Consider the following 72,089-nt stretch of genomic DNA (forward strand, 5'->3'; position numbering starts at 1 on the left):
TCACTGAAATATTTTGCTGAACTCGTGGGTTAAAACTAAATGCAGAATTCTTTTGCATTTTAATGAATAGAACTGGGTTTTTGTAGAACTGTAAACTACATCAACTGAAGATGACGACAATTAATGGTAGAAAAGCAGACAGGAATAGAGAATTTTATCTTTAGTCTCACAAAGAAAAAAAATTGACTTCAAAATATGAATGTAAAGCAATCCAAGTTTCATTTTCACAAGAAGTATTGCAATAATACAACGAAACATGATTATAGATCAGCTGAATTTTTAAAAAGCATTAAACTTTTATAAAGAACTGCATAATTAACCACCAGTTCCAGCTCAGTGAAGCTGAGCATGAAGCTGAGGAAGGGGGTGATTGCAATGCAGCACGAACTGTTTCAAAGACAAGCCAGGAGTGCTGACTGGCTCTATCTCAAGAGACTGTGGCCCTCCAATGGAAGAGCAGCAGAGCTCCAAATGAGGTCAGGAAAAAGGATTTTTAAATGCAATTCAATAAAATTGAAGGATGCAAGTGCAGCAATGACTGGAAAAATATTTTCCTGGGACTGGAAATGTGCTTCTTTATAGGCTTGTAAATAAAGCAATTGTGATGGCTCTAGAAGTCTCAAGTGCTTTTTATTCCCATTTTTGTGTGTGGATAGTTATTTTGAATTCTTTAACTATTGGAACTCATCCATAATGTTGGGAAACAACATAGATGGCACAACCCATGTATCGTTAAAATTATGCCCCTCCCCCACCCTGAAAAAGTGCCTTAAACAATTTCTAGATGTTGTAAAACCATGGCTGTTTGCCTGTATTGAAAATGAAGCAGATGAGAATAGCCTTGCTTGCAACTGAGCTGCCACTGCAGATGACATTTTGAAGCAGGGACAGCTAGAATGGAGTTTCTTGGGATGAGGTTCAAATGCAGACAGCAAATATCGAGGGCACTTGATTCTTCATACTTAAGGTACTGAGTGAGATAAGATTTGGACAGATCTATGCAGGAGCAATGAAGAATTCTGTGGCACCTTAATACCAATACAAATATTTTTATGGATCAGAGTCCTCTTCATCTAATGCAGAATAGCCATGAAAAAAGGAATATTCCATACATACACTGGAATATGAAACATTATATTCTATTTTGTTTATGAAATTGCCACAATGACTGGAATGTTTAGGTAAAATCATGGACAGGTCTCAATGAGAAATTATATGCATAAATTATTTCCTCACTAGAGGCAATATAAAAATATTTTTATGTACATTTATGAACCAAGACAGATAGCCTTTTCAATTCCAGCTGATCATGAATTCCTCCAGGATCATTTGAAAACTATTCCCAATTAGTGAAATGGCCACATTTCTGATAAACCTAGCATTATTCAACTAAGCCAAAATCAATCTGGGTTGGGTTTTTTTTCAGTCTTGTAAATAACTTGGCTCCTTCAGGCTCTGTTCTTAAGGATAAGTTCTAGATAGAGAAAATGCAAAGCCAAGGAAATCTTTCTGGAAACATTACAGCTGTAAGGCTTCTGAGATAAATGAAGTTTGGTAGAACTGGGGGCAGGACACAGCCTGGAAGAGAGAGAGAAAGACACCATCTGTGGCCAGGGTGGGCGGCCACAGATGGTGGCCACCCACCTTCCCAGACTGGGAAGAATGGCACAATCTTTGGATGGGACTAGATGTTTCTGAACTTATATATACAAGTATCAAACTTAGGAATGAGTTCATTCACAGATAAACGGGGAAAAAAACCTGCATTTTTTCTTATCTTTGACAAGCAAGACTGCTGGGCTAGGCTGATCCTGCCAAGTAATTCATATTTGGCCTACATGCAGCCAGTTAGAAGCAAGTAGCTGTTTAGGCAGATTCCCCTGGAGAAGGAAGTGGATCAACTATGACAGATCAAAGTTATCTTATCTGGAGACGACAGAAAGAGTATCAATGGAGCTTGAAATATTAAACCTGCAACAGCCAAAACAGATGACATGGAAGGAAAATGGTCAGAACCCCACTGGGGTGGGTATGGGGGATGCAGGAGAAACACTGTAAATAAAAATGAAATGATTTAGACAAAAAGTATTTAATTCACTTCCATTTATTGCAGTGATCTTTCTTCAGTATAGTAGAGTAGCTGCAATACTCCATGTTGTTAAAACATTAGAAAAGTCATAACTGTAGATAACAGTTACAATACATTATCAAAATATGACATAACATTTTTGGACTGTGGATAGTACCAACCAAAGCTCAAGCTTTAAATTAAGACCGTAGTTCATTTTTAAATAAACAAAATAGCATATAAAATAATTGTGTAAAAAGGAAAGACAAACATAATCAAAATAATAAATAATCAATTTCTTCAACTGTTTTCTAAACACTTCCAAATTTCACAAAATAAACTTATAAAAATGATATTGCTGAGTGTCAATGGAAAATTATTTCAAGTTATTGATTGAAACTTTAAAAGTGTTCAAAAGAAATTTAAAGTTATAGTAAATAGAAACTGGAATGACTAAATTTGCTAACAAGTTAATAGTATATATTACCTGGAGAGCTTTAATAATGTTATAATCAGGATTTGGCATTTTGCATTTCTAATATTGGAAATTCTCATTGGATGAAGAACTTTTAAGTCACAGACTACATTTGGTACCCATCAATAGATTCAAATGTTAAAATAATTATTTCAGCCACCACACACAGGCAGAAATGCAAGTCCTTTCTTTTGCACATCACGAATAATGGCTGCCCTGAATGGGCCAAACTGCTACGTGTCCAAGTGCATTTCTTCTGGATGGTGACACTGTTTTCTATCCTATTCTAAGTCTGCACTTAACAAAACAGGGGAAAGGAAAGGAAATTCAGCCTCACTGAGTAAGTTTACATCTTCTCTCATCACAGCAACAATCAACCAATCTGGTAGTAATCAACACTCTATTTGCAATGTGATTTTTTTTAAAAAAAGTAACAACAAACTATTATAAACTTCCAATTTCCTTTGAAAAATATATCCTAACAATGAATTACTCTATGTGGCAGCCAACTTGTATTGCACTTCTGGGAAAAAAAACAATCAACATTAGAGCAGTATGTTACTGAAGGTAATTACAATATGCAAGAATCCTGTTGTCCCATTAACCAGATCTTTCAAAACAATTATTTGTTCACAGATTTTGATTTCACTTAGCAAGAAAGCTGTGTTTTTATATGCTATGTGTTCACTTACAAACTCTGAAATTATAGATCTTTGATCTAATATGGCGCTCTGTATTAAAGCCAAAAGTTGAAACTTATTTTTAGGCAACTTACAGGTAACAGGTATAAGCGTTGTTACTAATTATTGGATAAAGTCTCAAGAGTTTCTTCAGGAAGCAGTTCATAGAATAAAAAAATATAAAGCAATTGAAATATATACCCATCCACAAACAGAGGGCACACAAATGGGCAGTTCTGGAATACACCATCTTCTTATCAAATTAAAAAGCTCAAGAGAACCAAACCTGAGTGTTTAGCAAGAGATTTAGCAGATTTTAAATAAACTGCCCTTGGATGCCCTGGACAAAACATGGTCCCACAGAACTATTCTTTATCCACATGGCCCCCCCAAAAGGGCACACACAGTATCAGTCCCAAAACCGATGGCATCCTGTGACAAAAGCATCCTTTGACAACGGAGTTGCACAATAAAATCTGGTCGGTTAATCTTCTGTCATAGGAGCCCAAGGAAAACAGGACGGGATGGAATTGGGAACATCAATAGTTCCCAATTAAGTACATCTTTCAGTAGTAAAAATTGACATTACAAAGTCCTCAATGCTAACTGACTTTATTATCATAGCCAAGTCATCCCACTTACCTCTTAGGTCTAACCAGTCTCTTAAACAGACACATACACAGACCACAAACACACAACCTCCCTGTTCCAAACAATAAGAAACATACAACAGTCCAAACTAATACCTTCATGGAAGACCAGAATGCAGCATCTTTATTATTGTAAGATGGAAGAGTCTAGAAACTAGAGGAAATCTGATCTAAAGTTTTAACCAATGGCAGACTGACTTTATAAATTTACAAAACGATATATGGATGAAATTTGGTTAATTTCAGAAGGCACCTCAAGGCTAAAAGGTTTTTATAAATCTATAACCCTTTCATTGATCAAAAATAAACACTTTATTGCTGCCTTTCAAGTAGCAAAGAAAAACTTGTTTATTTATTCTTACTAAGGAATCCTCCCCCATTTAGCAAGATTAAATTACAGAAGAATTAGAAAAAAATGGAACTTCCACAACTTTAGGAGTATAGTGACTTTCCTTATGTGCTTTTGAGTCAGGGGAATAGTGAGAAAGTTATCACTTTCTACCTCGGTGTGAGGTTAATATTTTAATAGAACGTTCCAGTCCCTTTCCTCTAGGCACTGAAGTACCATTTCTTTCTCGTTGCATCTTGCACAAGAAAGTTTATGAATAGAAGGTAAGAACACTTTGATGATTTCCACGGACAAGGAGAATGGGTGGCAGGTCTTTTGAAAGAGCTTCTATCCAGGCCATGTACAACGCACTCGATACTGCACTTTTTCGTGCTACTGGTAAACTCCTATTAAAAAACAGAGAAGGAAAAATTATTCACAGATGGATAGGATTAGAATTGTATTACGTAACTGAATTTAAACTGATCTGGCATCCAAAATATTTTTTGACATGAAATGGTTTTACTCAATGTTGTTCATTGAGTAGTATTAATAAACAATTCTGCTGAAAGCAGTTTTTAAATTTTTATTTGATTTACTATTCCTACTAATCACCCCCAAGTTCTTTAGTAGCAAAACTATGTTCAAGCAGGATTCACCCAATTAAATGATTAATTTACTGCAAACCACCATACTGTATTCTTTCCATTAGCGCTCAATTCTTATGCAAGAAGTATTACATTATTTGGCTTACATTGACCCAAGGTTATTTTAATTATTTAATGCTTATTAGCTATATTTATAGATCTCAAATCCCCAGAATTATGTTCTTTTTTCAAAAAAAAGAAAGCAAAAACAAAGACAACAGGGCTGGTATAAAAATGAAAGCTCCCACAGGAAATCTGTTCCATAGGAACTTCATGGGGGCGGGGAGGTGGACTTACAGCAGGCATCTCTAAGATAGGCAGATTCAAGCTAGGAAAATCTCTGATCATGTATCCTGTTGCAATATTGGCTTTAATGGAAATGAATTGGTCCCAGAAGCCTACTGGCAACCAGCGCAACAACCATATAATTGGCATTATTCTATAAGGATGAAGTTGTCTTACCAATGAGCTAGTTATCATGTTTGTCCTGGACGCAGCCTAAGTCATCTCAGAAAGCCTCTAAAGTATTCCACTTAAGGAGTGATGAAGGCTAGATTGGAACTGGTGCTGGTGGGATATGCAAGTAGCTGGTGAAGTGAGTGCAGAGGGACTGGGGGAGGGTAGGTGAATAGGCAACAAAGTGTAGCATGACCATGGACGAGGGAGCAGGTCGCCACTGAAGCCTGGCAAGGGTGAGAGATGGTGCACACAGCACAAGAAGCCCCGGAGTCATGGTGCCTCTCCGCATGGCCAGAATGGTAAACCCAGCGAGAGGGTGAGGCAGGCAAACACAACAAAGGTTCAGCTGGGGAAGTGGTTGTAAATGAGAACTGGCTCAAATTACCATGTGACCTTGAGGGTACTACGATGATTGTAAATTCAAGGACCAGTCACAAGTCCATTTTTTTTCACCACCGTTGCAAGTTTGAATACTCACTGAATGAATGGACATTACACAAAAATTATCTGTGTAACACTTTTGAGCAGTTTATTTCAAATATTTACCAGAAAGGATGCCAAGAATTATAGAAATGAGTACTTACATAACAATTAGATTAGCTGTACTTGAATGTTCTTTCAGTAATTCATTTAATCTAATCTGACGGTGACTCTGTAAGAAAAATGAAAACATTACTGATCTCTGAAAGGCAAATAACCATTTTAAAATTAATTTAGAATACTGATGCAAAGTTCAAAAATATGTACATGTGGGAAAGAATGCTAGATACCTTGGTTTTATATAGCTCAATTTCGTTATCTGTGATTCTCCAAGGTTCATCTTCTTTCATTTTGTCTGCAACATCTTGCTCTTTATCATCTTCATGAAGTCTGAATGGTTCAATCATTTCTTCAAAGGCTGCAATGCTAAAAGTTATTTGATCACAGAGTTAGAATGTATCAATTCTCCGTTTTAACCACTATAGCCACAAGAAGGCATGTGACTAGCATGTGTCACTTATCATATAATGCTATTAAAAACTGCAGGCCTAATAACTGGAATTGAACAGCTACTATATCTCTGCACAGAGGTGTCCTGGTTCCTAGCACATTTTTTCCCCAATAGAAGAGAATACATGTGGCTTGGGCTTAAACGATTGATTCCTTGATCCTCTCTGAGCTTGGATGTTTTGTTACCTCAACTAGATAATACCTTCAGTGCAGCCCTGAACAAACAATCAAGTTGAGAGAGCACTAAGGATGCCACAAATTTGTTTTACAATTTACCTCTATTTAATAACATTAAGTCTTCCCAGATAGTGTAGGGACTGTTCATTATACACTGTAAAGTTGGAATTTTCATTAACTGAAACTTTAATCCTGCCTTTTTATATCTAGACAAGATTCGGTTAAGACTTTAGAGGGCAGGGGTTTATTATTACAGATAGTCCTTGTTTACCAACTGCCCCTTCAGCATGTGCTTGGACTTATGAGCGTGCTGAAAAAATAAATTTACAATGGGTCCTTGAAATAATGGTGGTTGAAGCATCCACATGGTCACACGATCTCAATTCAGGCACTTTGCAACCTGAATTGCAATGGTTGCAGCATCCTACAGACATGTGGTTACCATTTGCAACCTTCAGAATCAGCTTCGCACATGAAAACTCAGTGGCGAGTTATAAACTGTGGTCATGTGACATTGCCTCAACAACCCCTTGTGATTTGCTTACTACTGCAATGCATCTGACATTGTAAATTTGGCATGGTCATGTTATATTTCAGTTAATGACTGTCACTTAGTGATGAAATTGCCGGTTCCAGTTACAGCTGTTAAGCAAGAACTATCTGTTTTCAGGGTTATTTGGTAATTAAGAAATCACACTAAGACATTATTTTCATTATTGAGATATTGAAGTTAAAACTATAATTAAAAATTAACACAAGGAAACTCTATTTAAATAGTACATGACATTCATATAGCACTTAATGATTCTGTTTTTAATAGCAAGTCAGTCCATGTTCTGTAAAAGCCATTTCTTACCCAGTATCTATGCTTTTCTTACTAATTATTTTAAACTATTTTTAAAAATGAAACCTCATTGTATAATCAATCATTTTACATTAGAGTCTAAATATTAATGTAATATCTCACTTAAATGACATAGAAATTGATATTGGAAATTAGTATGCAACTTACTTTTCTTTCTTTGGTTTTGTATTGATATCACCAAGGACCATAATATCTGAAAAGTCTATCCGAAATTTGCTAAGCAATGTTGCCATCCTGAAAGTTAAAGGAGGAGACCATAATTAACAGTGGAAATTTAGAATATTCCGTCCAATTCTGAGCTCCATAATTTAACGATATTAGTAAACTGGAATGGTTCCAGAGGACAGCAGCCACAAAAAAAAAAATATTAGAAAGGCTAAGAGGCACCGGGTACGGCTAGCCCGAAAAACAGATGATGGGGAAATCTAATGGTTGCTTAGAAGTCTCTGAAAGGCTATCATGTAAGAAACAGAGCTGAACAATGAGATTGTTTCAGAAGACAGAAGCAGCAGCAATGGCTTTAAATGACAAGGCATAGGTAGATATCAGGAAGAAAATCTTGATGGTTGAACATTCAACAATGAAATGTATAGTGCCTTGAAAGTTGAGGATCCTCTTTCAGAGAAGACATTTGAATAGAAACTGGATGGGCCTCTCTTAGGAACATTGTTAATATAGGCAGTCCTCAACTTGTGACTATAATTGAGCTCAGAATTATGGTTGTGCAGGTTGTTAAGTGAGTCATCATGTGATCCTTGTTCAATTGTACAACCTTTCTTGTGGTCATTAAATGCAGTTCGTAAAGCAAACATGGTCATTAAGCGAACATGATCATTCAGCAAATCCACTGTTCACAATGAGCATTTTTTTGCTGTAAACTGGAAGTAAATGCCACCCATCATTAATCAAGGTCACATAGGACAATGTAAACAGCCATAAATGCAACATGGTTACCAAGGGCCCAATATGTGATCATGTGACTGGGGTGAGCCATCAAAACTTTGAATCTGGGTTGTAAGTTGCTCTGGGGAGGTCACTGTAATTTCAGAGTTGGTAAGCAACCAATCAGGTGTCAAGGACTACCTGTAGAAGATTTCTGCACTGTGCAGACATTAGACAAAATTATTTCTTCCAACTTTTACATTCTATGAAATGTGTAGGGTAAAATATTTTGTATGAGATTTTTTTTAGTATATTCTAAATCTAATGATTAAGTAAAAATAGATACATTTAATTCTTCATCCCACTTTTAATTTCATAAGCAATTCCTTATAAATGCTGAAGTGCTTAGAAAAAGATCAACAAAACATGGGATAAACTTTTTATCCATTATGGCACTATCATTATACTAAAGCAATTTATGAATTTTGATATAAACAATAATATATATCAAGGCACTGATTGGGGTTGATTAATTGATTTGGTTAAAGTAGAAAAAATCTTAGCCAGAGGAACTTAGTTTAAATTCATTAAACTCACGCTCTTCTGTCATGGTCGATTCTATTTATTTTTCCACCAATGAACACCCTGATCTTGCAGTCTTTCCATTTTTTCTTGGTTGTCAGAAGATATGGAATCAAAAGTGTTAAGCCTAGAGGGAAGAAAAAACCCCAATATTAGTTTGGAGCCAGTGCTGGAAAAGAAATACCAGATAACATTTCTAATTTTCTTGTCACGTTTTTTAAAAAAATTCTTACCTCCGTCATCAAAGAGCCACCAAACGTCAATGTAATTTTTGCCTTGTTTTTTCTGAAATTGGGAACTTGCGTCAAGCAGCTTTTGATCGGCCAAGTTCAGAGGAACAGACGGGCCCTTAGGATCTGTAAAATTGAGAAGTGACATTTGGAAGAAAATGAAGTCCAAAATATCCGATCACCCATCTCCATTCAAATGCAGAAGCTGGTTTACAAGGAATAGAAAAAAATAAGAGATAAAGAAGATATGTTCTAAAATATATGGACCTAATATCACACTTGAATTGTTTTTTAGTATCATCACATTGCATGCCTTTGAAGCTCCTAATATGCAGTGCAGGTGACTGCTGAGAGGAGTGGAGGTGTAAATGAATGGTCAATCACTTTTTACTTCGCTATCTAGATCTGGCAGCTTTAAGCTGTGTGGACTTCACAGAATTCCTCAAGCAGCCAGTTGAAGTCCACACAGTTTAAAGCTACAAAATGTTGAGAAACACTGATCTAGATATTGGTCATGGCTTGAAATAATTAGCATCACTTTTATCAGCTATTTGGAACAATGAAACACATATATTGTAATATAATCCTTACATTTTTAGCAAAGCAATAAAAAGTGATTTTTATTTATTTTATTTATAGTTACTGAAATTCAAAAAAAATAATCCGAACACTGTCCTAGCCAAAACATTTGCCCAAGTTCCCAGGAAGCCTGAATTATTAACTTCTACTTGTGATAAACAATAGACAAAATAAGATATGAAAGAAATAATAAATGGACACTGACAGAAAGGGAAAATGGATTAAACAAAAAAAGATGGAAAATGGCCTGCCTTTTTTCAAAAGTGGCTGTGTTGGAGTCTTGACATCATCTTCTTCTTCTGGACAAGTTTTAAAAGTAAACAAAAAATGAAAAAAGGTTATTTGCAATATTAATGATAATGGATCACTGTTTACCATTCAATGGTAAAAATCGAATATGAATTAATACATGCCATCATGTTATTAATTAGCATATTCACAACTTTTCTTTGTACCACTACACTTTTTTAAAAAAGAAACACGTTAGTAGCTGAAATAAATGTCCACTACATCCCTCTCTTTGCACTAGACATATGAACACACATATGCATACAAACATACATACACACAAAAATATTTTTATTCAGGGAGAAAATATTGATAGAATTTAAAATTCTACATTAGCTTAAGATGTAAAGAGGATGAGTAAAATCAATGATCAGTTTCACATTTAACTCAAGACAAGCTGTACAACTGGGCAAATATGTAAAATAGACTAAGTCTACACAAGTGACTACAAGGACGTATTTTAGACTTGGCAGAGCCAATATGTTTATCAGTTTAATCCACATTATAGTCAACAAGCTTGCCATAATCATATCAGCAACCCCTTTGGTGCAGTATCTCAATGTACCAAAAGCTTTATTTATTCATTTAATTTGTACATACTGTACCAACTAAACAGAACACTGCTGGTTCTGAAACTCTCAAAAGCTTCAAACTTTGTAATATGAAACAAAATGTAATAAGAAGGAAAATACTTGAATTAACATATTCCCTTCCCCAGATATATGGCCAATAAAAGATCTGCACAATTATTCTGTTATATAACAAGGAGTCTTAGGAGTCTAAATACCTATAGCACTATGACATTGTGATCAGTTACTATTTGGAGTTAAATCTACACTGTAGGGTTGGTATAATAATAATCAATATGTGTATGTATGTGTGTGTGCAGACATACACCTATGTGAAAAGAACTATACACCCTACCTTGAGTTTCTAGAAAAAAAGAAGTATACATGTACTAAATACATAGTTACCTTTATGATTAGGTCCTTTTTCACTAACAGGCTTAGAAGTTACCGTATCAGTCTTCTTGCTGTAGTCCACATTTACTATAATGTCTTTGGTTACTGGTGATTTCTCTTGGGATGACAATAATTCTTCTGTGAACATTAAAATATATATGACTCAATATTTATGCAAGGATAGGTTGCTATTTGAAACCATGATTTTTCTGGGAGGAATCTCAGCCTTTTCACTTAGGGATTCTGCGTAGATGTTTCACTAGAATCTACATAACTAAAAAATTTCAATGTTCATATTCAGAATGCACAGTAATAATTGCCAAGGTTGCCAAAAGCCATGCTAGCACAACAGTTAGAATGCAGTATTCTAAGTGAAGATCGACTCAACCTTCCATTTTTCCCCGAGATCGGTAAAATGAGGACGCAGATTGTTGGGGGCAATATGCTGACTCTGCAAACTACTTAGAGACAGCGGTAAAGCACTGAAGTGGTATATAAGTCTAAGGGCTACTGCTATTTACATAAGAGAATGGAGATTAGTTGTGTCAATGTGTTGTAACTGAAGAGCTACAATCACAGGAAAATAATCTGTCATCATTCTTCATGTTTTTTATATATTAAATACATAATTATTTAGTAAGCTTATCTCTGGCAATGATCCCGGCTAGAAAAAGAAGTATACATGTACTAAATACATAGTTACCTTTATGATTAGGTCCTTTTTCACTAACAGGCTTAGAAGTTACCGTATCAGTCTTCTTGCTGTAGTCCACATTTACTATAATGTCTTTGGTTACTGGTGATTTCTCTTGGGATGACAATAATTCTTCTGTGAACATTAAAATATATATGACTCAATATTTATGCAAGGATAGGTTGCTATTTGAAACCATGATTTTTCTGGGAGGAATCTCAGCCTTTTCACTTAGGGATTCTGCGTAGATGTTTCACTAGAATCTACATAACTAAAAAATTTCAATGTTCATATTCAGAATGCACAGTAATAATTGCCAAGGTTGCCAAAAGCCATGCTAGCACAACAGTTAGAATGCAGTATTCTAAGTGAAGATCGACTCAACCTTCCATTTTTCCCCGAGATCGGTAAAATGAGGACGCAGATTGTTGGGGGCAATATGCTGACTCTGCAAACTACTTAGAGACAGCGGTAAAGCACTGAAGTGGTATATAAGTCTAAGGGCTACTGCTATTTACATAAGAGAATGGAGATTAGTTGTGTCAATGTGTTGTAACTGAAGAGCTACAATCACAGGAAAATAATCTGTCATCATTCTTCATGTTTTTTATATATTAAATACATAATTATTTAGTAAGCTTATCTCTGGCAATGATCCCGGCTAGAAAAGAATTGATGTAAAAAGTTTCAGAAACATAAATTTATGAGCCTATAAGCATATAAGGTATTAGATAAGGTGTCCCCAATTCTTCACCTCATCAATTTCTTCATCAAGGTTCAGGTTGTTCATTGATCCCAAAACATTTATTATATGAAAATAATATAATAAACACTACTTTGAATAATAGTACTTTAAATATTGGATAATCTCATTGACCCCTGGAGGTCAATATTGATCACTTTGTAGGTGATTAGGGTTCAGGTATTAGGGTTTCAGTAATGGTTTCCCATGACCAAAGACAATCTATATTGTATTAGCCATTATAGAGATATTATTTAGCGCATGTTGGAAGTGGTCTAGCTACCAGTTGGTAAAACAATTCTACTTAGCCTATGATTCCTCTGGGAAAGTGTTAGACTGGCCAATCTTTTGGCTAGAATCTGTGTAATAAAGAGGAGATTTGGGACCTACCAAAACATGGTGGCCTAACCTTTCTGCCACCAGGGACTGTGATTTGGGCATGATTTTGTACACTACCTAGATCCTGCACATGTACAGATGAAGCTTCGCTCACTTGCATGGCCCATTCCTAACAGGCTGTGTACTTGTCCCCAGACTGGGGATTGGGGACCTCTGGCCTACAGAAGTCCAAGGGTGAATAAGACATTTAACTAGTAACTAGTAACTAGAAGTTGTAAACTACCTTAGATAAAATGGAATGTGAGTCTTCTGAACAGATAAAGAAAGGATAATCAGCACTAAAACTCTGCTTATAACTCTGGGACAACTGTCCATGCTTCTGGTGTTTGCCACAAGTGTATCATAGTAATCGATCTGAAATATAAGGTAGTTCTCATTTAGCAACTGCCTCATTTAGCAACCAGAATTATGAGGGTGATGAAAATAAAATATGCGACCAATCTTTGTGCTTACAACCTTTATAGGTTTGTAAAGCAAAGAAAAGTGAAAATAAGATCTTAAGTGCAGTTGTGTTTCATTTAATGACCATTTCACATAACAACCAAGTTGCTGACCTCAACTGTAGTGGCTAAACAAGGACTGCCAGTAAGAAATGTAAAAATGAAGTACAATTTAAAAAATCCTTAAAGACTTCAGATCTGAGGAGAAAGAGACTGAATTGCAATCCGAGACTGGTACACTAGAAACAGCAGTAAATATACTTTAATGAAAGAAAGTACAGAACGTTAAATTAAAAACTGAAAAACTTCTCCGTAATAGTTATCAAGCATGTATATAATTCCACTTAAACAAGGAATTCAATTAACAACCATAGGTTTTTCAAGTGAAGGTTTATATACAGTTTCTAGGAAATTTCCTAAATCTACTGAAAACATCTGCTGGAAAAGAACCAGGTTATCAGACAAAGAAAATGCTGATCCAAATGATGCAATTAGCATTATTCTGTATCAGAAGGCTATATCTAGCTGGAAAGCACAATGAGTACTTTAGAAATAACAAAAGGATTGAGAATCACAGCTGCCTCATCTGTGACAGAGTGACCAGGATACAAAGGGCCAAGGGATCTAAGAACATATTGAAGATGTTTGTAACAACACAGGAAAAGCATATTCAAAGTATGGCCCATTGCAGTTGTGCAAATCCACGTCCCTGAATGATCTATTATGGCCTACTTAGCGGAAAAAGTTGGCCTTTAAGTTTTTACCGCTGAGACAACTGCCGTATTTTTCAGTGTATAAGACGCACTTTCCTCCCCCCAAAGTGAGTGGAAATGTCTGTGCGTCTTATAGAGTGAATGTTGAAGTCCTGCCCACCTATTAGCCCCCACCCTTTGGTCTCTGCCTACCAGCAGTTTGCCTCCTTGAAGCAAAAAGCAAACAGCCCAGTCAGCTTCAGCAGCCTGATATAGCACAAGCAGTTGAGTGGCAGTTGGATTTGTCTCCCGGAATATCACCTATCAGCTGTTCCGGGCTTCGGGGATTCCCACTGCCCATCGCCACCGCCACCTATCACTGCCTCCACACACCCCATTTTCGGCCTCCATGCGTCCCATTTTTGGCCTGTTTCAGGCAGCAGGGATAGGCAATCCCCGTCTCCTGGAACAGGCCGAAAATGGGACGTGCTGAGGCCAAAAATGGGGTGAGCGGAGGCGATCCCTACAGCCTGGAACAGCTGATAGAAGGTATTTGGGGAGGCATATCCAACAGCCAATCAGCTGCTCGTACTAAATCAGGCTGTGCTGAAGCTGACCAGCCTTTTTGCTGCAAGGAGGCAAATTGCTGGGAGGCAAAAAAATTTTGTTGTTGTTTTCCTCGCCAAAAGCTAGGTGCATCTTATAGTCTGGAGCATCTTATAGTCTGAAAAATACAGTAAGTTGATGGCTGGGATTCTCAAAAAACAGAAAATATCCGAAATATAGTTAGGTGAAACATCAATTCATATGAAAGAGCTTGGGTTCAGTTGATGGAATTTCTTATCAAAACTAGAGAGGCGCACTATTATTAGAAATGTATTCTGAAGTATTAAAATCAGGTCCACCTTACCACTTATTCAGATACCTATTATAATAGTGTACTGCTGTTACTGCAGAGTAAAATCTAAATTTTATGGATACCCATTCAGGAGATTTTACATGCAGTGGACAAAGTTTGGTACGATTTGCTAACTTTTTAACTTGTTTATGTCTTTTATTTTATTTATATAATTCAAAGGACTGGCATGGTTGCCCATCTGATGTGTCACAGCTCTGGGTGGCTCACAAAACAATAAAAACCAAAAGCAATAAAACTACTGTTCCAAAAAAATAAGTTTGAGCACTATAAACAATGCTCTTCAACCCATTAACATGTGTTCCAGGCTGACTTTATCCAACGCTTGAGGGAACAACCAATTTTTTAAGGGCTTCTGCTAAGAGAATTGGAGCATGCTGGATCATTGGGAGAAAGGTGGTGCCACAGTGGAAAAGGTACAGTTTCTAGGATTTACTGGGAGACCATGTTTAAGGGGAGGGATCTGCATCTAGTGGAACAGTCAGATACCACTGTGAAGATTCAGTTTTGGACATAATTTGGTCCTGTGCCATGTAGCGCTTTAAAGGTGAAAACCAGGACTTTGAGTTACACATGAAAAAGGACTGGGAGCTAGTGCAATGTAATATGGACAAACTAAGGGGGCACCCAAAACTGGGCAGTTCTTATGAACTGGCAGTCACATTTTCTTAAATACTATATTGGTTTATAGTAGTGAAATTGGTAAAGGCTTATGTCAAGCTTCTCTAACTTCTTTTAGAAACATTGCAAAGATCAAAATGGCCATAGGTGTCTATGCTTCTGAATACCCCAGAGGTGTGCTTATTACCAGAATCCAACTAGTATGATGGCAGGCATTACATGACATAGTCCACTGGCTCTGAACCAAAGATTGAAATAACTGCTACCAGTAATTCTGATTAGATTAAGCTGACTGATCATGTGAGCAATAATATTATATACAGTATATTATATCCACACTGGAGGTGGCTACTAGATCCCCCCCCCTCTCCCTGATTTTCTACCAACCCATCCTTTATTCTCATATTGCTATATTCTCATTGGTTTTTTTTCATTGTTCTATTATTTCATTATTTGGGTACTACTATGTTTACACTTTTTTCATTTCTGTTTTTATTGTTGTAAACTGCCTAGTAAGCCACACTGTGAAATAGGCAACAAATAAATTTAACAAACAAGCAAACAAACTTGTACTTTAGGAAGTCTAGTGAAGGAAAGATGAAAAACTGCATAGGGAAAACAACATATTCCTAGAAGCAGGAGTGGTGCATATTTTGAGGCCACAACACATATATTGTTATGTTCCAGCTGCTATTGCTCCCAATTCTAAAACGGGAAAAGGGAGGAGCACCACTGATGCATATCTTGATACAAATTATTTCTACAATATTGTGTAAACAAAGTCTGATGAAATATTTGATCACTGGAGATGTAATAATCTCCATGCTTGGACCTGAGGCTACTGTGACAGAGGCATTTTATTTTCAACCTGAGATATAATTGGGGGGGAAAGTGTTTAGCAGTAATATCATGATCTTAATTCTCGGAGCCAAGTTTGCACTTGGAGCCACCAGCAATGATGGATGGCAGAAATGAAATCAATAGAAATAAAAAGTTGAAGAAGATGGAGCGCAAGAAATAGTAGCTCCAGGATATTAAGTAATGAACTCACTAGTGCCAAAATTGTGTGATTATGGAAAGAAAGATCTTTTAAAAAGTGTTTCTTATCCTTATCATTTTTAGCTAAAAGGCAAAACTCCCAAGAAGCCACCATCAGAGATTGTGATACAACATTTAAGAATGAAATAGAACTGAAGTCAACTCAACTCCCCATAGGGGGCAGAGAACAAGATTAAGTAGAGTGCTACTAACAGAATGTTCTAAGGAGCTGGGTTTGTTTTTCCCCTCAGGTTTTCAAGAGTCTGATGCAGACATTACAATAATATCTAGGAATTACAGTACAGAGAACATCAGAAAAGTGGTTGCTGCTGTTGTAAAGGAAGGATATAATTCTAATACTATGAAAATCCCAAATCATATTAAGGATTACCTTGTCCCTGAAGATGAGATATGTCCAAACCTTCCCTCAGACGGATGACAACCACTCCATACTGATAGTCGAAAGCATCACTGAAATACAATGAAGTGGGAAAACCAGTGAGCAGTCAGAATTGGCTAATTAGTACAATTAATCTGAAAGGACAAACAACTTTGATCACTCAAACCATATAGGAAATGTCTCCACGGGTCATCCTATAAAACAAAATACTTACTTAAAATACTGATCTTTCTAGCTTCAGCTTTTTGTTCAAATACTATCCACTGGCAAAATCATTACAGGTAGTCTTTGACTTAGAACAATTGAGTAATGTCAATATCACACAAAAAAGCAAAAACTGCAGTAAATAATCAGAGTTTTATAATCACACATGCAGCACCATTTCTCCAGGAACAATTTATCCTTCTACACAATCCTCAAAGCCAATGTCTTTTTCACATCCCAAAACAATATCAGGGATATCACTACTCACATCTGCCCTGGGCACATTATTCCAAAGGGAGGGAACTGCAACAGAGAAGGCTTGCCTTCAGAAATCCTACTATGATACTGCCTAGGGATTGAGACCTGCAGCAAATGTCCTCTTTGGAATTCATTGCAACACAGGACCCTGTTTTATTGAAATCCCAGAACATCCATAACAGGAGTGGGAAAAAAGCTCCTACTCTCCCTGCATATGGCCAAAAGGACTCTGAATGAAATATGATATCCGCTTCAGAACCATCAACATGCCTAGAGCAGGGGTGTCGAACTCGACTTCATTGAGGGACGGATCGGGATTGTGTTTGACCTCAGGGGGCCAGGGAGGATGTGGTTGCGGTGGGCATGGCCAGCATGACATCACTCATGTTGGGAGTGCCTGTGGTGGCCCAAGCACTCTGTCAGTGAAAATGGGCTCCTGGGTCCCGTTTTAGGCTGTGATGGTATCTGGAATGGCTGTGCGTGACCCTCCCGAGCTCCGTTTTCACTGGCAGAGGCACCACGGGCTGATCCTTTGCTGTTTCTGGGGCAGCCCTGCGGGCTAGATCTAAGCACCCCGTGCGCCGGATTCGGCCTGTGGGCCTTGTGTTTGACACCCCTGGCCTAGAAGATCAGTTTATAAGGCAGTAGTGTACTGAATTACTGCCCACAATATCAAAATATACTAGCAGAAAAAGGCTGTTTATAATTATTCTGAAAACTTGGATAAATTGATAAGTATAGATATTCAGTTACAACAACAATATCATAATTGCTACTACTTACTGTAATAAGTTGATGTAGATGTCAACATCATTCATATCAGCTGACTGCCAATCCTTCTTAAATCCAAGAACAAGAATATTTGGCCTCATTCTTCCTAGACCTGCAGCCTAGAAAAAAGTATATACAACACTTTGGAACGATATGCTTATCTTTAAAACTTTGCTTTATTCAGATTAAATAAAAACACTGGAATTTTTCTACCGTATCTAGTCCTATGTTTTACTGGGAATCATTTGACAACACTGGCTGAAATTTCGAAGCCCTCTAAATGCCACAAGACGAGGAATGAAGTAAAAACTAATCTTGTAAGCAAATTTAAGCCCAAACATGTGACTTTCTATTTCATAGCACTGACTAAGTTAGCATCTGGGTCACCATATCCTTAGCTAGAACTGAAGGATCAATATTATTTTGGAGCAATTTCTTGCTAACTATTGATTTGAGCGCTTTTGTTGTTTTTCATGACAATCTACGCTACAGCAGGATATTAATGTTGTATGTACTATCTGTGGTCCTGGATAGCATGTATCTCCTCAAAGCCTAGGTTAATGTTTCAAAACTCTTCCTACATTTTTAATAGAACATTAGCATAAAATTATTAATATATAAGTAATCCTTCTATCTATATGTAATGAATAATATAATATAACAACAGAGTTGGAAGGGACCTTGGAGGCCTTCTAGTCCAACCCCCTGCCCAGGCAGGAAACCCTACACCATCTCAGTCAGATGGTTATCCAACATTTTCTTAAAAATTTCCAGTGTTGGAGCATTCACAACTTCTGCAGGCAAGTCGTTCCACTTATTAATTGTTCTAACTGTCAGGAAATTTCTCCTTAGTTCTAAGTTGCTTCTTTCCTTGATCAGTTTCCACCCATTGCTTCTTGTTCTACCCTCAGGTGCTTTGGAGAACAGCCCGACTCCCTCTTCTTTGTGTCAACCCCTGAGATTGATTAAATCATTACATTTAATCAATATTTTTATCCACATTCTCATATTTTTTGAAGTTACTATGTCACTCAAAGGTACTCCATGAGAGTGGCTGTGGGAAGGATCAGAACAGTAACATTTCTCCTATACCTACCTAATTACAGTAAACACAAACAGAATATGCTATAAAGAGATTCTGAGAACAGCACCTATTTTCTTACTGAAATAATGTACTTCTGGGGCAGGGTTTGCAGTTGTTTCCCTGATTTCTTTCAGCCACTTTTTAGATTCTTCTAATGAAACTCAGAAAGAAGGGCACAATTATAAAGGTAAAGGAGCCCAACAGAATTATCTCTGTACAGAGACCTAACATTTTTCATTCTATTCTGGATGAAATTCTTTCTGAAAAGGAGCAGGAGAGTGGTTTTGTCATAAAACCACACATAATTTTATAGCTTTAAGACTTACTTCAAATCTATTTTCATGTTGCCGTCTAATGAAAAAGAATATTCAAATACACATTTCTCGAATACCTATACCTTTCAATAATATGGCAGAGTAGAAGAAGTAGCTCTATATAAACTATAGCAATTTTTAGAATGGTCTGCAGCAAGTGAGAGAGAGTGAATTGCAATCCACCTTCACAATGCATGAAACCCAGCTGCAGAAAAAATAGTTTCCCTTCCTCTGCTTTTTGATACTGAAAACCAAAAGAATGTCAATTTCTAATACATGAAAAACAATCAAGCTTCCATTTCTGGTGTATTAGAAACAGTGTTCAGCTATTCCTGACCATTTTTATTTTCTGAATATTACTTTTCCTGTAATGTAATTCTAAAACATGTATAGATAACATCTATTTATAAACAGAAATTATTTATTAAACGATCTTGTAAAGCCTTCCCATCTATCGGGATGTATGTTATTATAACACAAATTATACAATTTGTATAATAATATAATAAAAAACACAAATAATTACAAAAGAGAAAATTCCCTTTTAGAAAGATCACCTACTTGCATTAAGTACTGTCCACCATCTCTCATGTCTTCTGCATGCACCGGAGCATAAAACGCTTTCATTTTGTTTTTAATAAGCCACCGTTGGTACCTGGCCAAGTCAGCTGACAATTCCTTTATGGCTTGCCTGCGAGGACCCTAAAAGAAACATAACCCCTCATCAATTTTTGGGAAGAAATTTAAATGTGCATTCCACATTGAAGACCATGTACTGCTCTATCAAAAGATATATCACTTAGATTAGATAAAAAATATCCTAAACAATTATTTAGAACAAATAAATTATTTAGAACATAAATCATAAACTATGAACCATAAATTAGTATTCTTTTTTAACACAAAAGCCAAACTAAAAAAAACCCTTTACTGATAACCACTCTCAAACAATTTAGAAATCTCACATACCCTATATGAAAGGGTAACATATACATAGTGATTTTTATATAGATATATATAAAGATCACCATATATATGTTACTCATTTTACAAGGTATGAGAAACTGCAGAAACTGTATACCTAAAACCTTCTGCATCTCAAGTATTTCTGTGTACTGTGATAGCTGAATATTAGACAGACTGTGCTTGTCAAAATGTTCCTCAGTAGCTAGCAAACAACTCATTCTCCATCACCTTATCTGCATGCTATTCAGTCAATTATAATATTATAAAATTTACATAAGACAAACATTACTCTCTATACAAGCAATAACTGGTTTTAAAAAAATAATATAATGCAAAACTTTAATAACATTTTAGTGTTCTATGATATTATTAAATTGTAACTTCCAGCAGCAAAGGAACTTAATAAAAATATTTTAAACTTGTATCATGCTACAGATGTTATTTGTAATACTGACTGACAAAATCTTTGTATCAATAGTAATTTTTGAATGGTCACTGTTAATTACGTTACATAAAAAAGCAATTATCTGAAAGGAAGACTTTTTCTTCATCTTTACCTTTACCTGCTTTATGATTATTAAGAATCAAGATGTGCTACTAGTTTTAAAGATAAAACTATTAAACAAAAAAAAAATTTGATATTGTAACTAGAGTATCACTATTTCCTGTTATTTCATTTCTTCTATTTCATGCAATTTGCATTATCTTAGATAAATGATATCTTAGATATATCTAGATAAATGAGGAGAAAGATAAAAATTACAACGGGACAGAAATAATTTTTTTTTAGCCAATTATTTAAAGACTTACCCTATGTACGTGACCACAGATCATCAATCCTACGTTTTTGGTGAAGGCATGGACCAGATGAAGCAAAGCTGGACGTGAGTTTGGAGCACCACTCATGACAAGGCATTGTGGCCTAATTTTAGATTCAAACAACAGTTAACATGTACATTTTTGCAATCCAATCTGAACTATTGTTAAAATGTTGCCATTAAGCAGTATCTACCCAGGAAAACAATTCAGAATTAGCACCATGTTTTTCATGTGACTGGAATCATCACTTGTTATTTGTTTGTAATATCAAGACTCCCTTATACTGGCCTTGAATAATGTTGTCCAAGTGAAAAGTATGGCCTACATATATATTTATTAAAATAGACATGGATTCTGACTTAATCTATTGGTCAGGAACTAGGCTAGGAGGTTAAATGCTACTGGTTTGCTCTGGTTCGGGCATGTGCAATACGCATCAAAAGGAGGCTTGGGAAGGTAAGTAGAACAGCAAAGGGGGGAATCAGCTGTGGCATGCAGTTTAGTTTCACTAGAAAGCAGGAAATTCTGCTTTCTAGCAAAGCTAAACTGTGCAGCACAAGTGATCATTGGACTGTAGCTTTTTTAAACTATCAGTTCGCCCTAAGTTTTTAAAATGCGCAGCGTACGTTTGGTGCGCACTATGCATGCGCACGCAGCACGTTTGGCACGCATGCACAGCCAGTGAACCAGCGGCAAACCGGTTCAGATTTCACCATTGAACTAGAATAGAATAGAATTTTTTATTGGCCAAGGGGCCGGATAGCTCAGGCTGGTAAGGCCTGTTATTAAGAACACAAAGCCTGCAATTACTGCAGGTTCAAGCCCGGCCCAAGGTTGACTCAGCCTTCCATCCTTTATAAGGTAGGTAAAATGAGGACCCAGATTGTTGGGGGGGGCAATAAGTTGACTTGGTAAAAAAAAATATACAAATAGAATGAGATTATTGCCTTATACACTGTAAGCCGCCCTGAGTCTTCGGAGAAGGGTGGGGTATAAATGTAAACAAAAACAAAAAAAGTGTGATTGGACACACAAGGAATTTGTCTTGGTGCATATTCCTTGTGTACATCAAAAAAAAAAGTACATCAAAACAAAGGAGACAAATACAGCACAAGGATGTATTGTGATAGGTTAGCTAAATAATATTTTGATGTTATCATTAAGCTATCAATTACTATTTAAGCAAATTCCCCACAGGAAAAAAAAACCTAACTCCCAGCTGCATATAAAAACTGACTTATGAACCTTTGCTACATATTGACCTTTGCATATTCTACCTGGTGTTACCAACTCTGGGAGACTGTAATTAATAAAAATACTGAGTAAGTTTCAAAATTCTTCTTCTGAGATCCATAAGAATACCACACAGTGAAGCTAGAAACTAGCCACTTATATGTTTTGTCAGAGGAATGCTTAGTCCAAATCAGCAATAGGGAAGTGCATTAAATGAATTCTGTTATCTATGCATATTTCAAACCATATTTACCATATCACCAATCAAGTCACTTTAAAAGATCTAAAGGAAAATGGTAACAGGCACTAATATACAAGATCAATAAGGGTATAATCATTCTATAACCATCCAATACCAACAGCAACACATTTTGAACATTCCAATTCAGTGTAAGTAAACTGACTTTAATTTTCCAAACATTTGACTTCAAAAATATTTATTTTTTCTCCCCAGACTGCTGTTCTTATATTTCAAGTCTAGCAATATACTGATTACTATTTTTCAAGTTACCTGAAGTTTTTTACATGGTCTTCCACACCAGTAAGGCGGACAGCATGCTGCAAAGCATTCAGATAAGTCAAAGCTTGAGTTGAGGAACCCCAGTTCACATCTGCAAAAAAACAACTTAAATGTTAAAATAGAAAATGCCCTATAGCAATCTTAATTTCCAGGAAACATAACTGAATGTTATACTCGTGCTTTTACTTATCAGGGAAGCCATATCCCAGCATGACTCAAGAGTTATATATTAAAATAAATTATCTTAGCACTTCATTAAGAAAAAAAAATTAACCATATAGGCAGCACCACTAGCAATTTACATGACCCTAAAATGTATTTTATAATCAAATACAATATCTTATGGGGGCATAATATGTTCTCTTCAGACAAGTTCCAAGAATAATCAGATATGCATTTTTAAATATTTTTATAGCTAAATAAATGGGGGAATGGGGATTCTTCAAATTTTAACATAAAGAATAATTAATAGTTATCATGGGTACATGTATTAGAAAAAAGCTCTAGCTAAGTTTCTAAGAGTCTTAGAATTTTGACTATAGATTAATGACTATATGACACGACTATAAGAAATTAGAGTAGAATATTAATTGGTAAAAAGAATTAGAATGGCATTTCTGGACAAACAGTTTCATAAAGCGATGAGGTAATCTGAGCTCAAGAAAAAGATATAAGAATTCTATTTGAAAAAGTCCCAGAGGACAGAAGTAATGAATGAGAAGCCAAGAAGCTATAACTGTGAGTAATAGTGAACTTTCAAGACACAAAACAGAGCATCAGATTTCAGATTTATAACTAAAGAAACTTACGAAAGAAGAAACCTAAGGAATCTAAGGAAAAAGATATGGAAAATGAATTGGATCTAAAACCCAGATGTAACCAAGAAAACCTTTACTGCCTCTTTTCAAAGCTGTGTGAATTTTGCTGAGATGGAGCTTAAGAGAGTCTGGTCTGAAAGAAAAACTATTGAAGGCATATTAGCTAAGAACGACTTGCAAAATAGGACTGCTGTGAAAACATGTAATAAAATGATTGAACCATTCAAACATTATTTGAAAAATAGTGTTTTATTTCCCTTTATTACTAATTCCCTCGACAAACTGTTACTCTGAAAAAAGGAAGGTTTCAATTTTACCATATAGACCAGTGAACCTTTTCAGCACCGAGTGCCCAAACTGGAACACCCGCGTGCATGTACACTGGAGCACCGGAAACCTGAAGATCAGCTGGCCGGTACGCATGCGTGCGCCAGCCAGTCTTCGGGTTTTCAGCGCATGCGCACCAGCCAGCTGGTCCTCGGGTTTCTGGCACTCCGGAACACATGAAGACCAGCTGGCCAGCAGGCATGTGCATGCCAGAAAACAGAAGAGCAGCTGGCAACAGCATACGTGCCCACAGAGGGCTCTGCATGCCACCTCTGGCATGCATGCCGTAGGTTCACCATCACGGATATAGATAAACCCTGATTTTAATTTACTTCACCTAAATTTAACATTAGGCTTGGAGTGAAGTAGCAGTAAAGGGGAAAACCATGCATACCCAACTGGCTAAAAAATATGTACCCACCTGGCTTCTTGTAAGTTACATAAATGTAGAGTCCTAGAACAATAACATATGTGAGGAGTGCTGCCTGCCAGTTAATAACAAACATAACTATGCAGCAGAGAATTGCTCCAACTAGAGATATCCACATGTTGTAGTATTTAAAAGCAGGACGCCAGCCTATTCAAAAGCAAATAAAAATTACATAAACATTTATACATATGTCTATATCTATATCATATATGTTATATGACATATATAAAATTTATCCTTTAATTGTCACATGTTAATATGTTGTATAAACAAAAGCTTGTTACATAAATTTTCATATATGCAGTTGCTATGTACTATGTACTTGAATCTATTAAAAATGAAAGAAAATAATATAGTAATACTATGCCTTCTCCCCACCTCTAAACTTTTGCAATGCAAAAGTGATTGCACCTGATTAAGCTGAAAATTATTTTTTATTGCTGTTGGTGTTTATTTAAAAATGAATGTACAATTAGCATTGTTGAAAAATATTTTTAAAAAGACCCCATGCTCTCACTCGGATCAATATAAAATTCATACCTGGTGATTTTGCCAGTGAAGCATGGAACACGGAAAAATTAATTAAAGCATAGGAAGCCAAGAAGAAATTGGAAATAATTGGAGCAATTAAATTCAATTCAGCTGCAAAGACAGAAACACATAATCATATTGATTTTTAGAGCAGACTGCTATGGAAAAACATATTGTATTGGTGGTTCTTTTGATTTTGTATTCTTTGTAGTCTTTTATATTGAGGCATTTACATGAACGAGAGACAGAACTTCTGAGCGGTGCTACAAATTAAAAGGACTGCCTTCTTCATATATGCAGACATATGCAATCTGGATTAGGATGGCAAAAGTGGCTTTTCTGCTAAAGCTTTTTGCATTTAATTGGGATAGCAGAATGAAACAACTCTGGAACTGAAATCAAGCTGAAATATCTCTTACTAAGAATATTGCGAAATGTATAAATACACAGTATCTCTCTCTCTCTCTCTTCTCAGCACAGGTTCCACAAAACCCTCTCCCAAACTTTAAGAGTATACAAAATGTTTAGAACTAGAAATATTTTAAATCTGAAATATTTTGAGCTTTCTAGAAGCATTCCAAAACTGTATTTATGGATCTAAAATTGTCTTCTAATGGATGGAATAGTATTGGGATACTTCTGGTAAGGGTTTGTACAGCTGCTCTGAATTAAAAATGGGATGTTTTTGATCATAAGACAAAAGTATTTGGCCTTAGACCTAGCCTGTTAATAACTTATTTTTAATAATGCAATATTTTACACACCATGACAGTTAAGCAGGTTAATTTACACAGGAATCTTTTTCATAGCGTAATTGCAAGGTAGAAATACTTCTTGGCATTTGTTAATGTTGAGCACTGGATTAACAAAAAGATTCTTCACATATTTAGAAGATGAAAAATTCTAGTGACAAGTCTTTGAAGTCTAAGTAGCTAAGGTGACTGATGAAATTAGTCTATATAAAACTTGTAAGGCTCAGTTCAGGTATTATATTGTCGTATTTTATTTCCACAGATCATGCCACATAATTTTTTAAAAAGTTTTGTATACAAATATGATTTAAACTAACCAATTAATATGAATCCAAGAGCAATCAAAAAAGTGAGAAGATACCCTCGTAAAGGTTCATTATTTTTCCCATAGCCTTTAGCAAATATCAGAAAACCTGGATAGATATTATCTTTGCATAATGCCTAGGATCAAAAGAGATGACCAATTAAAGAATGGACATATAAAAAACACTCAAGGCATTAAATCTTAAAAGACAAGGACCAAGCATACGTAGACTGTAATAAAAAATTCAGTAACATTAAAACTGTACAGATTATCAACTATTTAGCCACAAGACGATATAGTTGATAGACAAAGCAGGCAACATTATTAAGATATATTGTAGTTTTTTTTAAAAAATGAAGACTTACTACATAAATTATAAGCTTGTACAAGTTGAGAAAAGTATTTTTTTAATATGATGCATGTTTGAAGAAAACAATGAAAACAATCCTTCTTACCTGAAAGATTTTAGGTGCACTGACAAGAGAGGCTAATGCTGAAGAAAGAGTTGCAGAAAATATACCAGCTGTTATCAGTGGGGCAAATCCTGATACCATGCTCATTACCTGTATATTGAATAGGAAATAAGAAAATAGTTTGCAGAGAAGAATTAATGTTATGAAAAAATGGAATCTGTATTAAGACTAATTATCTATATTTTGAAAGCAAGCTTGCATTTAAACATTTTAAACTGTTTCATAAATGAATTATTTTTTAATGGAAGGAGCCAAATTCAAGTTAACTAGATTACTGAGACAGCAGATAGGCAGATAATATTCCTTTAAAACAGTGGTTTTAATTTTCTTATTTTAAACAATACTTTTGTGATATTCGTTAACACTATTTGGGATGCGAATGATACTGCCTCACCATTATGTATTCAGTTCCCCTGTAATCCTGGCAAGTTCTTGGTTCCAATTACAATGCAAACACTGAAGAGGACCAAACCTATCTAGAGTTTTATTGGACAGAAAATTCAAGAAAAAAATACTACTGTGAATAATTCTTATTTTGAAACAGCTATAAAATGGTGGGGTAATATATGGGCTGTCAATGAGATTATTATCCTCGAAGACCTAAGAAGTAATTATAGCTTTAAAACTTTTTAAATTTTACAAAAGAAATGCAACTTCCTAAAAAACATTCAGTGGCAATATTTCTAATTAAAATATTTCTTGCATGCTCTGTTTGGCCTCAATGCCCTCATAATTTCTGAAAACCTGATGACATGAAAAGTGTTTGCCAAGATTAAACCTGAAATTATTACAGAAAAGAAAAAAGGAAAGAAAAACAAATAAATTTGACTGGGTGACTTTAATTCAGCCATTCTCTCTCAGCTCAATCTATCTCATAGGCTTGTTGTGGGGAAAATAGGAGTAGAAAGGAGTAGACAGTCCTCGACTCAAAATTAAACCATACTGAAATCTGCCCATTTTGGTTGCATGTCATGATGACTCTTAAGCAAGATGGCCTTGCTTAATGACCCAACTCCCTGCTCCTCCGATACAGTTAATAAATGAATAGTCTTTAAGCAGAGCATGGGGTGCCTCAGGCCTCCTAGTGCAGGCCCAGGTCCATCTACCCTGAATCTCTCAAGGCCTCTCCCCACCACCCCCAAAACACCTTGTGATCCATTTCTCACCACTTTGGTACCTGCAGGCTTTTTAGGTCCATGCAGGACTTTCCCTTCAATCCTTAATGAAATAAAATTTTAATCGAAGTTTAAGAATTTTTTAAAAATGAATAAAAATCAATTTTAAAAATTTGACACTGGAGGAAGTAAATATATTAGTTAAAGGAAAAAATTACACAAGCCTAATTACCAGTTAATTAACGGGATAGATACCGAAGGGGACTTTTGAAAACACAGAAATTAGTATCAACAATGTCAATAGCAATGTTTGTTTCTATCAATAGTTTGTGTCCAAAAATATTATGGAAGAAATTTCAAGTGAAGAACAAGTTTGACTTGACAAGACAGATATGGACAGAAATGGATCTACAAATGACCATTATAAAAATGACATGGAAAAAGATGCCTTTCTATATGGTTTCATGCTTTCCCCCTACATTTGACTCATTACAGTTTACCTATCGGAAGAATCGCTCTATAGATGATACACTTCCTATGTGTTTTAGCTTAGCTTGGTGCACCTCGAGGAGAAGAATACTCATGTGCGAATGCTGCTTGTTGATTTTAGTTCAGCATTCAACACAATCATCCCTCAAGATTTGGTGAACAAATTAGCTTTTAATACTCCTCTATGTACTTGATTTCCTTATTGATAGGCCCCAGTTTGTGCGAGTTGGAATAAAAGTTTGAGTATAGGTTCCCCATAGGGCTGTGTCTTGAATCCGCTACTGTTCACCTTGATGACCCACAACTGTTGTGTCAAATCTGCTACAAATCATATTGTGAAGTATTCGGATGACACAGCAGTGCGGGTCTTATCAGGAATGATAATGGAGATACTTATAAGGAAGAGGTGAAGGCTCTGGTGAATGGGTGCAATACAAGTAACGTGGTTCTAAATGTTAATAAAACAAAGGGAATCATTGTAGATTTTAGAAAGAACCAGAGTAGTCATGCTCCACTCAGTATCAAGGATGCAGCTGTAGAGGTGATCAACAGTATTAAGTATCTGGTGGTGCAGATAATTAACAATCTGAACTGGTCTCTCCACACGTCATCATTAGTGAAGCATGCAAACCAGCATTTCCTACATCAGATATAATATATAATATAAATATAAAATATATAAATATGATCAAATATAGATGAGGACATCACATCTTTCTCTTTCTGTCCTGGCCACTTTTTACAGAGGCACAATTGAGAGCATTTTAACATTTTAACAAACTGCATCACTATTTGGTTTGGTGCCTCAGATACAAAGTCCATACAGAGAGTGATAAGGACAGCCGAGAAGATTTTAGAAAGGTTGCATCCTGTTATTCAGGATACTGCTTGTAAGAGCTATATGCTTAGAGCTCAAAGCATTGTCAGAGACCCCCAAACACCCATTTTATAATCTGTTTCTGTTGCTTCCCTCTGGGAGGAGATTTCGAAGTATCTCTAACTGGACTACCCAATTCTGTAACAATTCTTCCCTATGCCATCTGTCTGGTAAACTCACAAAATTTGTATTTCTTGCCGTGTGCATGTATACATCCAAACTATACTGTGTTGTTTCTCTGTGTCATATAATACATGTGGGCATGTGGGTATATGCATATTTCTTTATTTATATTTTTGTGATGTTTATGTAGGGTCCATTCGAGGTGGTGACCCTTTGAGAGCTGTATGCAACAAAATTTCATTTTAATGTATGCCGATTAGTGTACATTTAAAGTGACAATAAAGTTACTCTAAGCCTAAGACATGCAAACCAAGTTGATATTTAATAATAAAAAGGAAAATAAAAATAATAAACCAAGAGAGTGACCTGGGCAATTCTTTACATTGGATTTACAATAAAGCTTGTTAAAGCTTTCAAGAATCTTGTGAAAAGGGAAAAAGAAGAAATCAAATCAAATTTTGCAACATTATTTGAATGGAAAAAAATTAAGATTTTGAACTAAAAGGAAGGAATATAAAGTTGGTTTCTTTGATCACGGTCAAAATAAGATATGTTATTGCTGGTAATCCTTAACGGACTTTCTACTGATACTAGAACTGAAATACTATGCTTTATGAATGTGTTATAGATAAGAGATGGGATGGATATAGGATGACAAGATCATTGAAAACTAAGAGGGGGTGAAGAGTTACAAAAATGTGTATGATGAACATGATGAAGATGGAAGACCACTATTTCATATATATTTTCCTCTATTCTTTCCTTTCCTTTTTTTGTATTGTCTTCTCTGCACGTTTCACTTTCTCTTTTTTATATTAGATTTTACTATTGTAATTAAAATCTGATAGACAGACAGACAGACAGAGTGTATGAAGGAAGTGACAAAAAGGAACCACCAACACAAAAACATAGAAAAGTGTGACTTTCAATTAAACATCCAATGAGAGAAACATTTTCCATTTTAAGTATTTGATTTCACATCCTTTTAACACAAAAAAATCTAAAATCATGATATGGAAAAATTTCCAGGATTAGAAATGGTGTTTACCTGGAAGTTGTGCATTAGCCCATAAGAACATTTTGTTGTTTCACAGGAAGAGAAATCAAAATTCAGTTTACAAGCTGCTGATGTACAGTTTGTCAGCTCATTAACAATTGTGTCATTAAGGTTCCCGGTGGCATCCCGAACAACACAGGAACCTAGAAAAGTACATAAAGAAGAGATGACTTACCAAGCAGAAAAGCACACTGCATTACAGCTATCTTAACCCATTCCTATAAAGAAGGTCATTTAGATTTTGTTAAAAGATCTTCATAAATATATCAACAGCTACTCCTCTCCCAGGATGGCTGCTGCCCAGTAGGAAAATATTTCTCCCCAGCTGACAATCTGCTGTTTTTGTTGCCAAAGCTGATTCTTTGGCAGTGTTTCTTCCTGGATTTCAATGGGGGCACCTAGGAATGACCCAAGACTACTTTTGGACAGGTATGGACCTACCTGGGAGGAGGAGTCTTGAAAATTCCAGCTCCCTATAGGAGCAGTCGGAAAGTCACTGGTGTTTTCTCCACCTCTTTTTATCAGCAGAACATTCTCATAAGCAAGCCTGGGCTTTAAGTTCACTTTTTCAAGTTTTGTTTTGTTCTTTATCTTTAAAGGTTAACTGGTTGGCATTCATGATTTATTTTACCCCTGCTGGATTTTATCTGTTTTTTCTGCTTTTCTTCTTTGAGCTATTTGACTGTTCTCATTAACTTCATTAACTTCTTGGAATGAGGTATCCAGAAAATACCTTCCCTGTTCTTTTCCTTGTTCTGTTTATCTACTATATTGAGCTACAACATATCAGATTACAGAGAGGAGGAGGCTGACACTTTTTTTTGGGGGGGGGAAGACTGCTTGGCAACATGCAATCTTTAGGTGGAAGTTTTTCTAGAACATTTGATGAACTCATAAAGAGCTTAGAAAACATTCAGATGAAACCAAATATAAATAAATCAAATCCACAAAAGGAATGTAATTTCATAGCAGTAGATTCATTGGGAAGAAATATGGAGTCAGAAATAACAAGAGTCCATGGAAAACATTCAGAGACATATACCATGATAGAAATAGCAGATGTAGCTTTTTTTGTTTCAGTCTATACAGCCTTAAACTGAAAAGAGCAATTGACTCTACTAGAATAGTGGTTCTCAACTGTGGTCCATGGACCTCTGGGGGGAGGGGAGCATGATGTCATCACAGGGGTCCATGAAGGCTTGAAGAAATGTTATGATTTATATCTTGAGTTAAGTCTTGGGGGTCTGTGGCCACAAAAGATATTTAAAGGGGGTCCGGTTAAGATTTTATTTGTGGAAAAAAGGGGAAAGAGGTTTTTTGCAGACTTCATCTCCTCATCTTACCTTCTATGCTACTAGGGAAACAGAATTGTAAAAATGCCATATTCTTGAATGATATGATTCTTAAATGCCATATAAGCATCACTAAACTAAACTACTTTTTATGAACTAGGTAAAACAATTATTACTAAGAACTAACATACAGTTATCAGATTGTCTTAGTAATTAACATTGTTCTTCATAAATTGATTTTAAGTAACTTTAGAGAAACACCACCTCAGAAGTGTAAAAAAACAACAACTGTGGACTAAACTCTGGTAAAATTAAGTTTATTTTACCTAATTTAACATTTTTTAAATAAAAGTTTGTCTTATATGTTATAAAGAAAGTTTGATTCAACTTTTTAATAATTTGTTCTGTATGCTTGGCTCCAGTATCCTATACTGCTAATCTGATATTTTGGAAAGCTAACCACTGCTTAGAAACCCAAGTAGATGACATACACTATAAATTTACACTGGCAGTGTAAAAATCTAAGTAACATAAAACATAAATAACATAAAAAGCAAAAGCAAAAACTATGTCTGGCTTTGGGGAGAATGTCTACTGAAATGGCTATTACGTTTTATAAAGAAACAAATTTAACTTCACAATATCTATAATCTATTTTTAGAAAATGTTAAACAACTAATTTACCAGAATTGCAGTTTGGATTTTCTTGTCCTTTTTGTTCTCCTTTAGAAGCACATACAATATTTATAATATTATTCTTGCCTTACCTTTTTCTGCCTATATAGAGGTATAAATACTTGGTAATACCAAGTGGACTACAGTACAGAAGATTGATCTAAGATGATGCATAGTAGATAGATAGATTTTGTATTTGGTAAATTATAAGATGGTTGTCTCTATATGAAGAATAAACAATAATTCAAGTTGTAAAAACCAACCTGGGAAAAATTATGCACACACACATCAAGAAACTTCCAAACAATTTAGAAGTGAAAATTGCTTACCTACTGATACTGCTACTCCTATGTAAACCACTGTAGTGATTAAGATGGCTAGCAATGTGCCTTTAGGTATGGCTGATTGAGGATCCTGGAAAAAATTGAATTTATGAACCACAAGAACACTCCAAAGAATTGAATAGTGACAAAATAACTAAACATCACTCACCGCAAGATCACCTGAGATATTTGCACCAGCTAAAATGCCTGTTGCAGCTGGGAAAAATATAGCAAATACTGAAAAGAAAGTTTCTCCCTCTCTGAAATCTGGTCCAAAGTTTTCCGAAAATATTTCAGCTATTAAATAAGAATGTTAAAAAAGAATTATTTTAACATTGTGTTGTCCAATAAACTTCGTATTTATTATTCCACTGAAGAAACTACAAGGAAACTTTAAAAAATTATGTAATACTTAAAAAAAACTAACTGTAAGGTGGATATTTAAAGATGTGCTGTGTTTTTTCACAAATGCAATCTTTCACCAAATCAGTATATTTTTCTACCACCTGTAATTTTTCTCCCATTATTAACTAAAGCACAGATATTAATTTAATCCACTTTTAAATTTACAAGAATTCCTGTAGGATTACAGTAGACATATTAATTAGAAACAGCATACAGGTACTCCTCACTTATTGAACAGTCTTCAGATGACTGTTTAAAATTAGAACAATGCTGGAAAAAACAACTTTATAGGCTGCTTACAATCTTTTATGACCTTTGCAATATCGTGCAGTCATGTGATTCCCCATTACAGACAGTACACATCCTATATCTGACCTCTTTTCTTTTTTTTTCTTTTCCCCCCATTTTGCAGAACAGAGATGGGATTGTAAGAGAGCAAGCTGTTTGCTCTTCTACACATCGAAAGCAATGTGATTGTGCTGAAAGCAGGAAAGGGTCAGGCAAAGGAGAGATTACTTACAGAAATTATTTGCTTTTTTGTCTTACCTTTGTAACCAAAAAATCCTTTAGGCTTCTTGTTCTCAAATGGAATAAATGTTCCTATGATGAAGTCAACAATAGCTACTACTAATATCACCAGCAGAACAATCTGTGCCTATAATTTTCAAGTAGTTAATATCAAGTGGTTAATATATTTATATAAAACAATTCTCCAAATTAAAACCAACGCTATATTTAGATACATTGATCTATTAGTTATGAGTGAAATATAAACAATAAAGGTTTGGGATTTTTATTTTTAATTAATGTCGTCTGCTTATCAAAAACATTCTTTCATACTGAATAAATTTAAAAGCATAGTTCACCAATTTCTATTATTTGTTGTAACCCAATTACTCAAAGGTGTCAAAAACCTGTCTCAGAAACAGATATTAACAATAGAAACAAAAGGTTAAATTCAATCATCAGAAACTGGGTAATAGCATTATTACTGTTTGGATCACCATTTTACTGCTTTAATGTTTCTTCACTGTAAGTAGGTATATGAACTGCAAATTTGTTGTCTTTTTTCTTAGGTTTTCTGGGGGAGGGGGGTGTTACCCAGATCACTTTGATTAAGTAGGCAGTCAAATAAATGTTATAAATACAGTTCTTTAGATATGTCAACCTCTCATCAATTGAGCCAGAAGTAAGAATGCTTGTGCTTGAAAATGTTTTGTAACAGAGACGATAATTCACCTAGAAGTTTACTCTATTTGTTGAAAGAAACTTAAGCATAGCAATTCTTTGAAATAAATCATACTAAGATCTTAAGTATTTAAAAAACGGACTATAAGGAGGATAGTATTTTTTTTTAGATCTATAGAATGAAAATAATAAATCCTTTTTAAAAAGTATATTATAGGATCTATTTGGGCCATGGCATTCTTTTGAATCTAAAAAAATATTACCTTGTTTTAATTGCCTCCTTCTGGAATACTTTTTTTTTCTAAATTACAATGCTGCAGTCCTATGTGTAGTTTCAACAGCATTAAAATAATAGTAATTACTTGTGAAAAGCCTTCAATAGAATTATAAATTTTCTTTTGGGGGGCACAGAACTGTCACAAATCTTATTGCTTGTTTGGATTACGTATTCACAACAAAACTCTGATATTCTGTGCTAGGTCTGCAATAGTTATATCTGAAGAATCCTTTGCTCCCATTACCCTAATGGAAAAGCTATGTTAACAAACAATGTAAACAATCTCTATATTGTAACTATGTGATGGAAAGTTATTGCAAGAATGTTCCTTGCTAGATGTCTGAATATTTGTTCTGTTTTTGTAACATATGCATATTGCTTTCCCCTTTTTTCATAATTACTTACATGTTTGTATCTTTTTTAAAATCATAGTTACTTACTTTAGCTTCCCATTCCATTCCTGCTAACGAGATGCCTAATAAAACAACAATTGTAATTGCTCCTATAATTCTGATATCATTACTTGGATCCAGCATAAGTACTTCATGTTCCTATAAAAAAAATTGAGATAATTGTAATAGAGTTAATATTGCAACAAACTAAAATTATATTTTAACAAATATAAAGAAGATTAGGAAGAATATTTGAAAACAGAACTTCATTTTAGTTTGTCACATACAATAATTAGATCAAAGATCCTGATTGTACAAATGTTGAAGTTTATTTTGCTCTATTTTATAAGAACCATCTCTAATCATAGAGATTAATATTAAACTCTTCTAACTTTAATGTTTTTGAATTGATTACTAAGTTTGTAAAAATCAAGTTGTGATTTAGAAATACATGACAAGTATGCACGCTCCATATTTTCATGTTGCCTTAATTTCCCCTTAGGTTGGTCATCAATGAAGTATAACTTGTCTCTGCACTCTAATCCAGATTTCAATTTTTTTTCCAAATTCTGGTTTGGAAGAAAAACACACTATGTAGAGCACAAGCTATAGTCACCAATAATTAGTAAATGAAAGATGTTAAATGACTGAATAATCATAGCATCAAATCCCCCATTATGATTATTCCTAGAATTGCACAAATCTTAAAAAGGATACTTTACAAACTCATGAACTTTGCACAAGTTTATTTCTACTGGAACTATCAAACTATTTTGATGAATCATAGACCTCCTCAGGTTTTCCAGTAAGCATAATTAAATTATGTATTTGATCTTGGACTGATCTCAGCAAATATTTGTCCACTGCACTACTACCGCCATTAAATCAAAACTTTCCCATCTGCTAAAAAAGTTTTTATAAACTACTCCAAAGTAGAACTGAGGAAAACCTGTTCACAGTGTGAAACAAAGATAACAAACAGCACACTAGAAGAATGAGTTTACCTTAAGTAGGTCAACAACAGTCTCTGCAAAACCAACTACATACATGGCTACAGCAACAGCATTAGCAAATGCAAAGATCAAGCCTATAGCACCACCAAATTCTGGCCCCAAGCTTCTGGAAATAAGATAATATGCACCTCCTAAAAAAGAAGAGACACTGTAAGATGTAAGTTATGATACAAATTATATCTTTATGCACAGAATTTATGCTTATGTCCTACAAGCACTGATTTCCCCCTTTTTTCTATTTAAGGTCAACTCTGATTTTCATGTGCACAAAGTCTTAAGAAGTACAGAATTAATATCATTATATTATTCCCGTGTAAGAAAATGTTTGCATCTGTTTAGTACTGAAGTAAACGACACCTAACAGACAGATTGTCCTGGCAGATAGATACTATAGATAGACAGAAAGATAAAGAGAATTACAGCTACTAACTGTATGGAAAAAGATCAAGGGATAAAGCACTGATGTATTTTCTAGAACTTTCCTTACAATCAAAGAACTATGAAACTGCATGCAAGTAACCGTTCTGCTTGTTAAGCAAAACATTCATGATGAATAGAGGATTTTTATAACAAGTCACCAAAAACATGTTTTTTGAAACCAACTGACCCTGACAAGCTAGCACAATATTTTGTGACTGCTGTTGCAGGTGGTATCAAATTGCTGTTGGGTGTACATCAATGATGTGTTTCATGGTCTTTAAACATTTCTTTAAATTATAAGAAAAATGCTTCCATCAGGGAATTTACATACATAAGTTATTATATATAAATGTACGGCTAAAAAATAATTTATACCATCTACATTTGAAGACTACTAATCATGTAAGTATTGATGAAGTTTTACCTCCTCTCACAAAACCATTGGTAGCTATTGCTGATGTAGACAAGCCAGTGATAGTCGTTACAACAGTGGCCATTGCAATAACCAAGACAGCAAGTCCTGTAAGGAAAGCAGAATTGTTATGATTTGTAAGGACTATATATTTCCTAAAACAAATGCATATTATTTAACAAAAAATACTGATTCAACAAAAGATGGAAAATATGTAACGAAATTCTGAATAACAGCAATGTCAACATCCAAATTACCTTAAAGATAATCTCTATTTATAAGAATCTTTAGTACCAGATGATAACTTTAGGTCAACAATTCACTATCAAGTTTAAAAGCTAAAGGATTTGATGGAATATTTACAGAAATGTGACAAAGTAACAAAATAATGATTGAATGATTCTATTCTATAACAGTAAATCTGGAGAAAGACACTTGGTCAAGTGATTGGAATAGATCACCTTAATACCAACATCAAAGAAAGAAGACTCTCTGCAAATTGTTGCACTGTATCTATAATTTCATCATCAGCAAAATAATTCTTAGGATCATCCAAAGCGGAATAGAATACTATGTTCAAACTAGTTTTAAAAACAAGCGACAATACTGCTCTCTGGATAATTGAGAAGGCCAAAGAATACCAAAAATAATTCACTATGTATTTCATTGATTACAGGAAGACCTGTAATTCTGTCAAGTTGGGATATGTCTTTAGGTAAATGGCATTCTCAAATCATTTTCCAATACAAAAGCCACACAGAACAGGAACTGCAATCCAGGTGAAACATGGCAAAGCAAATCATGTCAGGTCAGCAAAGACTGAATTCTCTTTCTTATTTATTCGATCTATGTATCAAATATATACTGAAAGAAGCTTGATCAGAAGATGATGAATGCAATTTTAAAAGTGGAGAAATAAACATCAAACTGGGCTATGTTGGTGACATTACTCTGAAAGTACAAATGACTAGAGAGCTCTATTGTAGTACTCAAAGTCAAAGACCTCAGTGAGAAAATGGGAGTATAATTAAACATAAAGAAAACCAAACTAGTAAAAACAGATGCAGTAACCTAGCCTTAAAATTGAATACATTTAAGTGATGATTTGTTTCTGCATTTTAGGACTGATTATCAAACAGCATAGGATTCAGCAATCAATAAATAGGCTATGAATTGCCAAGAAAACAAACGAAACATAGAACAAATCAATCAAGAGTTCTGACTTAAGGTAGAAATAATCAGGCTCAAATTATCATATTTTGGACCAGATCCCCTGAGAAGTCCATAATGTTGGGAAACGGTAGAAGAAAAGAGAAGATGACAATAACTATCAGCAAGGTGACAAGTCTCAATTACAGCAGCAATAGATGTGCTGTTGGAAGATCTGAAGATACAAATCTATTTATCTAGTCAATAAATGTTGCTGATACCAGGTTGATCGAACATGTTAACAACTTATTTCAATATATAAAAGTAACAAAAATAGCATAAATGTCAAATAAGGAAACATGTTTAACAATGGGAGCATACTGCTAGTTCACAGCAAATGAAACATGTTCAGCAATTGTAGAAATCTTATTAATTTTTAGTAAGAAAGCCTCCTGCATAATCTTCTGGGAATCAACTACAGGGCTAATCATTCAGGTGTGCTATGTTTTAATATAGACATAAACTTCCTTCCCCCCAAAATGTGAAAGTTCTACAAAAAAAACCCACAGTTGTTTAACCATTCAATTCTTGCTTTTTGAGAAATTATGGACATTTAGCAGTAATCCTACTCTATAACCCATATTTTGTCACATGTCAAATCACAGAAGTTTTAGCAATAGCCAAAATATGGTGTTTACAAACCTATGCCAGCGTGTCCTACAATCCAGGATAGTCGAATGAAGAGCATCACACCCCAGATATTCAACATACATCGTACCTATATCAACATCAAAGTAAATAACATTTATATTAAAATTAGATTTTTGAAGTAAATGTAACAGTTCAAGTAAAAAGTTTCTTACAAGAGAACCGAGCATCTCAGGCTTTTAAGCATTCTTTTCAAGATGCAACTTGGAATCCATCTAACTTTAACAGCACATAGATGAGTTTTCAGCAAGTAAATTCATAACTGGCTGGATTCGTAACTGGCTGACCAACCACACTCAACATGTAGTCCTCAATGGAACTGCATCTACATGGAGGGAAGTATGCAGTAGGGTACCGCAATGCTCTGTTTTAGGCCCAGTACTTGTCAATATCTTCATCAATGATTTGGATGAGGTAATAGATGGGAAACTCATCAAATTTGCAGATGACACCAAGCTAGCAGGAATAGCCAACACTCCAGAAGATAGGCTTAAGATATAGAAGGCTCTTGACAGACTTGAACATTGGGCGCCATCTAACAAAATGAAATTCAATGGTGAAAAAAGTAAGGTTCCACATTTAGGCAAGAAAAACAAAATGCATAGGTACAGTATATGTGGTACCTTGCTCAATAGTACTAACTGTGAAAGGGATCTTGGAGTCCCAGTGGACAACCATTTAAATATGAACCAGCAGTGTGCAGCAGCTGCCAAAAAAGCCAACACAGATCTAGGCTGCATAAACAGAGGGATAGAATCAAGATCATGCGAAGTATTAATACTACTTGATAATGCCTTGGTAAGGCCACACTTGGAATATTGTATCCAGTTTTGGTCATCACAATGTGAAAAGGATATGGAGACTCTAGAAAGAGTGCAGAGAAGAGCAACAAAGATGATTAGGAGACTGGAGGCTAAAACATATGAAGAATGGTTGCAGGAACTGGGTATGTCTAGTTTAATGAAAAGAAGGACTAGGGGAGACATGATAGCAGTGTTCCAATATCTCAGGGGTTGCCACAAAGAAGAGGGAGTCAAGCTATTCTCCAAAGCACCTGAGGGCAGGACAAGAAGAAATGGGTGAAAACTAATCAAGGAGAGAAGCAACTTAGAACTAAGGAGAAATTTTCTGACAGTTAGAACAATTAATCAGTGGAACAACTTGCCTCCAGAAGTTGTGAATGCTCCAACACTGGAAGTTTTTAAGAAGATATTGGATAACCATTTGTCTGAAGTGGTGTAGGGTTTCCTACCTAGGCAGGGGGTTGGACTAGAAGACCTCCAAGGTTCCTTCCAACTCTGTTATTCTGTTTAAAGTTCATTATAATTACTGTTCATGATCTTATATTCTCAACACAGCGGGCAAAAGCTTCAAATTTACATATAAAAAGATAGTTTAGAAAACAAGATTGCAAAATGATAATTTTAAAAAGCTAGTTGCGAAAAACACTATTATTAACAGCTAATCAATAAATTATATACAGAAAACAAATATATTACCTTTAAAGATTCCTAATAGCAAGAAAACATGTTCACCAGAAAAAGACTGATCACTGTTTATAAACCAAAAGTATAGTAATAAAGCAAACATAATATATAATGTCACTCCAAAAACTACACCATTTATTGTTATATGTACCCCCATTTTGGAGCCATTTGCTTTGTACGGCTACAGGAAGAGCGTGAGTACTGAGCTGCAGTTTCTTAACATGCTGAACTGGAAACTGTTTTGTAAGGAATGTTTAAACCATAGAAAAGATACAATACTATCCTTGAAGTAAGTGAACAGAAAGCAGAAATACATAGAAATCTCAAATTAAATAAATTAGAAAGATGTTAATTACATATAACTAACCATAATATTGTTTATTACAAATTTAAAGTGAACAATATAAACAGTATGCCTTTTACTATTAACCATATAGCTTTAGAATATTTCTGTGGTAGAATGAACTAATAAATTATATGGAGTATGAGTTTTTTTCTACGTAGTCTCTGGATTAATCCAATCAACAAAAGAAAATAACAGACTATCAAGAACAAAAAGGCACAAATGAAAACGTTTTCATAGCTTACTTTTTTCTGTCCAGTGATATTCTTAAATTTACCTTTTCCTTCTTTAAAAAAAAAGGATCTTTGGGGCAATGATTATGAAAACTGCCAGATAGATAGACAGACAGGAACCTCAAAATGCTGGCTTTCCAAGCCATTTTCTATGGCCTGTAATGATAATTCATGGATGTTAAACAGCAAGAGCAGGGCAATGAATGTTCTACAGATGTGAATGTGGGGCCACAGGAAAAGGCCTGGAATAGAAGCAGTCTGGAAATAGCGGCCTCACAACTTGTCTTAATACACCAGCCTAAACATATTTTCCAGACAAAGGGAATACTTATCAACCCCACAAATCTCCTTGTGATGAGCAGCACCATTCCCTGAGAACCCCCACCTGCTCTCACCCTCTCTACCATGCAGGAAGAAAGGCAACAAGCAAATAAAAGATATCGCTGCTTGGCAAAGAGAAGGAAAACTCTGCCAGGCAAAAATAGAGATGTGAAGTGACAACAAATATGAAAAAGACTGAAGAGAAGCAAGACAAGAAAAAAAGCAGGATCTGCACATGTTTTAGTAAATGGATAAATTATCTCACCTTATATATGAACTTGAAAATATATTATATATATCAAACCAGTAATACAATTAAATATTGGTATTTGGGTGAATAAAAAATACTGTGAGCTAAGTGACCAAATTGAAATATTTCTATTTTATAAGTAGTTCTGTTCTGTCATAAGATATTTTACCATTCATGAAATGTTGAATTTCACCCCATGCATGATTTAAAACATTAAATAGAAGTCAAGAATTACTTGAAAAACTGAAGTTCTACTCACCAATACACCTTTAATCCAACCAAATTTGACAACCCCTTTACTATCAGCAGTATAGGCTGCAGTGGCTTCTCCAGTGGGAGTTCCTTCTTCTCCATTTGCATAGCCATCTTCAAATAGCTCCTAAGGCATAATAACAATCAGAAGGGAAAGGGACATTGTAGAAAGAGTCTCTAATAAATCTGCTTAATGCTGATAGTGTTGTAACCAACAAGGATTAAATGGCAGAACACTTTGACTAATATCAGAAAGCTTGGAAATGTTTTTTTCTTTGTAGAAAAGTAGTCTACCACTGTATGATAACATCTTTTGTATAAAGCTAGTGAAGTTTTATATGAAAGTTTGTACATCATGCAAGGCATTTTCATTTAATAAATGAATCATATAGATTCATTTATTAAAAGAAGTATGACTTGCAAGATGTACAAAATATATTTAAATAAATAACTTTCACAAGACTATAAAAACCATGGCAATTATATAAAGCATGTATTATATTATATATAGACATTCCTTGCTAAATAACTGCCCTGTTTAGTGACTGTTCAAAGTTATGACAGCACTGAGAAAGGAACTTTATAGCCAGTCCTTGCATTTACAATTGTCAATATGCCCCCAATGGTCACATGATAGAGATTCAGGCATTTCACAACTGGTGGGTATTTTATGACTCTCACAATATCCTTTGATCACGATTGTCATTTGCATGCATCACAGCTGGCTTCTGACAAGCAGAGTCAACTGGGAAGCTAGCAATAAAACTGCAAGTTTTGGTCACTGATGTCACCCTAACCAACCATGGGTGACTTGCTTAACAATTGTGATGGAAGTGAGGACTTAAGTTTGTTGCCGTCACATGATGACTTGCTTAATGATATCGCTTAGTGACAGAGTTGCTGGCCCCATTTGTGGTGGTTAAGTGAGAATTATCTATATACATAATTCATAGGTACTTTTACATTCAGTCAAAAGGTTCAATGTTCTATAACAGACTTTCTAAACTTTGTTACCCTAGAAGAGCTTCTGAAATAATTTTCAGATCTCAAGGATCCCTGTAAAAAAAACACAAAACTTACTCTAAAAAGTTTAAAACAGAATTCACTTCTTGCTTATACAACACACGTCTACGTTTAAAACATCAGCAAAACAGCAGGCCAGGTGCTGACTCAGATGAGTAAAAATTCAAAAACTGTGAGTGTAAAAAACAAAAACAAAAACAAAAAACTCTCTCTTTTTTTTTCAATCATGGAGAACCCCAAAAAACTTGCCATAAAACCCCAGTTGACAAAGGCTGCTGTAGATTTTAATGTTTAAAAAAAGCACAGAAGATGCTTATGTTTAATGAATGTAGTGCCTTAATCTCCATAATACCTATATGGATATTATAATAAATGAAACAGAAAAAATAATCCTCAAAATGAGCTCTATTTTTTACCTCTATTTACTTCTTCATTTTATGCATATTCTGCCTTTGTTATTTTTAAAAATAACTCAAGGCCATGAACATATCAAGCACACCTTCCTCCTATTTTCTATGTATTCTATATATGTCCTATAATCATCACCATTTGTCACACTTCTGCCAATGATAGACAACCTACTTTTTAAACCTATTATGAAAGAACTCTAAACTTTGTCTTTCAACCAGGTCTTGACAGTCCTTTCTACCTCTTCATTTGAGTCCAATGCATATCCACGAAAGTATTCCTAAATTTGGGAAAGAAAGTTGCATGGTACAAAGTTTGGGCTATATGGAATAAGCCTGCAAAATTCAATTTCACAAATAACTATTGAGTGGCTTGTGAAATATGAGACTAAACATTGTCAGATTGCAATCCAAATTTCCTTATTTTGCTTCCGAACCATGTGTGTTATTCTAAGTATTGCAGTATAGTGCTTTAAATTAATAGTAGTGCCAGATTCAAGGAAATCTGTGTGAACAACACTATCTGCATCTCAAAAACTATAACTACGAGTTTTCCTGTCAAACCCTAAATGATAACCATGAGGTTTCCTGTCAAACCCTATGTTTTGAATCCTTTGTTGATATATGAGATTTTATAATAATATTCAATGGACTGACATTTTGTTCCTGGGACTTGTTTTGTTGGCCGTCACAATTTCTGTAAAGAAATTCCTCACATTCATTCTTATAGTATGACAATAATTGCTGGCAATTTTTAACCCTTCATGTAAGAAAGACTTGATTGCATCAATCTTCCAAAATTGAAGACCTTCAATAACATGACCCATGTATTCCTATAAAATGTCAAGCTTGACAGCAATTTATATCTGAATAAAGTTCATTAATCTTTTTCACATGAACTTATCAATTGCTCTTGCAAGTCATCCGCATCATTCTCAATCACACAAATCTCCACTATTTGGTTCCCTAATTTTATTTGGGGGGAGGGGCTCAGCGATGCACAATACGTCAAATCATCAACTTTACTAGCACTTCTAGTCATCCCAAAAAAAACAAAAAAACCCACATTAAATATCTGGGTTTTCCATCAAGCACTGGCATAGGTTAAAGCGACTGACTTTTGGAAGCTTAAATTGGTGTCAGATTTTTTGTTATAGTTTTAATAGTTTTACATGGTTTTTATATTGTTTTAATTCTTGATTGGCAGCTGCCCTGAATTCGGTACAAAGGGAGGCTATATAAATGTTTTAAATAAATAAATAAATAATCAATCAATAATTTGACAGTGAACTTCATTAGGCTAAAATTCAATTACAAATTCCATCTGTTAATAACTTATAGCATCAAAGTCATTACTTTTCATTAAACCTTCTGAAATCTGATAATTCTCCGATAATGTAAGATTGAAGGATTCTTCAACACGCTTTCTGGCAGAAGAAATGCCTTTACTCATGTAATCCTCCATGTTTTTTTCATTTCCTAATCTGATTACCACACAGCATATTTATAATCAAAAGTATAGAATAAACCAAATATGTTGTATCGTAGGGAAATACAATATAATTGTGGATGCTATTCTGTGCTGCTACTCATAATATTCTATCAGTTTTTGGCGGCAGCTTTTTTGGCACTTGCATGGACAAGCTTAAGGTCTCTTTTTGGTCTCCAATTCGCCATCCAGTTATTAAATAAATGCTCATCCATTCTGATGATGTGTCTCATCCATTGCATCTGGACTCATATTCATATAGGAGAGAAAGGATAATTATAGTTCTGCATACTTTCAGCTTTGTGGAGATATGGACATTATGATGATTAAACACTCTAGTATACAACTGCCCTAAAATCTGGCTGATCCTGGGGTCAATTTCTTTGTTCAAAGAAGCATAGATCAAGATAATACTTCCCAAGTATTTGAAGCTGTTTAATTTGTCAGCTGGGTATCAACAATGATCTTCTATTGGGTTGATATTTGACACAGACTGGTAAAGTCTTCAGTTTTATTCAGGTTGATAGTCATGCTAAAGAGCATAACAGTATCTAAAATTTTATTTAACATCAATTGTAGATCACTGTCTTTATGAGCCAAGTGAACACAATCATAAGCAATCATTATTTTTGAATGTATGGACGCTCTTTGTTCATGTGTTCAAGGGACAAGGGTCAAAGAGAGTTGTCCAATGAGTACCTGATATAACTCCCTCCTTCAGACTTTGGAAAGCATAGGACAGCATGCAAGCAAAGGACAGATTAAACAGGACTGGGGCTAGTGTCCAGCTTTACCCCTAATGGAAATGGTAAATGCAGTTGACTTATCACCACTTTAAAGGACCTATTCTGTCATTCTGATATGGAGCAGCAGAATCAACTTCAATCAATTTCTTTGGGCATCCATGATGTTTCAGGATGATCTAGAGTGTCTCCCTGTTTCCGGTGTCAAATGGCTTTGTCAACATGATGACAAGAGTAAAGAGGCTTGTTCTGCTCAATGAAATTGTCCTGGACTTGCCTCACAGTAAATATCATATCTACTGTATTTCTGGCCAAAAGCCATATTGTACCTTCGGGAGGTTCTTTTCCAAAACAGTGAGAGTGGGGTGGAAACCTGCAATGGACAGCAGTGAGCTGCTTTTATAATTTCTGCAGTTTGATTAACTTCCCTTATTTATAGAGTGCTACAATGAGGGCATGACAGAAATCATCAGGCATCTCCTCCATGAACTAAATGTCTTCCTTGAAACAATTATAAGTGTTTTAGGTGAAGAGCTTTATAGATCTCAACAGGAATACCATTTGCCCTGTTGCTTTATTTGAGATCATCTGCAAGATCACTGTCTCAATCTCATCAGTAGAGGGAGGCAGGTCTAGGGCATCCAAAATTGACAGCTGTGGAATCTACTATAAGACATCAGGATCAGTTGTGGATGGCCTATTGAGTAGGTTAGAAAACTGTTTAGCCGAGTGATTTTTCGATTCTTCCTGATCTTTGATCAAGCTTAGCCCATCAGATGACAGCAAGGGGAAGCATCTTGATTTACAAGGGTCATAAACTGACTTTATGATGCTGAAGAATTTCACTGGCAGCTTTTTCACCTGCTCAGCTTTTCCCTGCTGCCACTCATCCTGCCTTTCTTTGAGACAGGTGACAGTTCATTCTGTCTGTCTGTGTAGGCCTTGTTCTTAACCTGGAGTTCTGCTGAAACAGTCTCGTAATTTTCATCAAACCAGTCATTTTCAGTCCAGATACACTTGTTACAATCAGCATAATGACATCTTTAAACTGCATCTATTTTTCAAAACAGTTTTCACAACCAGTAAGCCATTCTACTCTTAATCCTGACTCACTAGTTTTACATAATACATATCCACAAATATTATCTGTATCAAAATGTCAACCAGTTTTCATCTGCCCAAATAACATAGCTCAACTTTAAAATATTCTAAGAAATGAGAAATTATATTTTATTCAAATTTTAACATAAAATGTTACTGACAAGATCACATTCCATACACTATAGCAAAGCCAGAATGATTGCCAAGATGATTAATGCATCTGCTACTCAGAGATGCATTAGTAGTTTTGGCTGAACCTTCTTATACGTAAGATGACTTGATATCATAAAGTACCTGAACTAATGCTATATGCATAACTAGTTTCTAAGAATCCCTCACTTCAAGGTAACCCTCATTTTTATTTATTCATAACCCTCTCATTGAGAGCATATGCACCAAGACAAATTCCTTGTGTGTCCAACCACACTTGGCCAATAAATTCTATTCTACCCTATTCTATCCTATCCTATTTTTATATTTAAAAAGATATAAAGTAATGCAGAACCAATCTGACCAACTGAATTGGTGCATTTCAGGTTGACTTAAAATTTCATTAGATATATTTCTTTGGATATCAATCCCTCTTTAACATTTTCTGTTGCTTACTTTTAATGTTAAGCTAACAGATAATTAGCCAGGTGATTAAGCAAGCTTTAAAGAGCCATCCAGCTAACATTTCAGCTCTTGACCTGACAGTAATCCTCAAACATACCACATTTGCATGTAGTTCTATAGGGCAGGCTGCCCTCACACAACCAACATAACCACAACTTCAAAGTATTTCCTTAATACTGCAAGATTTGATGAGAAAGTTACACGAATCTTTCACACAGAAATAAACATAACCACTTTCTAAGCAGGATAATTTACGTTAACTTTAATTTTTAAACTAATAACCATTTATTTACATTTATAGAGTATATTGCCCATCTTAAGATTGCTTATACACGTGTAGCAATTTTTCTAACTGCTAAAAAGCGATCAACGTATACTTTTAATGGAAAATACTCATTTATCTAAAAATATCTGCTTAACCTGTTTCATTTCTTTCAAGACAATACCCTACTTCTTCCATAAATACACTCTATGTATTTAGATTCAAACTGCCATGCTTAGAATATACTTCCTGAAAAAATGGAAATCTAATTTAGACAATACTCAAGACCAATAAATTTTAATATATCTACCCTAAGCTCCAAGCCAACTCAATGAATTCTGAAGTTAACAGAGTTACACGGTTACAGGAAAAGAACATTTATATTCTAATATAATTCTTCCATACTACACTAGGTACTAGATAAATTTTGGAGCAAGCTTTTATAGTATAAAAAGTATTTTTATACTATAAAGTATATAGTATAAAAATATATAGTATACTTTTATATAGTATACTATATACTATAGTATAGTATATAGTAGTATAATGCCTGTTCAACATTCATCATGACAGATTTTTCCCCTATCAGCAACAATGTTTATATCTTTAAAAGGCTGTTAAACCCAATGGAAACCAGATTTCCATTGTATGTTTACCTTATTGTTAACATTTAACATATTGCTTCGATCAACTATCTAATCTTTACATTAATTTATCAAACAGGTTTTCAATAGCTTAGCTTCAATATGCAATTCTGTTTGGGAAATCTTAATTCTTTAATAAAACCAGAAAAATAAACAATGGCTCATAACATAGACTTACCAAGCACAATTCTGTTTTAAATGCTAATATCATATAACTGATATGTACTTTTCAAAAAGACAGAGCTCAGAAAGTTATCAAAACTTTCAAATACAATATAAATAAGCACTAATAAAACTAATAATGAACTATAAACTTTAATTATGTTTCAGACCTACACATAGTTGAAGTACTTAAGTTGCTGAGTTTAAATTCCTTTCATCATCTTATAACAAATGTTTAATGTTTAATTCTGACCTATTGGATATTGAGTCCTTCGGGAGAAGGGCGGTATAGAAATTTAAATAATAATAATAATAATAGATGCAACTTTAAAGCAGCCTGTGTGATTAAATTGTTTAGGTAAAAGCTAAAAAGTTGTTTTTCTGAAAATAGCCTCTTAAACATAATTTACATATCTATAGACAGTTTAGAAATCCATGAACATTGCAGTAGGTCTGGCCAGTGGACCGACAAGGAACTTGGCATCAGTAAATAATTGAAGTACACAGAAAACCAGAAAGCTAGGGGAGAATATTAATATGGATGTTTGATATAAAATAGAGATAAAGGAATTTCTTCTGGATATCTGAAGATGGCCTTTGGTTGTTGTTACATCATGTAGAGACTTTACACTGTGTTTCTCCAGCAAGTACTTAACCCCATGTCCTAACCTAAAATGAACAAAGACATCTGGAGGGGGGAAATGTTACCTTAGACCAGACAAGTACTGCTGTAGTGTTCCATTAACTTTTACAGACCTATAAAGTATACTGGCTCCATGTAAAAGATGCACAAACATGAGACAATATGTAATGTAAGGAAAGACAGAAAGCAAATATATTTGCAATGCATATCTATAAAGCCAAAGTCCATGCAGAGAGAATATAGAAAACATAACTTTTTATAGATTCTAGGTAAACCTCATCTTGTTTTGAAAAACACAGTATTTTTCTACTTCTATACTTTCAGCACTCTCAGCAGTTCTATACTCTCAGACACTGCATCAGCTTGATGCTGTTTTTTTTTATCCCAAATGGGGTTACCAGGTGTTCTTGACTTGCTCACCATCACTCACCTTGTCCAGCTCATCATGCAACTCTGCAAGGCTGGGTCGAATAAGTTTCTCTCCTAGACCAGCAGCGGTTTGCTGATAATAATCTATCCTTGGCACGGCATCGATGGTGTTGTGGCCGAAGGTGCGCATATAGTATGTGTTCGTATGAGTGTCATAATAGTAGTGATGGTGCCCTCCTGAGCCTCCCCCAGAATGTAGGCTCCCTTCGCTCAGAACCGTGTCACCACCATTCTGGAAGCTGACGCTGCAGCCTTCTGGGCCACCACCTCCAGGCTCACCAGAGCTGTCGTCTCCAGCCGAGGGGTCCACGAAATTCACCCGAAACCGGCCTTTTGCTTCCTCACTGCTTTTCTTATGCCCATCACCGGGGACTTCAGGGGTCCCTTCCGTTGTCTTCGCCTCTTCTGCCACAGCCGCCCGACTCAGGTTTTCTGCCACCAGGTCCACCTGAAAGCGGCTCTGGCTGGGCGTGGGACCCAGAGGTCTGCAAAGCCCATCCCCAGCAGCTGCAGAGGCAGGAGCCAAGGCGCTCCCGGGGTCCGACGAGGAGTCGCCTGTGCCAACCGGCGCATCCCCGTCACTCGCCGGCAGACGAGGTACTTCCTCCGCGCCTGTGGATGCTGCTGCATCGGCGGCTCCTCCTCCTTCTCTCCCTGCAGCCGCTGCAGCTTTGAGCTTCGGCGAGCCGGAGCGGGGCGGCGGGGTGGACGCACGCGAAGGCTTCGCTTCCATGGCTTCTGTTTTTTTCTCGGGCGGCGGCGACAATGCGGGCCGGAACAGACTTCCTTGCGGCTCTGGCTTGTTCAATGAAGTCCCTTCGGTTCTGGCAAGCAAGCAAGAAAAAAAAACCAATAACAACAGTCGGCTGCCGCTCGGGGCGCTTTAAACCACCAAATGGCGTCCCGCCGCTGCCGGGCTTCACTCCGCCGCCCTTGAGAGAAAGCGAGGCAACACGCCGCACTTCCTCGGCAGATAACCGCGCGGCCCGGCCCTGCCCCGCCCTCCCTCCCTCTCCCTCCGCCCCTCCTCCTAGCGCCGCTGCCTCACCAGGTGATGATGCACCGCAGCTGCTGGCTCCTCTCGCCCCTCTGCCTACCCGGGTCCCCCTCCTCGAAACCCGAGACAGGGAAGAGCCGAAGGGGGGGGGGAGTCTCCGTCCCTGTTACTCCCCACCCCCACCCCCGTCGCCTTGTTTCCCTCTTTCTCTTACCTCACGTCCCCACAGACAAGGAGCACCCTCGGTCCGCCTCCCGAAGTTTCAGGGATGGCTGGAAGCAGCAACGCCACACGCTTCGTATCGCGGGCGCCAAGGCGACAGCGCTCCCTGTGGAACCGACCGCGGAGGGGAGGAGGAAACCAGCCGGCTGGCCGACCGACCTCCCACAGACCTACGCTTTCTCAGTCTGAATAAGCCGACGCGGTCTCGACACGTGTGTTGTACGGCTTGGTGCTCGGGGGCCGGCCGCTGCCCGTGTCAGCCGCAAAGCTTCCGCCGGGCCCTCCGTTATCCACCCCCGCCCCCCCCCCGTCGGTTTCCCCCGAAACGAGCGAAAGCCGGCGCCACGGAGCGAAGGAAAGCGGGCAGGCGGCAGCCAATCGCCTAAAAGCCGCGCGGCTCGGGGACGAGTCTTTAAAGCATCCGCTGCGAGGGGAGCGGGAGGCGGAGGCAAAGTCCGAGCAAGGGAGGGATCTGGCCCGGCGAGGGCGGAGCAGCTTTCGGGCGCTGCTTCTGGAGCTGACGGATGCTGGCCCGGCTTTGGCGTGCTTCGAGGTTAGAGCTTGTCCGCTGCGTTGCCGCCGGGAGCTTCAGCCTGGCTAAAGCGCCTTTCGGAGAAAGAGCGAGGCCGCGGTCCAGCGTGGCCCGCTTTTCCCCCTGCAGGGCGACCCAACCAGCAGCGCCCTTACTCGCGTCGTGTCAGGAAGGAGGGAGAGGAAGAAGGCATCCGCCCGGCGGGCTGCCTGCCTGCCTCCGCCTCCTTTCGACGGGAGAAGAGCTTTAGGGCAGATGGCGGTTTATAAAACTGACGCTCGGCTCGAAGCGGGGATGGGCGGGCCTACGGAGCCAACTGCTCCTCCGTGGGCGGACGGCTAGCTGGAAGGCTACGAAAGTTCCCCGACTCTTCCTTCTGCAGTGGAGGAAGGAAAAAACAACCACCACCACCAAGCTTCAAGATCTCGCGAGCAAGGCGTTCAGACGCGACTGAGGTTGCAAGAAGCCCCGGCCGGCTTTACGTTGAGGCGGGCGGTTTATAGAAGGAAGGACCGGTCTCCACATGCTCCGATGGGATGGTTCGCTTCCCAGGGAAAGCTGCTCAGGACATCTCAGTAGCTAAAAGATGTGTAATGCCTTTCATTGACCCAAGCCCTGCTTTCCTAGGATGTCGAAGATGTCCAACATTAGGAAAAGGAAAGAAAAAAATAACACATACAGTCACCACACAAAAACAGTCCAAGCACGGTTATACAAACCGAAAACCTAATTTTTTTTATTGCTGTTTTTATTAGTTTTATCACAATTCTGAAAAGTAGGTGGCTGTTGCTGCACAGGAGTTAAATTGAGCCCGGCGTCTTGGTGTGGTACATACTAGTGAATACTTGCTTTGAATTGAGCATCCTCCAAAAATTCTGGGCAGGCTAAATGATGTGGAAATTATTCCCTCAAGGCCCGAGGTTTAGCAACAACTCCCAGGAAAAAGAGTAACAGCCTTGCATCTAGGAAGCTTCTCCTATGACGCTATTTTATGTTAAGGGCCTTTTTTTTTTTCACCCTTTCAACCCAGCCAAGGAAGGTTAGCTGATGTCATGTGAATCTGTAACCTATTTAGCTGAGCGGGTATCTCTAAATCAACACTGTCATGTGAACGTGGAAGGAAGCATTTACTCCGAGTTAACTCTTTTCCTGCTGAAATAGATAACACTTGGAGCAGCTCTACAAAACCGAAACTTTTCTAGTCTCTGGCCCTACATTGAGCATACAAATAGTGGGAAACGGGTATGTCTTCCACCTGTCTCTGGCATCTTTAATTGAACTATCATGGATTTTCAAACAACTTCCGTCCCAGTAGAAAACAGTAGGCTCTTACATAAATAGCATTGTGGTCTAGCATCCTGGATGAAAGGATGTTATACCTTTGCTGTACATGGGAGTTGTTTCTAAACCTTAAAAGGAAGTCTGAGGAATTGAGAGGAGATATTGATTGGGTTTGCATATCACGTTGGGTCATAATCTGTTTTAATGTGTTGTGTGAACCCAATTGTTTTAATACCATCAATGTGTGTACCCATGAGGTTGAAGCCATGTTTGTAATAGATTATTTTCTTAGGTAAGATGGAGAATTACTAAATTTGCAGACTGGGCACAGAGATTGTATGAGCATTCTCCAAAGATTCTAAATTATCTACGAAGACAAAATCATTGATAGACCCCATTTAGGAGAACTCAAATGTGTGTGTGTGTGAAAGAGACAGAAGTTTGATGCCCATGGTGTATGGTTTACACTTGCAACTGATGTTAACTTGCAAATCCTGCAGCTAAAACAGCTGGATTAATTTTTGTATATTTTAGTGGTATTTTTTTTAGTCTGTTGAAGGACAGGAGATTTTTGTCTACTGCAGCAGCCCCTGAACATCTCCTGAGTGGATTGCTTCTAATAAATGTTTTGACTTTCTTTGTTACTGTTTGGGGCTTTGTTTGTTTGTTTTGGTCATTTGTCACTTGCCCATTCAGTTTAGGAAGCATCAAGGACTCCACAAATATTGGACAACTGAGGTGGGTTCAAGGAAAGGTAACCAACTCTATGTACATGTAAACAGTTTCAAAATAGCTTAGTTATACAAGACTGAATTGAACAAGTAATCAGGAAAAGGCATCTATAATTTCCTTATTTTTTATTGCCAAATTAATAGACACTTAATAATCCGTAACTGCTATCAATTTGAATGTTTACCATAAAACATGTTCTAGTAGAAACTTTGGCAAGAAGACTCGGCCTTGTAAGGACATTCAGACTGAAATTCATAAAATTTTCCCAAAAGCTGACTAAATTACAGCTTTTAAAGAAATCTAACATGTACCAGTTGTCATGCATTTCTTAATATTTATACTTCTGATGTTTTGGCAAAAATGGGAAATACTGCAAACAATATCTTTAACTGGTAAAAATACGTTGTAAATTTCTATGTATAGTCAATTTTTCTTTTAAAAATGCTTATATAGAAAATATTGCATTCTTTGGACAGAGACTTTTTATTTAATGTGTAATTAGTATATTTTATTTACATAATTTTTCAGGGGCCCAAAGTTTGCTTTGATTTTGGTTTTTTGGTTTTTCCAGCACATACATGAAAAAGGGGTAAAAGGAATATTTGCACAATTTCTTTTGATTGGTACGTAGAACTAGAAACCGGTCATCTGGAAACAACTTAGTTCATATAACTCACAATTTTTGACAGATTTGAGGTTTGATGGCAAAATCTGCTTTCTCATTGCAAAATGGTATTTAGAAAGCATATTGGCATTTACTGATAAAGTTATAATAAACCATAACATGGTAAGACATGGTTTGCTTTATAAATCACAATGTGGATTTTTACAATAAACCAAAACCAAATAAAACATGTATTTTGTGAATCAGGTTACACATGTATGTAGTGAGAAAAGAACTGTGGGAATGTTATGCTTTGGGATGTGAAATGTTGCTGTGTGGTCTATGTAATGTATAACGTCCTATCATATCAGTCATATAGCTGTATTTATTTGCAACATATTGTGTTAATTTACCTGCATGCACGTTTGTATATAATTAATTACTAATTGCATACTTTCATCTTTTGTTAATATTTATTCAGCTAATATAAATACCAAATGTTTTTTATATTATTCTAATGGTTCTTATTTGTATGCCAAGGCATTTCAGTATCTCCTTCACTACCAGATCAAGGTTTAAGTTTGTATATAAACAAAGATGCCTCAGCACAGACTACAGAGTTGACAAGGGCATCACAATTCAAGAAACTCTTTGCCATTGTTGAAACATCTAGCAATCATAAAGCTTGGATTGTTTCTGGCAATGCTAAGCTCCCTACAGACATGAAGAATCTTCCTCCTCAGTAACAATATGAGCTGGCATAACTAACAATATGCCAGCATGAGACCCATGCAGCATCTGTTAGGACACTTTCACAAATGAAGTTATGTTCTAAATTTGTTAAAAAATTATTTTACATTTTACATACTGTATTTGCTGAAATTTGGATTGGTAAACTAAACCATGATCTCTGCAACTATTTACCGTATTTTTGGAGTGTAAGATGCACTTCCCCTCCCCCCCCAAAAAAAAGTGGGTGGAAATGTCTGTTTGTCTTATACTCCGAATATTGTGGTGGGGAGAGGGTGGTTGGTCTGGTGCCGATCAGCTGGTCTAGAACAGGCTTTGGTGGTGAACGGGCTGCGATGGCGGCAAATGGACTGCGGTGAACAGGCTGCGGTGAACAGACTGCAGTGGCGAATGGGCAGCGGCAAATAGGCCAGATGAATACCGGATGGATGCTGGGAAGCCGAGGCAGATTTTTTCCCCCTTGTTTTCCTCCCCAAAAGCTTGGTGCAGCTTATAGTCCAGAGCGTCTTATAGTCCAAAAAATATAGTAATATATTGTCCCAAAGGTACTTTTTTAAAAGGCAACTGCTTTTTGTTTTTCCTTGGAGATTTTTCGCCTCTCTTCCAAGAAGCTTGTTCACTTCAGAATTTCTTAAAGGAAAAGCAAAGTCCAGTTGCCTTTTGAAAAAACACCTTTGGGACAACCATCATCTGAATGACTGAGAATCTTCATAGACATTTAGCTATTTAACATAATGTATTATATATGACATAATTGTATCTTGCATTGAAGATTTCTGAGCATGAAATATACCATTTATCTGAAAAGTCAAATCTGGAGTAATAATATGGATTAAGTTAAAACACAACAGCAAGGAATAAAGATGATGAAAAATATAAACCAAAATATTTGGACTAGAATCTAAGGAAGAGACGGAAACGTGAATAAGAGGACTGTGATTACACTAAGTGTTTTGCATTACAGTTTTTATTGCTATCAGGATTTGGAATGAAAATAGAAAGTTTCCAACAAAGTCGTAAGGCTTTTCTGTTGCTTCATATGTTCAAATTTATGGAACAAACATTATAAAGAATCTTACGAATCTATTCATTTTCTAAATAAAAATAAATAGATAAATCATTGGGAGAAAATCATCACTGGATAACTTTGAGTAATATTAAATATTTATGCAGAATTGTCCATTTTCACTTGTTTCTTACTAATATTAAAAAACCAATATTTTTGATAGCAATGAGGGAAAGACTAAAGGAAAGTATGTCTACCTGGCAGTGTATTTGTCGGCAAATCAATATGTATGTATGTATCTGAAATCACTGTCAGGTACATGCCTTTTTAAAAAGCTAATTTAAATTTAAATCAAATTGAACTTAATATAAATGCAAATCTTTATAGTAATTCCTGTTTTATTGCACTTATAGCACTTTTATTCTATAATATAGACAGTGACATTAATTAGTATCCAAATCAAATTTAAAGCAGCTGCTTATAAGAATGAGGGTTTTGGAAAGAATTAAGCTTATTTATCCCAGAGTTATGAAATTAATATTTTGTTATTGAAGTGTTTTATATCACAATTGTGATTGAATACTTAAGAATCATAGGTCTAATGGTTCATGGATCTTGTCATTTACCAGGGGATTCCCTTTAAATACCTTTTGTGGCCACAGACCAAGACGATGAACCCTCAAGACTTAACTCAAGATTTAAATCATAACATTGCTTCAAGCCTTCGTGGACCCCGAAGATGATATTGTGGCCACCCAGAGGTCCACGGACCACAGGTTGAGAACAACTGTTATACAGTTGTAAAATAGGGATTGTCCTTCATGAATGGATACATTTGCTTTTGATTGATTGATTTCTATTTGTTGATGAAATCTAGTTGGGATATTGAATAGCATTTTTTCCCAATTTTAAAACTTTTAAGTTGAATTGTGAACATTCCTAATTATGTCCAATCTCCTTTCAGATATTGATTTCCTGTCTTATTTCTTGCTATTTTCCAACTATAGTTTGCTATAACTGTTTCCTGTCATAAACTTCAAATTACAGTTGGTAGGTTGACATTAACTCTGATTTGTGGAACCAAAATCTGTGGCAAGGTAGTAGGCCAATTCCCTCAAATGTTTACATTAAAAGGGACCATATGCAGATCATTTCAATATCTGAAATAATTAGATTAATAAATTCTTTTCATGTAAGGCAATAAAACAAATTAAATCCTGACCCTCAATAATTATTTCTGTGGTTCAGTTCTTACAGCACATTTCTCTAAACCAGGCCATTGATTAGTATGGACAAAAGAACTTAAGATGCCTTGTAATAAGCAGTGAAAAAAAATGAGTGTAAAGTTCATTCTGTCTCAGGGCTCAGAGGTCCCCAAAGCTGTTAGGTTAACCTCATGATAAAGAAATAATAATAATCTGGAAATAGAAATTAGGCTAAGGTAATAAAAGAGGAAGGAAGATATACTTCATTTCAATGTCTCCCATACCCAATAGGCTATTCAGGCACTAAACCTGAATGCATCCTACTTGGCTATGTTAAGGTTTGACTATATCATAGCGTTGTACATGAATGTAGTCTCTGTCTTGGACTGGGAATGGGACTAGCATGCCTACGCCATAATCATTATTACAGCTAAACACATTTTCAGGCTCAGCTCAAATGTAGCCAGAGTTTTTGCCCTAAGTCAGCTCAGTTATTAATACAGAAATCGAATTGAAAATTGGATTGTGACTTCTGCTTTTTAAAATCAACAAGCATTTTGAATATCAATGAGTATCTCTAAATATTTTAAATATTGAACTCGGTGACACTGGCCACCCGATTTTATGCTTTTTTGAAGATAATTCAAGTAAGGATAATGGGGTTCCCTTTTGTGCAAATGTGAATAAGAATGAAACCTTCAAAGTCAATACATTTGGTCATATGCCATTTTTGCTTTATGTAAAGTAAAAATTTACAACAAACCAAGTATTTAGGTCATGTTCAAAATTTGAATTTCTTTTCATAAAACTTTTATGTCATGAGAAAGTTGTGTGCCACTTTATATAAAAATAATTCCAGTCTTATATTTTCCATTCAAATGTTCGCTCTGCTTTTGTGACTTATTTCTCTCTTGTTGCACAATTAGTGTACATGGATGGACACTTAACTGTCATTATCTGAATGTGAGAAAAGGGCCTGCTTTAGAAATTGCTATGTTTCTTCTTGAATAATGGATAAATTATTAATGGAACACATTTGTATGGTACAACACAATTTTATTGTTTTTCAATAGTGATGTAAACTTCTGAAATTTTGCCAGGCAAATTCCATGATTAATCCTTTCTGGCCAAAACAGTTCAAAGCAATTTGCACTCCTTGTTTAATTCAGAGGCCCAAAAGCTCTTTTCAGTGTGCTGATGTGATATTTATAATTGCTGCTATGTCTTCTGCTTTGCAGTCTTTGCTGAAGTTTTGAATCAGGAACACAATTATCAAATAAAGACTGTTCTTTAAAATATCTTTGTAGAACTTGATGTTTATAGTTTATACCTTATATTTTCTCACATCATCAAATTTTCTTTACAAGCTTAATTATTAATGCTTAGATGTGTGCAACTATTTTTGTCACTCATGAATCAGGAATCCCAAATACCTAAGATTGGTCCATGGCTTTGTAAACTGGCATCTAACTAAAGGAAAGAATGATAGCTTTATAAAATTGAAAAACTTGCAATTTATAGAAGCCTCCTGTCTTAGAAAATAAGGAAATATCTATTCTCAAAACTTATGCTACTAAATGATATAAAATCTACAAATTTACTGCACCTTTTGGGGAAAACTTGCTTTCAAGAATGTTATGACTCTGTTGCCTCCTTACTTACATCCAAAGTAAATGTTAAAACTTGGCTGGAATATCTGGTAAAACAATAGCCATAAGCCTAGTTGTTGAGGTTAATAGAGGAATTACAATGTAAATCCAGCCATAGTCTGAATACATTCATGACAGTGTTCTGACTATTTACTTAAAACTTCTAATTAACCACCCTAGATTCTGGGAATTTAATAACACCACATCTGGAAGGCATTGAATTGAGGGCAGGTCAGTGGTAGGATTCAGCCGGTTCCCTCCGGATCGTGCGAACTGGTAGCGGAGACTGCGGGAGGCTCCGACCACCCGCCCGGATGTAATGTGCGACTACTGCGCATACGCAGAAGACCATGCACATGTGCAGAAGTGGTGTGTACGCTCACATTTGTAAACTGGTAGGGAAGGTAAGTGAATCCCACCTCTGTGACAGGTTATTTATGTTATGAAGTTTTGATCAATATAAACTACATTTTTACAAAATGTAAAACAGAAGTCTAGAATATGTGTTGAATGGATGTAATCTGCAGCTATTGCCAAGAATCCAAGCTATGCCACATAAATATGGCATAAAGTTCCCATTCTGTGGTTTGTCTCTGAAGATCTTTCAAAGAATACACCAGAATTTCCCACCTCGGTATTTATATTCTTCCTCTTTCTCTTCAGTACTGAACTGCTTAATTTTCAATTGCAGGATTAGTCCTACCAAATTCATTTACTGCCTGCCTCAAGTTCTTTATTGTTGACTCAACAAATTAATGGGTTTGCTTTCCAACCACTATTGAGTTGAGAACAATGGCATCTTCAATGTCTGTATTCTTGTTTCCATGCCTTGGTGGTTATTTCATGGTACTCATGAAACCAGGGTATTCTCTTCTCCCTCTGGAAATATAAGGGAAAAATCTGAATAAATATCAAAACTAGTTAAGTTTTTCCATGGGGAGGTAATAATAAGGCAGAATGTAAACAGGACGCAGCAATGGTTCTCAACCTGTGGTCTGCATATCGTCACAGGGGATCCATGAAGGCTTGAAGAAATGTTATGATTTCAATCTTGAGTTAAGTCTTGGTATTCTGTGGCTATAGTCCATGACCACAAAAGATTATTTAAAGGGTGTCCATGGTGAAGAAAGGGTTGAGTAGTACTAGGTTACAGGATTGTAAAACATAAAATGACTTAATATTATCTACCAAACAGAACATGGAAAATACCGACAGAATATCACTGCCTCATTCCAAAAAGACGAAGAAATATGTGAGTCTTGTTGGAGAAGGTCAGAGGCCTGGCAGCCTATCATTGGGTTCTAGCTATGTCCAATTCTGTAAATCCCTGGCTACCTGCAGCGAAAGGTGAACCTGAAGGTATGTGGGGAAAGGGTTTCTTATTACTTTCAATCCTTATCTCACATACTCATATAACTGGTGTTAATGTCTTTATCTTTTGCATAACTTCTGAAGACATGGCGGCAGATAAGAATTGTAATAACCTTGAACAATGCTAAATATTGTGCTTTGTGCTGACATTTTTCATAAGCATTAACACAGCTTTTATTAATCCTATCTTTGAGTTAAACCTGCTGGGTGTGGACAAGATTGCTACAAAATTCCATTATGTTGGTAAAGTCTGATTAAATCTTAGCATAGCATCAGTAATCGGCAACTTGGCTTGTGAATGACAGAAACCAGTAGTGCAAGGTGTAAAATTAACTATTGCAGAGGAATTGTGGTGCATAAGTGGAATCCTATGCTTTCTCAGAAATTGTCTCCATAGAGATATTGCATATTATCACAATCTCATACCTTTCATTATAGAATACCTTGTGGGGATGGTAAAACCCATGCTTGCGTGGAAATGAGGTTCATAAAAAAATGCAGGGTAGGGTGGATAAAAATAGATGGGTTTTTTTTTGAAAAACTAAAAAAATAGGATGTTTTAAAAATTGGATTTTTTTAATTTTTATCGAATTTATTTTAAAATGCTTTTGGAGTAAAAATCTATTTAAAGGTATTTTTCTACTTAAAATAATATATTTCGCTCCATAAGATGCACCTGACCATAAGATGCACCTAGGTTTAGAGGAGGAAAACAAACAAACAAAAAATCAGGCAGACTCAAGAGGACCACAGATAGGTGTCCTTTCATGTGTCAGCTCTGCCTATTGACTCCTGCACTGCGGAAGAGAGACAGAAATGGCAGGGAATAAGAAAGACAGAAGAGGCGGGATTCAGCACTGTAAAAGGACCCCACTGCCGTGGCCCGGCTGCTATTCACCAAAGATGCACACACATTTCCACCCACTTTTTTGGGGGGGGTGGGAAATGGGTCTTATGGAGGGAAAAATACAGTGCATTAATAATTTAGTTTATTCAGCATGAAATGGAGCTTAGTTATGTAGCATGAGGCTGTATATTCTGCAATATTTACATTTTTGGTAAACTCAATGAATTCAAGCTCTGCAAGCTGAGATAACGTGCACTGCATTGATGCATTCACACAATTTCACAGTAACCATGAGATAAATCATAAAACAAAGTTCAGGAATATTCCTTTACCCCCTTGTTTTGCAAATCTATGTACACTACAAACTGTATGGTTTGAAGAGAACTGCATCTGTACCACCAGGCTCTAAGTGTGAGGAGGAAGGGCAAGCAGTAAAAATGAAAGTGAAACCTTCTAAGCAGCTTACAAATATAATATTAAAGAGCACCAGTCATTTCAGATCCATCATGGTAGCACCTGTTAGCGGGCATCCACTCACCTGCTACCTGCCACGTCCCTCACCTTGTGTCACTGCCGCATCACCAACTGTCCCATTAAAGTGAATGGGACTGTCAGTGAGTCAACATTGGGTCAGAGGAGAAGCTGCTGTGGGACAGAGAAAACAGTTGCTCTTTAAAAATTATGATTTAAATCAATTTGATTTAAATCAAATCCGCCGGATGCAGGGTTTGACTTACCATTTATTCTTGGCTTGAAGCAATACAATGATTATGTTTATATCGTTCTTTTGTCAAAAGGGCATAGATGGAGTTGAGTTTGTAGCATCTTAATCTACTGAGTCTTTCCTACTGAATCTCTCAAGTCCAGGTACATGAAGTTAAAAATATCAGTTATCTGTCCCTGCTTTCCCACTATGGGTTTAGCTATGTTAGATAAGATGTTAAGGGCAGCAAGTGGATTCTTTGGATGGAATATAGAGAGCTTAATATTGACATATGATTTCCATGTATGCTTAAGTAGACTATCATGAGCAACAGTATCACAAAAGATGGATGATGATTGCAATGATTATCATTGCTCATTTCTTGAAAGCAGCTAATAACCCCGTTGTATATTTTGGTTCACTGGCCGTTATTACGGTACTTTTGGACCATAGAGTTCCCATTCTTAAAAGTAATGACATAACATGCAAGGCAGTATTTGATAGTTGCAAAAGACATTACATCAAAATATCTATTATATTCTATAGTGGCATTTTCATAGAAATCATTATAGCAATTACTGTAAAAATACAAAAGCAATTAAATAAAACACAGTAAAAGAAAAATGTATAAATCTAGTAATTAATAACTATAATTAGGGCTTATTAACTCTTATTATCATTATAACTCTGATTCATATATACAGTAGCACAAAAACAGAAACATGAAAATATTAGAAATAAGGAGTCTGATTGGATATTGCTGATTCCCCAGAACATGGAGAAGAGCAGGCATTTTGTAGGTATTCTCTGCTGTGTGATGACATTGCATCTTCAGTATCCTCTGTTTTTGTGTGTGTGTGTTTGTGTATTTTAAATGATTGAAGATACACATTTGTTTCTTCTATGTTAGCTCTATGAAGCTAATGCCCAACGCATTAGCACTGGGCCCAAACCTTACCCTTCCTCCTTCCTTTCTTCCTTTCCTCTAAAACTGTCTATTCTAAAAAATGAAGTGATTATTACATAAGCACTCAGGGAGATTTAAATGTAGGCCTTCCTGATTCAAATGTACTGTCTCACATTACTTTTCAACTGGTACCTCATTATCTTCTATTTATAGATTCTTCCTATAATAAAGTTATTGATGCTTCTCCTGTTTTAATGAATGCAAATTGGCTACCATTCAAAACAGTGTCAACTCTAGCTTGTAAATCTATAAAATATTTTATCTGAAGGAAACCCCATAATGTCAACGATATATTTAGATTGAATTTTGGACCTATACAACTGACATCTAATACATTCACCTTTTCTTACTGAAGTTCTGATTTCTATGCAAAAATATTAAAGTGCCAAATAAACATATTTATTATTCTGTGAAGTGAAAACAGTTCTTTATCGCTACAGTATACTTCCTGCATTTTCCTTGAAATATAACCTGTGTTTTAAATAAACCTCAAATATTTACTTATGTACTTCTCACTTAAATCAGCACACAGTAATGTTCCCTAAATTTGCTTGGCTAGGGAGCAGGAACAGCATGTTCTTAGTTTTAAGTCATCAACACTGGGTCTCTTTCTTACTCTTCCCTTTAGTAAGATTTTCTCTGGTCCCTCTTTCAGGTATAAGATGAAATCTGTTTTCCTGTAAGGACGGTTTGGATTTGAAATCAAGTTGCTTTTTTTGGCATTTAAGATAATTTCATAACTGCAAAAACTTTCAAAAACTAGCAACTTTCAGTAGACAAAAGATCCTTTAATAGCATTGTAAACATATTCAATGTATATATGCATGTCAGAACTAGGAGACAGATGTGATTCTTATTCAATAGCAATCACAATGATGTGAGAGTTAGTAGTTAATTCCAAACTCTTATTTTGTAAAATAAAAAAGATTTATCAACTCTTACGTCTACGGGAATATAAATATCATAACTCTCAGGTATTACTTAGCCTTCCAATAGACCCATTTAGCATTGTCAGATATTTGGATTGCTGGAAGTTATTGTTCAATGCTGCTCTGAAAGCCACAGGTTATGCACTTCTGTTTCAGAGATTTGACAAAATGTTATACACCTACCTGAGAAGTTGATGTAAACAACCAGTTGGTGAATAGGTAGCACTAGATTTTGGCAATCAGATTTAGAAAACACAACTGTTTTCTGAAAACAAGAACTTCAGAATTGGAATAATGGAGAACATATATCTTATAGCCTGTGCTGATTAATTTCCCTAAGTTTTATAAACCGAAATCTTGCACATTTCCTTACTACTGGACTGAGATTCATGCTATTTTTGATTCTGAGAATTGTCAGAAACAAAAAACTCAAACAAAAAACTTCACAGTTTTCAGTCTGCCAGTTCCCCTTTCCCCCAAAAAACCTCACAGAGGTAAAACTGTGATCAGCCTTATAAATTAAATCCATAATATAAAATTTGGCAGCTTGATTGGAGTCAGCACTCATGGACAAAATAGTACATGCGACATGCCTAAAGTAAGTTTTGGTGAATTCGCAGGAGATGTAGCTTCAGTCAGGAATAGCAGATTTCAAGCTTGTGCAATCTACTTCTCTTTTTTAAAAATAACCCATACACTTGTCCTGTGAAAAACTGGTACAAAAAAGTACACTTGGAAATGAAGAATTCTGAGCCCAGAAATATTACAACTGAACAGAATTCAATCTTCCATACAAAAATACCTTGATTTTCTGTCTGAACTTTCCTCATTTCAGAATGGAATAGCATGAATAACTGCATAACTGTACAACTGTTGTACAAAACTGCAACTGTACAGTGTAGAAATCAGAACTTTTTGCTGATCTTTATAGATTCAAAAGTTTTTACATCTGTTTTGATTTTGCTGTGTATCTTATTTAACATTCCTAGAATCATCAAATGAGAGAACAAGGCATGGACCAAATTCACAAGTTTTATGCTGAATAAGGCAATGTTGTAAACATGGTCCAGTCATCTTGAAAAAAGAGGGAACTTGTTACAGCAAGAAACCAGTTTCACTGAGGCAATAGTGTTCAGTAGTGGCTGGAAACTTACATTTTTTGACTTTCTTCCCTTATTATCTATGGCATTTTAGAGGAAAAGAAAGCTCTTAACAGAGATTCTGAGTAGTAACCCAGATTAATCCAACATATGTTCAAGGCAATATATTGGAAAAGGCCACCACAAAGGCCTTTACTAATTCTTTATTAAGCTGAGAAGCTAAAGATTAAATAATTACATTTGGGTATCATGAACACTGTAATTTAATGTTTATTTAATAGGACAATGGGTCCTCACCAAGGGTGAAATCCAGCAGGTTCTGACAGGTTCTGGAGAACCGGTAGCAGAAATTTTGAATAGTTCGGAGAACTGGCAAATACCACTTCTGGCTGGCCCCAGAGTGGGGAGGGAATGGAGATTTTGCAATATCCTTCCCCTGGAGTGAGGTGGAAATGGAGATTTTGCAGTATCCTTCCCCTGCCACACCCACCAAGCCACATGCACAGAACTGGTAGTAAAAAAAATTGGATTTCACCACTGGTCCTCACATAAATATACTGTTTCTTCAAAATAATTATATATTCAGAAACTATTTGTTGAACATTTTATCATCCAAAATATGCTTTACTTTTCACAATAGGGCCAATCCTAGAGGTTTGAGTTACAGACAGTGAGAATAACAAAGATAAACAATCTTAAAATTGTTCCAATTTTATTACTAGTAAAATTTACTGTTAGTAACTTTCATGTATGCATATATTTGCATTTTACTTGTTAGCTGTCTAGTTGTTGATGAAGCATGCCAAAAAGAGGAAGCTCCAATATTATTTGTTTTGATTATGTCACTGATTTTTAGGGGAGGGTTGATGATTTGTTATGGTAGATAGATTATGTTCATTAATTTAGATATGTTCTGGATATTGAGAACTCAATCTTCTTTTTTTTAAAATATTTCTGATTAAAACTGTAAAATGTTCAGTTCAGCATGTTGTTGACTTGTTTTGTTTGTTTGTTTGCAAAAAAAATAACCTGCCTTAGATTAAGATCATCACTACTGAGTCAAAGTTCAATGACAGCACATAATGCCTAGAGCAGCGGTTCTCAACCTGTGGGTCGGGACCCCATTGGGGGTCGAATGACGATTTGCCAGGGGTCGCCTAAGACCATCGGAAATATGGGAAGTATACTTGCGAGTCGAAGTATCGCGCTCCAATAGTTGACTCCACAAGCCAGCTGCAGGCTCTTCAAATCGCTAGCTGAATTCGGCTTCAGGCGCAATGAATTAAAAAAGAGAGAAATCTTTGCTCTGATGTCTCCCTCTCAAGCCAGCTGCAATCACTCCCAATCGCTAGACTAATCTGGCTTCAGGCACGATAAACTTAATAGGGGTGGAGTCTCCGCTTTAATGCCTCCGTTCTCAGGGCAATCGCAAGCAGTTCAGATTGCTAGCCAATACGGCTTCAGGCGCGATAAATTCAAAACGAAAATAATTTTATGGTTGGGGTCACCACATCATGGGGAATTGTATTAAAGGGGTCACCACATCGTGGGGAATTGTATTAAAGGGGTCGCAGCACTATAAAGGTTGAGAACCACTGGCCTAGAGTCTCTCACCCCACCTTATCTGTTATGGAGAGCAATTGGTAGCTATCTTTTTCCTTCAGGCAGATGATGCTAGGTAGAATGGAAAAAGAATCCATGGAAATCCCCAATTGCTGACCTGAAATTGTCTCACATTACATTTGCAACTATTCACCAGCCTTGCCACTGAGGCACATAAAAGCTTAGATTGGAAGCAGTGCGACTAATGGCTATAGATCTTTCTGCCAAATTACAGATGTGAGAATGCTTGCTAAAACAACACCAAGGAACTGCCTTTAGTTTGGTATTTTAGTTGTGTATGAGGCATAGATATTAAGATATTTCTCTTTTTTTTCTTTAGAGGGACCATTTCTCTTCCCAACGTGTCAAATGGGGAAGCTAGTGCTGAAAAGAAAGCACTCATGGAAAAAACAAAACGGAGAGTTGTGCTACTTTATATTTGCTTAAATAATTTCTTGGTTTTTTATTGCTACTGTTTTGGTTTTTGTTTATTAGAGAAGTCCTTTTTGCCATTTGATATTGCAAATCTGAAAACTGAAAATAAACCCTCTGGCTGAATTCACATATTCCAATAAAGCAAGATTTTATTGCTTTGTTTCACTGGCTGCAATTGGTTGAATTCCTATGTGATACTATAGATTGAACCCAGCCATAAACTGTGGTTTACCAATTCACAGTAACAAAATTCACACCAAGCTAAGCCAAAACCAAACAAAAACATGACTCAGTGTGATATCTGAATCAGGTCACTGAACCTTTAATACGTCAACCAGAAAACTGGGAGTATCATTTTTTTCTAATGATTTCAACAGAAAATCTTATTATTTCTAATGTGCATGAAATTCAATATGTTTCAGAAGTAGTCGTGCTTTCTGCTACACAATAAAAAGCTTTTGCTATGTAAAATTAAAGAACAAAATCAGTTTATATAATTATACAAAGTGAACAAAATGATAAAATAAGAAGGGAAAAGATTGAGAGACAAATATTATACTTACGGGACCGTCTACTGCCGTCCTCTATCTCCCAATGACCGGTGCGTTCTCACAGAGAGGGACTCCTCAGGGTGCCGTCAGCCAAACAATGTCGACTGGCGGCCCCCAGGGGGAGGGCCTTCTCTGTGGGGGCTCCTACCCTGTGGAACGAACTTCCCCCTGGACTTCGACAACTATCTGACCTTAGGACCTTTCGCCGTGAATTTAAAACCTATTTATTCTGCCTTGCTGGACTGGCTTGATTTTTTTAAAAAAAAATTTTAATTTGATTTTATGGGTTTGAAATTTCTGTCAATTTTATAGGGCGTTATTACATTTTAAATTTGGCCATTTGAATAAGTTTTTTAAGGGTTGTTTTTTAGTATTGTATGTATTGTTTGTTTTGTATTTTATTTTGGTTGTTCACCGCCCTGAGTCCTTCGGGAGAAGGGCGGTATACAAATTAAAATATGATGATGATGATGATGATGATGATGATGATGATGATGATGATGATGATGATGTTAGTAATACAAGAATCTACATCCATTTGCTTATAGAATCCTATAGCCTGAAACGAATGCTAAGGTACAAATGGCACAATTACTAAAACTAACCTTACAATTAGAATAACAATTGGCTTGGTCCCCTGGGAAGGCTACTATACTTAGACTGGTTTGGAAAGAAATAAGATTCTTTTGTGATTATTTTGAAAGGAAATAGTCTCTTAGATGAAAGGCATCTTCATAAAATTAGGGTCCAGAGCTAGGGATATATCTATTACATTCTTACAGTATTTGCCACCCTTTATTTTGTATCCTCTAAATGTAATGCAAGTTCGTCTTGAGTAAGAAATCAGGTTAGACATCAGAAACATTTCAGATCCTTGAATCAAAATGTATGGTAATATTTACTGTTTCAGCTACCATTTATATTTTGATCCTGAATTTTTTGTGTCAGACTTAAAGTGAAGGAATACCATTTTTTTAATCAACCTTGTAGCTATGTGTAGTATATTTTAATGGAACAGGTTTTAATGGTACTAATAAACATGAGTTATTTAATGTAAATGTTTACTTCTGCACTCAGTACATATTTTTCAAGGGTGTTCTTGAGAAACAGGATAAGCCACCTCAAGAGGGCATTTCCTAGTTAAACAGAGAAGCCAAATAGGATTTTTTTCATGCTACTTGTTTGCTGCCTTCAGGCTTCCATTTTACATTTGACTGTCTCATTGCAGAAGCAAGCATTATCTGGCTGTCAGATTCAGACATAATGCTAAATCATAGTTTAGTATTATAGGTTCAAATTGGGCAGTCATCTGTCTTCTCTCTCCTGCCCTTGTGACTGAAAAGCAAGCAAACAAATCAATTAAAAATGTTTATTTCTGTTTTTAATTGTGGTTTGTGGCTGTGATAACTGTGTGGCGGTGGCTGGCTGGGTGGTGATAGGTGCTGCCATCTATATTGTAATAAATAGAAGAGGAAATGAAAGATCCTACTCTTCTCCTCAACATGTCTCTGGGGAGGAGAACACTTTTCATGACAGTCATTATTTTCCTAATAATGTGTGTGTGGTGGAATTGGATAGTATGCAGTCCAGTGGTGAAATCCAAATTTTTTTATTACCAGTTCTGTGGGTGTGGCTTGATGGGCGTGGCAGGAGAAGGATACTACAAAATCCCCATTCCCTCTCCACTCCTGGGGGAAGGATATTGCAAAATCTCCATTCCCACCCCATTCTAGGGCCAGCCAGAGGTGGTATTTGCCGGTTCTCCGAACTACTCAAAATTTCTGCTACCAGTTCACTGACCTGCTCAAAATTTCCGCTACCAGTTCTCCAGAGCCTGTGAGAACCTGCTGGATTTCACCCCAATGTAGTCGTCTCAGTAGCATTTTTTTACTATCCCAGAATGTTACAGTTAAGTCTCTCCTTCACAACTGTCAGGAATAAGTTTTTTTAAAAACCTCCTTGGAACTCTCGATCAACTGGATCTGTCTTCACTTGTATCTAACCCACACGGGTTCAATTTTAGCCTATTTTCCCTTAGTATTTGCTCTTAATAGTACTTTTTCTGGTACTGTGCTTGTAATCTAATCCATGGTCCTTTAAATATTAAGTTTTCACTTCAATGGCTTTTGGTGATCAGTGGCTCAGTTTTTGGATTCAACTCTTTAATGATAGAAAAGGATGATTCAGCAACATCTGGAGGGCCAAGTAATGCCCATTTTTAGTACCAAAGACACAATTTTAGGAATATCTGACAGCAGTTGCCTTTCTGAAGTTTTCTGTACTCTAGGAATAGACATCCTGGATTATATCCTCAAGTTCCAGGATCCCCCTAAATCAGGAGTATGAACTCTTTGGCAACTTAAACAAAAATGGAGCATCCAAGAAACAAATGTTTCCCTCAATCTTATGCTTTGACCACAAGAAGGTAGCCAAGTAATGAAAGTCTTAATTACTTCTGTTCTCCAAGATTATCTGGAGGTATTTGTAGATCAGATACAGTCACCCAAAACTGCATAAACTGGGGTTACAATTGTCTACCCCTATGTTGGAATGATAGTCAGAGATGATTATCTGTAGTCAGCTGGTGCCATATCCATTGGTTGGAAATATTCTGTCTGTTATAGAAGTATCTTAGCATTTTTACACAGCTTCTTCCAACTCTTCAAGGTTAATCAGGTCAGAAAACAGACAGACTCCTCAAAAAGTCTGCAACTAAATTTTTTTGAGATAAACTATTGTAACAGAATCTTGTAAGACTTATTGCATTTTTCTATCCCTGCCTCTTCCACCTTGAGGAATCAGGGAGAAGACTGTCTGAATCTCTTCCTAACTTCGTCCCTGTTTCCCAGGCTTATGTTTTTGCATATGCTGTTGTAATTGTCTCTGAATTGTTTTTCCAAGGTCATCTCTGTGACTCCCTATACCTGATCAGTGAGGTTGTGTTCAGAAAATGTTGATTACTGATTTTAGAGATTAATCTGCCAGATTCTTTAGCCTTTTTCATGCAAGGATTACAAGAAGAATGCATTAATCACATGATTATCAGGAAGCAAGTCTATGATCGTACTAGTTTTAAGGTTTCACTGAAAAATCTTGTGCATTTATTAATACATCAGCCGTCGGTTTGAATTTCTGTAACTACAGAGACATTACTTGGTGATTTTAAAATACTTCCTTCTACACATGAGATGTACTAAGTGGGATACAGTAACTCCTCTTCATATATATTTTTAACATATCTGGCTTGTCTGGTTTTCTGTATGTGATGGCCACTGCAAAAGACATTCTTACAAGTAAAGGCTAGTTCATCAAATGGGTGATAAAAGAACTCCCACATCTTCTATTCAGTTGCCTTTGTGGTTTGGCTTGGCTCCAGATGGAATATGAACAATAACAGGTGACCTTCATAATCCGGGTTTCAAGTAGATGGCAATCATCACTATATCCTGTTTTCAACTTTCCTTAGCATTTATTTATTTATGAAGGCTGTTACACTGTGGACTTATTAACATCTTTCAGCAGTTTGCAATAAAAAGTAAGATTAAAAAGTAAAATCTAAACTTAGGAACTAGTTCAGAAAAAGTATTTGAAAGATCTTTGAAAAAGTTAGTGAGGGCTTTCCATTCATCGGAGCAAATTTCAGAAAACCTGGCCCTGAGTAAGCATAAGAGGCCATGGCATCTATAAGCAAACCTCTTCAAATGATCTCATTTGAAGTCAGGGATTTTAACGTAATGTCAGAAACTACAGTCCAAGTTCTAGCTTCCAATCAATCACTGAAATATAGAAACTTTTCACTTTTGATGGAAGTGAACCAATTACCAATCAATTCCCTTCCATTTTTAGAAATTTGTTTTAATTTTGGAGATACTGTGTTGATGAAAGTGACATAGATAGGTCGGTCTGCGAACATTTGTACTATGAGATTAAGGTTAAAATACATTAATATTGTATTAACTAATATTGTTATTGTGCTTAGGATAAATTCTTTCTTTATAGATTCTTTCTTTATAGATTTTCCTAATCTATAATATATTGAGGGGGAGTCACCAATTTCAGCAGTTTTGAATGAATGAATGAATAATTTAATTTCTATACCGCCCTTCTCCCGAAGGACTCAGGGCGGTTTACAGCCAGGTAAAAAACACAATAAAAAATATACAATATACAGCTAAAAACCGATCTTAAAAAACCTATTCAATTTGGCCCATTAATTAAAATACACATTAAAACCATAAAAAAACCCATTAAAATTACTAATAGTTTTTAATTTTATGCCAGTCCTGCACAGAAGAATAAGTACGTCTTCAGCTCGCGGCGGAAGGTCCGGAGGTCAGGGAGCTGTTGAAGTCCTGGGGGAAGCTCATTCCAGAGGGTAGGTGCCCCCACAGAGAAGTCTGTCCCCCTGGGGGTCACCAGCCGACATTGTTTGGCTGACGACACCCTGAGGAGGCCTTCCCTATGGGAGCGGACGGGTCAATGGGAGGCAAACGGCGGCAGTTTTAAAAGGAGACTCTACATATTCATAAGGACCTGGCCTACTAGCCCCGTGTCTAAAATCAAAGCAGGTTACTTTACACAGCATCTGTTTCAAAGGAACAATGGAAGTGATTTATTGTTCTATTGGTTCATGTGAGCTCCATGAACACATCTGCGCTGCCACTATGTGACACAAAATACTGAACTAAATGACCCATTGTCTTGACCTGTTCCTTTTATGTTCTTATTTTTTTTATTTCTGGAAGATAACACATGTATTAAATAATTATATCCACAAATATAAATTGTAGCACTAGATTTCCACAGGAAAGGGGGCGGGAAGGAGGGAATAAATGATATTATATATACAAGTAGTCCTTCACTTAACAACTATAATGGGGCCCAAAATTTCTGTTTAGTGAGACAGTTGTTAAATGAATTTTATCTCATTTTACGACCTTTCTTGCCATATTTGTTAAGTGAATCACTGCAGTTGTTAAGTTACTAATACGATTGTTAACTATCATATAATTTCAATGTCTTAGCTTTTAATGGGTGCTTATGATTCTAGCCTTGTTATAAAAAGCCTTAGTGAGCAGTGTCAAAAATTCACTACAGTAGTGATGAACAGTACAGCACAATACAGTACCCCACTGTCTTTAGAAGGGCCTACAAATAATTCACTTGCTTGTCAGCTAATCCTTTCCAAGAGAAATAAAGTATTATTTCTTCATGACTGTTACTTTCTTACTATTGTTCTGTGACAGCTACTGTTCTCTAATGTGCTTGATCAGCTGATATCTAAGCTGTATTTTATTCTGTGGTATCTTCATGGATATGTTCACTTAGTTTTTCAGCAACAGTTTGGAGGCAATTTCCCACTATAATATCCTAGTACTTCCCCCCCCCCCCAAATTAGCCTACAGTCCATTATGAAATTTTGTAATGGTCTCTCCCCATCAAATGCTAATCACGTTTGACCCTGATTAGTTTTTCAGGATAAGGAACGATCATTAGGCACTCCAGCAACTGGTCTTTAATTTTATTTCTTATTCTCGACCCAGTATGTAAAATCTGTATCAGTTATTGGTACAATTGCTTTGTATGGGCAGTGTCTATAATTGTTCAAATAAAAACACAATTGCATATAAAAATAGTTATGTTGTTCAAAGAAATAAAAAATAAAAATGGAGCCCAATG

At 36.2% G+C, this 72,089-nt stretch overlaps 1 protein-coding gene across 1 annotated transcript; it reads right to left on the reverse strand.

Moving 5' to 3' along the window:
* Positions 1-2,088: 2,088 nt before the first annotated feature.
* SLC12A2 (solute carrier family 12 member 2) lies at positions 2,089-52,063 on the reverse strand. The gene is made up of 28 exons (XM_058168537.1): positions 50,139-52,063; positions 48,929-49,751; positions 41,417-41,536; positions 38,518-38,593; positions 36,679-36,774; positions 35,826-35,965; positions 34,870-34,980; positions 33,511-33,619; positions 32,729-32,856; positions 32,566-32,650; positions 30,261-30,412; positions 26,591-26,698; positions 26,149-26,272; positions 25,089-25,190; positions 24,540-24,695; positions 22,965-23,064; positions 21,212-21,323; positions 19,997-20,137; positions 18,050-18,156; positions 16,796-16,875; positions 11,566-11,691; positions 9,864-9,911; positions 9,037-9,159; positions 8,819-8,930; positions 7,487-7,573; positions 6,078-6,213; positions 5,892-5,959; positions 2,089-4,608 (listed from the first exon to the last, which is right to left on the reverse strand). The coding sequence occupies exons 2-28, from the start codon at positions 49,658-49,660 to the stop codon at positions 4,473-4,475; spliced, it is 3,615 nt and encodes a 1,204-aa protein (XP_058024520.1). The 5' UTR covers positions 49,661-49,751; positions 50,139-52,063; the 3' UTR covers positions 2,089-4,472.
* Positions 52,064-72,089: the final 20,026 nt, after the last annotated feature.

The sequence above is a fragment of the Ahaetulla prasina genome, chromosome 2, assembly GCF_028640845.1.
Source record: "Ahaetulla prasina isolate Xishuangbanna chromosome 2, ASM2864084v1, whole genome shotgun sequence".
Classification (NCBI taxonomy): Eukaryota; Metazoa; Chordata; class Lepidosauria; order Squamata; family Colubridae; genus Ahaetulla; species Ahaetulla prasina.

Coding starts and splice junctions, on each gene's coding strand:
- SLC12A2 (XM_058168537.1), bottom strand. CDS start 49,660: ATGGAAGCGAAGCCTTCGCGTGCGTCCACCCCGCCGCCCCGCTCCGGC. Junction 34,981..35,825: donor CTGTTGTTGACCTACTTAAG/GTAAACTCATTC, acceptor TTTTTTTTATAG/GAACATGAAGTACTTATGCT. Junction 6,214..7,486: donor ACAAAACCAAAGAAAGAAAA/GTAAGTTGCATA, acceptor AATAACTTTTAG/CATTGCAGCCTTTGAAGAAA.